The sequence below is a fragment of the Cebidichthys violaceus genome, unplaced genomic scaffold (assembly GCF_023349555.1).
Source record: "Cebidichthys violaceus isolate CVI_PGR_0920_01 unplaced genomic scaffold, fCebVio1.0.p SCAF_9, whole genome shotgun sequence".
NCBI lineage: Eukaryota > Metazoa > Chordata > Actinopteri > Perciformes > Stichaeidae > Cebidichthys > Cebidichthys violaceus.
This window is the reverse complement of record NW_027176975.1, coordinates 1,301,496-1,373,584: the sequence shown is the minus strand read 5'-3', so window position 1 is coordinate 1,373,584 and position 72,089 is coordinate 1,301,496. Positions and strand designations below refer to the sequence as shown.

The following is a 72,089-nucleotide window of genomic DNA, read 5'->3' as shown; positions in this document are numbered from 1 at the left end:
TCCTCCCCGAACTTCTGAGTTCATACAAGGAACAGTTTTATTCTCGTTCCACGTTCGATATTCAGAGAACTAATCAACAGTGTGCATAGTTGATTCACTCCAGTGAAACTTGCTTTATTCTTTACTTTTCACATTGACCCGCAATCAAATTTGGAGCCTTTTTCAGCTCCTTTAGTTTCCTGCTAGTTTCCTCTGACTGCAGCAATTTGCTCAACACAGTAACCAGAAACGTACAATGCAACGTGGTTAACATCGTGAAATGACTGGTTAAGTTTAGGCAACAAAACTACTTGGTTAAGGTTAGTACAAAGATCATTGTTTGTGTTGAAATAATAATGTAACAACGTAGCGTAACAACGTAGCGTAACAACGTAGCGTAACAACGTAGCGTAACAACGTAGCGTAACGGTGTAACAACGTAGCGTAACAACGTAGCGTAACGGTGTAACAACGTAGCGTAACGACGTAGCGTAACGACGTAGCGTAACGACGTAGCGTAACGACGTAGCGTAACGGTGTAACAACGTAGCGTAACGACGTAGCGTAACGACGTAGCGTAACGGTGTAACAACGTAGCGTAACAACGTAGCGTAACAACGTAGCGTAACAACGTAGCGTAACGGTGTAACAACGTAGCGTAACGACGTAGCGTAACGACGTAGCGTAACGACGTAGCGTAACGACGTAGCGTAACGACGTAGCGTAACGACGTAGCGTAACGGCGTAGCGTGTCGGGTGATAAGAGCCTCGGTTGGCTTCAAACTAAATACGTTGTCAGATCACAATAACAGAGTCTGAAACATCAGTCCAGTTCATCACAAAGGTGGAGTTCAGAGCTCAGGGCTGACCAGTAAAGTTCTTCTGCACCAAACTGGGAAAAGCTTTTCCATATGGAGCTGAGTTTGTGCAAATGGACGTCGTCACGGCGACGTGGCACCATCAAAACTATGCCGAATGATCTCTGATCAGCTCCTGTTTGCTTTGTACCCATGGATGTACAGACAAATTATATTTCTCAGCAGATTTGTGGATGCTTATTCACAATGTGTGTCTAAAGTTGTGTGACACAGTGAAACCACTTGTGGCTTCTGTTGGAGTCTCTTCCTCCTCCCTTTGATTCAGTTTACAGTTTGGCACATCTCCAGGTCCACTGTCTCTGAGATCAGCGAGCTGCTACGTGACATTGGGCATAGATCTCTCCTCTTACTGAACAAACCTGATGAATGTTGAGTGGTTTTTCAATGGAATGATGAAGGAGGAAGATGATTAAATGAATCATGCGACGCAAAGTATTTCCTCTTCCTTTGAATCTTTTCTTCTGATCTGTTTAGCCTGCAGCGTTTCTGCATCCTGGAAATATTTATTATCAGTTTCATCTACAAGACATGTATTCATAGCCACTAAGGGCAGATCTTGGGTTTGATTATATTATCATGAAAACAACATTTGAAGAAAAATGAAAGAAGTTGTTTTGTCAACTTTGAAACTAATCCATGCGTCACAATATTAAAAGTAAATATTCACGTCAATAAAGGGACTTTTGGGTTACCGCAATACCAAACATGCTCAATAAAAAGAAGAGAATAGAAACATGACTTATATGTGAAGCAGAAAGATGGACATCATCACAGCACAGTTCAGGTTCTGCCTTCCAGCTGTGAAAATGTTGTCATCATCCAAGAACTGGAATCATTTGGCACTTTAGTGATGATCAGTTGCTGCAGCAGCAGTGCCCATACAAATAAATTAACTAGTTTGTCTTCTGTCATTTTTGCTGGAGCAGAACTTAGAAGAGGTTCTTTCATTTCCTACGAACACTGTGAGATTCTCTCTGCAGAAAGAAGCTTGATGAACTTGAAAGTGATAAATTGCACTGTTCTCTGATGTTGTTCCCCTTTTCTGCTTGACATACTATGTCATAATGAAACTGTGTCATTCTTTATTTTAGTATTTTAAAATGTTAATCCTGCTAGTAATCCTCTTTTTTTACAAAGTAACGTAACAAAGTAACGTAACAGAGTAACGTAACAAAGCAACATGTAACTTAACAAAGTAACGCAACAAAGTAACGCAACAAAGTAACGCAACAAAGTAATGTAACAAAGTAATGTAACAAAGCTGCTTAAACTAAAATAAACACACCGATCCAATCCTTAGTGGATCTTCTCGCTTGTTATAGTCATTATCATAACACTAAACTTTCAATATCAACTGCTTGTTAAAATACGTCACTTGCTTTGACTGAATGGAAAAAAACAAGAAAAAATTCTATTAAGAAAAAACAATGCCAACGTTGTTTCCTTGCAATTTATAAAAGAAATAATAAATTAAAACAACAAAATTAATACAAATACAGTTGACTTAAAGGAGCTAAGGAGCACCGAATGAATGAATGTAACATCTTTACATCGGCAGTTCTGGTAAACCTTGAGGAGAAGCGTCTGTTTCTCAGAAAGTGTTTCATATTTGTTGGACGTTGTGCTCCGTAATGTTTCTGTGTTTCTGTCGGGTTTTCTGTCACTTTCAGTCCCAACAAAGACTTCTGAAGTGAAACCTGTTGCGTTCACATGCTGCTTGTCTTAAATACCTGCAACATATTTATAATGCTTTGGTTTCACTGTGAGCTCCTGCAGAAAGAATCGGAAACATCTGAAGCTGCTGCAGGACGGGGACGCCATCAGCATGACATCACACACACACACACACACACACACACACACACACACACACACACACACACACACACACACACACACACACACCTGCAGTGGGAACCTAGACCGAGCGTCTGGGAGGCCAAAGAAGAAGAACGTGGCTGGAAGATGTGTCACAAACACTCAACATTTTTCTCAGAGCAGGGTGTAAGATTCCTGACTCTGTACATTCATCTACACACACACACACACACACACACACACACACACACACACACACACACACTCACACTCACACACACACACACACACACTCACACACACACACACACACACACACACACACACACACACACACACACACACACACTCACACACACACACACACACACACACACACACACACACACAGTCTACTGTACCAGTGTTTCTTAATAAGGCCGGCAGTGAGGCGAGCCATTGCCACCAACGGCACAAGTTGCCCATAATGAAAACGTTCTGAAGTGACGACACAGAAAGTGATGAACGATGAATATTCAGGAACAGTCCTGGAAAGTCAGTCAGATAAAGTGTATATATTGACCCTGAGCATCGTCATTGATTAAGTCCACTGGATGAATCATCTAGTTTTAAAAAGAGACATAAAAACACAACAGCTGCCTTGTTTTCTGCAGTGTAATTCAGATGTTTTAATGCAGATGTTTTGTTTCATTAGTAACACACAGGTCCTCCAGCAGCAAGTGAGAGTCTGAGTGTTGCGTAATAATTCACGCAGACATCAGTGAAACCAGTCGTGTCGGTGAAGAAATAGTTGTCAGGAATCTGACAGCAAAGGGAACGGCTTCTTAAAGACACAAACACAATAGATCGTTAAAACATCGACGTCTCTGTTCTTTCCTACTTTTGTTCTGTTTGCATTCTTGTGATTCCAGCATTCTTATTGACGAGTTATTGGTGATCAGCTGCTAAGCTAGCAGCTACAGAAAGCCAAAGAAAGCTCAGGGTGATATCTAAAGATGAAATATCAATAAAACGTCAGCGTTCTGCTGCAGAGCGTTTGTTTAACGTGACCTCAGTGTCTGGCGTTCAGAACTTCCACACAGTTCACAGTCTGGTGAAACTGTCGGCTCTTTTCCACGTTTACTGTAAGAGCTGCAATGATTCCTGCAGAGTGAATTCATGCTGAGTCATGGTTATTCCTGCTGACCACTTTTCTTTCCCCCTTTTTACGTCGTTTTACTGTAACCGTCTCTGGTCCTTCCGACCACCAAGGCGACCCGAGAGCCCCCGTGGTCGGTGAGGGCGCCCGGCCGTGATGATTGTGATCAAAGACGCGTTTGATTGGCGGTGGCGGGCCGTTGCCGTGTGAACGGGGGGCTACGTGCAGAACAGAGGCAGCCTTTCTCTGCCCACACAGAGGCCCCGCCCACAACCAGGTCACATGTTCATTTCTGGATGACCTGTCGCTGACATTCATAACATTCATATTGTTTGTGTTCATTCATTGCTTTTAATTTGCAATGTTGTTGTTGACTTTTTTCCCCTTGAGGACAGACGGTGTGCAGATTGTAAGAGCATTGAGTTGTGAAGAAAGATTTTTCTGTTTTTGTTTTATAAAAAAAGTCAAGAACTTAAAGACTTTAAAAGGTTTAAAATACATAATCATTTCTTTATAATAATGGTGGAGCTTCTTCTTCTGAAACTAGACCACTAAGTTTAACAAAACAATCCCGACTGTTTGCTTCTTCTAGAGCTTTAAACCGTCTTCATCAGTGGACGAGTCACACAGATGAAGACCATGAGGACTGTTTGAAAGCTCCTGTTGATAGTTGGGCTCAGGAGGGTTGTACAATAAAGAATAAATCAGAAACTAGAAGTGTGCAACAGAAAATGACGTCTCTAGATAGTTTGTCCATTTTTATTCCAAGATAAAACACAGAAACAGAAAAATACAACAACAATATTTTTATTTTCTTATTTATATTTCACTTCCTGGTTTCAGGGCGGCATCGTTCCATCAAATATAAATATTCTTAATGCATCACATTTACCCAAAATGCACCGACACGTTTGGTTTTGGGCACACATGTTTAGTAGATTAAGATTTGTTATGAAAAATATAAGATAAAATAAGATAATCCTTTATTAGTCCCACAGGATTACAGCAGCAGAGTGTAACAAGAGACACAAGAGACATCAAAAGAAGAAAATAAAAACAAAACAAGTCAAATAAATAGTCAAACAGTAAAGATATATTAATTAAATAAATATAGAAAAGACAACAAAAGCTAAGAAATACAATATAGACAAAAACATAATGCAGAAATCAACTATAAAACTTCATATAAAGGATACATTGTTGTATAAAATGTACATAAATATGACTTATAGAAAGAGTATAATCCTCTTTTGCAAAAATGGTCTTGCATCTACTGAATGCAAAAACAGTTAATGTATAATTCATAAAAACCCTTCATTAGTTTGAAATGTATGAGCATTTTCTACTTTAAATGGAAAAACAGAAAGAACGTAATAAAAAGAAGCATCTCTTGCAGAACCTGAAGCTCAATGAAGCTGAAGCTCTCACAGTCTGAGAACCTTCATGTTAGAACCTTCACTGTCATCACTGAGAGGTGGAACATCAAAAATAAAATGTGGAAACTTTGGAAAAAGTTCCTCTGAAAAATAAAACACAGGCCTTAAAAAATGAGTTTATTCTATTTTGACATCTTTTGTGTTATGATTAGTTTTTTTAATGACGATCTTCTGATTTTTGTCGTCTTTTGACACAGATCTATTTTTATACGTTGGCAGTTTTTAATCTCTTGTGTTCAGTTTCAAGTGTTTTATTCTCTCAAACCAAACAATATTATTTAGGCCGTAACTTTCTGTCTCTCTTCTGTCCATTAACGGGTTAAACGGGAGCATCAGAGGGTTGTGGTCTTTGTTTGCTCTGCTATTTTGTCATTTTCCATCTCGCTGTGATTGGCCGAGCCGGTCTGAGAGCGGGGGAGGGGCCAGGGAGGACGGGGTGGACGGGAACCTCCTGACTAACCCCATCTGTGTCTGGTTTAAAGAGAGAGCTGAAGTTTTCCTTTGAACCGTCCACAAACGTGTTGCTTTTCTCGGCTCAGCTGAACAGACGACTTCCTGCCTCTGAGTAAGCGCTGACCTCCCGATGTCCACGTCAGCGGCCCGGAGACCACGGATCACCTCCCGGCTCTGCTTTCCCTCTCTTCCTGGAATCCTCCAGACTCAACCGGAGAAAACCCAGAGAACCTCTGAGTGAGAGGAAGTTTGACCAACTGATCTGACAAAAAGACTCCTGTCATGACAGTAAAACACACTTTAGGTGCTTCTCTTATAAACACGTTACTCAGCACATGACGACCTCTCAGAGGGACGAGTGACCGACTTTATTTATTCAATATTTATTATTTATTTGTCTCGTGAACCTCTTCACCCACACATCTTCCCGTGAGACGTCACATCTAAAAGAAACAAGACTAAACCATGAAGATCTCTGTTGCATCAAGAGTGACGCTCCTTCAGATCTGTCGCTGTGATCTCTGTCTTGATGCAGAAAGTGTCGATATGCAAAAAATATGTGCAGAAAAAGACAAATGTATTTTGATCCTGTTTGAATTGTGCCATGAATTACTCAGATTCTATATTTAAATGATCATTTTACAAGTGAAGGAAGTCTCAGTTTGTCTTAGTACCTCTTAGTTTTGTGTGAATCTCTCGTCTCACATAATCACCAACGTGGCCGTTAGCTTGGCTTGCTAGCTAGTTAGCTAACTGGCGGTGCAGGTCACTGTCACAAGATTTTCTCCACAAAGTCAACAACATTTTTTAACCTTAAACCAGCATACAAGTTCAGTCTGAATAAGGTGTGTGTTTGTCTGAAATATACCAGTTTCTAATGAATATATATGTGTGTGTGTCTGTGTGTGTGTGTGTGTGTGTGTGTGTGTGTGTGTGTGTGTGTGTGAGAAGATCCTGTGCTCCTATCGTTGTGAGGACTACGTTTTATACCTTCGAAGTGAGGACATGTATTTGTCCAGCCCTTTTAACAGTCGACCACTCTCAAACGTTATGTCCTGGCTGTAACAAAGTGATCAATAAAACCTTCAATGTTTTCTGTAACACGACAGACATAACATAACATAACCACAGTTTGTGGGCGTCGCCATTTCAATCCTACATGGGAAAAGTCTCATGCAACGAACACTTTTACAAATACACAGAACCGCTGTGAAAATGCCAGAAATAAACAGTCTGATATATTTACATTTGTAAAGATTGTTAGATTCATTATTTAGAATAAATAAAACAAATTAAATATGTTGTCAGTGAACATTTTGCAAATGTAAATCAACTTTTATTGTCACACATTGCGCACAGTTAAATTTAGCCTTTAGCTCGATTGTCAGACATCAATGTTTCCTCATTAATTTGTTAAAGAAAATTGTTTAAAAAAATCACATAATCCATTATAGTTATTTCCTTCTAAATTGCAACAAATTAGTAAACGTAATCTCTTTATTTGTTTCTTTAACTCAAACTAATAGCAATGATAATTGTTTGGAGGAATTTTTAAACCGTAATGTTTGTACAACTTCCCCAGAGGTGAGAGAAGTTATTTTTGTTTTTCATGGGAGGTGCTCGATGGGGAAGATACATTCACACACAAACCAGGAAACAAACCAGGATGGAAAAACATTTTTGGCATGTGCACGGGTTTATCAGTGTCCATCATCTTGGAACGACATGAATAGCAGTCTTTGTAATATAATAAGTAGGACAAACTGCAGTAAAAAAGATCAGACAGTAAACGTCTCGTGGCAGCGTGCTCGGTAGCTATGCTGACATGTTGTTGGCTCAGGTGGACGGAGAGAAAACACACCTGAGAAGGTTTCCTCCCTCCAGGTGCAGGTTTTAAAATTTGAACATTTTACAAACAGCGTGAGCTATCCAGGCATCCGGACCTATGTGATAATATTACTTTTAGCCTCAGTTACATTATTGTTATTATGTCAGTTATATAGCTGAATAGTTCTCCTCTAAAGATCTGATGTTATTTACATGAGGTCGACATGTACTCGTGAAAATTATAAATTGCGAAATTGAAACCAGCCGAAGTCCTTGAAGACAGGATTAAATACTCTGAGAGGAGCATAGTGAGGACTTTAAATTGTAAAACTTCATGTACATTTTGCAAGTAGACTTTTCCTTGTAACAGAGTATTTCTGTGGTACTAGTACCTCTATTGTATTTCTTCCACAATACAGAGTTTGAGAAAATGAGGGTGTTTTGTTGGTTCTTTGATCAATAAAGTTGTAACTGAACACAACAATCATCAAAGAGACATATTATTAATAAGAGACATAATATTTTTGCAACATTTAAAGAAAATGTTCTGAAACCTTCACTGAGTTTATATGCAGCTCCGTGTGAACCACACACACACACACACACACACACACACACACACACACACACACACACACACACACATACACCTGTACACACCTTCAGTGAGTATGTGTCCTAATTGTTCTGTCATTTTTTCACACAGCTGTGAATCACAACACACACTCACACACACATTTATAGAAGCATCACCTGTCACTCTCTGAGGTGACGTTACGTCTCCTTCTTCTCTCTCAAGCAGTTTAACCTTTAGTCACCTCAGGACTCACTCTGACATGGTGACAGAATCCACCACAGCACCTCCGCCCTCCAACATGTCCGTTAGCTCGTCTGTTTATGACTCTTATATTATTATATTATATTATATTTTATCAGCAGAGGGATTCTCTCAGGAGGTCATCACTACGCAGTGGTCAAGATCGATGACATCAGCTGATGTATGTTCAAAACCATCAAAGACTAAACTCTCAAAGATTGAAGATGTATTTGTTTATCTTTAACCTGGTGAATACAATGAGGCTAATTGTCCCTTGGCTAAGTAGGGTTGGGGTTATATATACTGTCTATATAAATATAGACAGTATATATACAGTGTATACATGTATACATGTCCAAAAAATTATCCTAGCACCTGAACAATATCAACATATCACACATGTTTTACTCTGAAGATCATCCATTCACAATAAGAACTCTTTCAGAATAGTGAAATATGAAGTTTACATGAACCATATCAAATTCAGAATGTTGTCATATTGGGAATAAAGGTGGAAAAAAGACTATTATTAAACGTAATCTTTGATAATATGAAAAATACTTAATTGAGAATATATCTTGATGTCTCTATTGCTAAAAAAAGGTTGTAAACAGACTTGTGCGTTCTCCCTCAACAGCCATTGAATTCCTGTTAGCCGTCTCATGCCCAATGCATGCTGGTACATGTAGGCAGACGGTGACGGACGTGTTTAACTGCAGAGGTTTTCCTTTTAGAGTGTTTTCTTCTGAAGCTGAAGCGATGATGTCAGTCTGTTGTCATACTTCTTCTTTTGCAGCGACGTCGTGTTTGTGTTCAGTGTAACGAACGACTTCATATCACTGAAATATTACACATCATCACTGACATCATTGTGCCTGCAGGGCGACTTTTCTGTCTGTTCCAACTTCCATCTAAGAATGTTTTTCTTATACGATACATAACATTCTTCTTGTTCTGTGGTTTTCAATCGTTGATGCAGATTTTGAATCTGATGTCTTTAGTTAATCATTTGATGGTTTCAGATGAGTTTAATTTATTCTCTCTGATGGTTTGTGGAGAACTCTTCGTGGATTAAATTTTTTTAAGTGTTTTGTTTCCAATTTTATGAATGATTTCATATTTTGTTTAACTCCTGTCTTGTGTTTTCTGTTTTATATTGTTAGCCTGTAACTATATTTTGCTGCTATTGTTGTTGTTGTTTAATTTGTTGGGGATGCTCATCCAAAAATGTTATATTTTTTAATTTTTTGAGTTTTCAGCTCACTTTTACTTCTTTGCCTTAACTTTTGACAACCATGAATTTCTGTATTTGCAATATATTATCGTTCATTACATTATAAATAATATATTTGTACTACTATGTGTTTTATTGTAATACATTACAGAAAGCAACACATAATAGCTATATATTTGCATAGCTGTATATAAGTACATTATTTTATTCATGACTCGTCTTTATACTACTCAGACCTATACTAATATATTGTACATACAAATATACCTACACTACTTCAATACGTTTTTTTGAGTTTCACTGACCAACATTTCAACCTAGTGTTTTGCACAAATATCAAATTTAAATTCAGGAATATTTATTATGTTATTTATTTCATTTTGAGTTTTTTTTTGTCTTTTTTGATGAATTACCACCATGAGGATCAATAAAGTCTGATCTTATCTGACTAAACATGGCATATTACAACTGTATCAGTCCAGTGACACACAGTGTACACACAGTGTGCACACATAGCAATGCACGTTCAGACACACACTCACTTTCTCACACAGAGAAACCAGCCAATCCCACATGCCTCAGATTAGTGTGTGTTTGTTTTCTCAGCCTGTTGAACGAGGGATTACCTCGACTCTCTGAGTCACTGCCTCAGTTCAAAGACCCCTGTGCACAAAGTAAACACCCCCTCCACACACACACACACACACACACACACACACACACACACACACACACACATAGTTTCCCAGACTGCACCAGGAAACATCAGAGTCTTTATTGGTCGATGACGGAGGTGGCGCTGTTGGGTTTCGGAGCAGAGAGGAGGTTGAACCAGAAAGTGATCGTTGTCTTATTTTACTGAGTTTATACTGCACACCAGTGGTGAGAGAAGTATTCACATCCTTTACCTAAAATAAAAGAAGCAATATCACAGTTAAAAAGTACTCCATTGCTAGTACAATTCCTTAATTCAAAAAGTATCATTAGCTAAATGTACTTAAAGTATTAAAAGTAAAAGGTCTCCAGGAAGATTGTTCCTGTCGGTGTTATGTTAACATACTTTCTATTATTAGATCATCAATACTGATGCAGCTGTTTTAGCTACTTCATGTAGTTTATAACAATCATCATTTATTATAACTGAATATATATTTTGTGTGTAAAGTCTTTATCAGTGACTTGTAACTCGATCTGTAGGATTCATGTAGTGCAGTAAAAAGTTCAATATTTCCTCTGAAATGCAAAAGAGTGGAGCTATAAAGTAGCATAGGATTGAAACCTCAGGTAAAAGTACCTCAAAATTGTACTTAAGGACAGTACTTAAATGCACTTTCCACTACTGCTGCACACACAAACACAGTTAACAACCGATTTATTGGAATTTTTACAATTCAGAAGTGAAATGGATGTTAAACAATTATCATTTCATGTATCATTCACTGCAAAACTGTGTTGCACAATAAAAACAGGCATCTCTAAAATACAACAGAACATGTTTCTGTTTGCATTTTTTGCAGAAATGACAAAGTTCTTTTCGAGATCCAGTCCTTTACAAAGAGAGAGCGCGTCGTCGTCGGCGTATTGGCTGAGCCGGCACTTTAAGTTTTTTAGATTCTCCTCCAGAGTGAAACGTCGCTCAATTGTCAACGAGGCCTCTTTATCAGCATCTCTACAAGAACCCAGCCGCACAGAAGTCAAAGGTCAGAGGCCATCCCCAGTTTCTTTGGGGATACAAGATGGCGTTTACGCCACCACACACTCCAGCTGAGTCTCTGAAGCATCACCCACCATCTGGACCCTCCAGGGCTCCTCCCCCCCCGTCCATCCCTGCACCGAGTCCAGGCCCCCCTCACCATCCTGGGGCTGAGACGCTGCTGTGTCTGGATACTGGCACTGGAGCTCTGCAAGTTCACAAAAAAAAAAATTTCTTTAAATTTCAACTTTTGGACAGGACAAAGAACAACAGATACAATATTTGATATCGACAGCTAAATTCAATCAGCAGATGTCAACATTCCCAGTTCTGGTGTGGACAGGAAGTTAAAAAAAAAAAAAAAACATTAAAAAAAAAATAAACTTAAAATAACAAAAAGTTTGACAAAAACTAATCAAAATCAAGTGCCAAAATACACTGGTTTACATGGTTACAATTAGTGTATATATTTAACATATAATCTCCTTCAGTATAAATACATACATACATTTAGCTAAGCTAACTACAAAATTAACATTTTATCTGAATAAATGTATTTCCTCATCTCCTCCATCGTCACATGTGTACCTGACAGATCAAGTGTGTGCAGACTCACCTGTGCAGGTGTGCGTCTCCTCCGTGTAGATCTGCAGGAAGACGAGAGCGGAGAGGAGCAGCAGCCAGCGGCGGGCCCTGTCGGGGGCCTCCCTCAGCGGGGGCCTCCTGCTCCGGGAGGCCGGGTACAGGACCCGGCGGATGGGACGACGCCCCCGGGGAGGAGAGGGGGGACGCAGGGGGGAGGAAGATGAGGAGGAGATGAAGGTTGTTTCCAAAGGCCCCGGGGCCACAGGGAGCAGTCTGCAGGAGCAGGAGCAGGAGGAGGAGGAGGAGGACATGGTGGATGTTTGATGATCTTCTTTTAGGATTAGAAGTTTTTTAAAGCGTCTCTTTAGTTCACTTTCTCTCTCAGTCTCTCTAAAGCAGCTGAAGCATCCTCTGCTCCTTCTTGTCTTTCGGTCTTTCCTCTTCTTCTCCTTTTCTTTTATTTGGTGTTCTCTCCTTCAGTTTTAGTTTTCTCTCCTCTGAAAGTCTATCTTCATCTCCTCATCTACGGCTTCATTCTGCACACATGCTCTTTAAATATGTGCAGAGGACGTGTCGTCAGCACAGGTAAGCCCCACCCACCTCTGGATTTATTGTTGTTAAAAATTATTTTTAGACACCCCCCCCCCCAACACACACACACCCAAGGAAACTCCTCTTCTGTCTGCATCACATTTCATTCACAGCTGCAGGATTTCTGTCTCTGAGTGACATCATCGTTTTACTTTCAATAAGATGAAATGAAATCTGGCTGAAGCTCCAGCTTCTCTCCTTGTCTCCTAACTTCTCCTTGTCTCCTCTTCTCTTCTTGTCTCCTAACCTCACCTTGTTTCCTCTCCTCACATTGTCACCTCTCCTTTCCTGTCCTTATTTCCTTTCTTCCTTCTCCACTCCTCTCCTTGTCTCCTGACCTCTCCTTGTTTCCTCTCCTCACATTGTCTCCTCTCCTGTCATCTCTTCTGCTTTTCTTGCTTCCCCTCTTCTTTTCTCCTTGTTTCCTCTCCTCTGCTTTCTTGTTTCCCTCCTCTCTCCTCTCTCCTCTCTCTTCTCTCCTCTCCTCCATCTCCTTGTATACTCTCCTCTCTTTGCGTGTAAACTTTGGTTTTTCCTCTCCTCTCACCTCCTCTCCTTTCCTTGTTTCTTATCCTGTCATCTCCCCTCTCCTTCCCTCCTCTCCATGTATCCTCGCCTCTGTCTCCTTGCTTCCTCTCCTCTCTCTCTCCTTGCGTGTGGACTTTAGTTTTGTTTTTGCTTCCTTCTCCTCTCCACTTCTCTCTTTTCCTTGTTTCTTCTCCTCTCCCTTCCCCTTCCCTCCACTCCTCTCTCCTTGCCCTCTCTCCTCTCCTTGTTTCCTCTCCTCCCTCTCTCCTTGCGTGTGGACTTTAGTTTTGTTTTTCCTCTCTCCTCAGGCTTCGACCACAGAAACTCTGAGAGAATCTTCTGGAATGTTTTGGATTTGCTTTGATGGTCTGCCTGCTTCTCTCTCTGCATGCAACACAGTAAATCATCATTATATTAATATGTTACGTTACAGTGAGAGATGTTAACGGCACGTTATGCTGCGTGCAACATGCAGCCAGTCTGCAGCAGTGATGAGCTATGCAGAGGTTTAGTAAAAGATGATGAAATACTTAGCTAGATGCTCTGCAGTACATCTCTGATCATGGAAAAAACAATGAAACACTTGATACATGTTCACTGTTATGTTTATGTTTGAAGAAGTGTCAGTCAGAGATATTTTGTTCATAACTAAATTGCTGAGACAACCTTTTCTTGCATAGCGTTTTACACTTCAGTTAACTAACTGCAGAGTTCAAAGAACTGAAACATTCCTGCGGCTGCTTTGAGATCCAGTGACAACACCGTCACGTGTCGCATGAGAGGAAGAGAAGAAGAAGAGGAGGAGGAGGAAGACAGCGGTGACCACAGAGAAGAGGAAAGAAAAACAGGCTGACTGGATGTCGGAGCGTCTTCACTGAGGGAGTGTCGTAGGTTCAGGTTCTCGCCAAAGGGAACACATACTTCACCTGATCGTTGTCTTTGTCCCTGAGCCTAAAGTTGAACTATTCAAAACTGTCCACACCCAAAGTCAAGTTAATGAGCTGCAATAACAAAAAGGAACATGATGTAAAAGTAGTCATTAACGCAGGAGATCAGAGGATTCAACTGTTAAAGTTTAAAAAAGATATTCACGTAGGGTTGATTCTGTCGCCCCCTGTGGACTAAAGTGGTAGTGTTTCTGACCAGGTGGCCCCGATGACGAGCATCAAGAATAACAATTTACGCACATAAAGGACAGTCGTTGGGAGCTTCGTCAGGGAACGACGAAGCCCTTCAGGACGGTAGAGGAGAGGAAGATGTCCCCACTTCTCCTTACTCAGTATTTTACCTGGTTGTTCATGTCAATAACTGTCTTGTCATTTCAGACCACGCCTACCTGTCCTCTGATTACCTCTTCCCGCCAGTTCTTCCACCTGATCTCCTCCCTCCACCCCCCTCACCTGCTTCACATTTCACTGATTGCCCCAGTTGCATACCGGTCCACTTCCAGATTGTCTTTTTTGTGTTCTAAGCTCTCCAGCGTTGTTTGGTATCTGATTCTGATGCTGTTTTCTGATTTCCTGGCTGGTTGTTATTTGATTGGTTGGTAGGGGGTTAGAGATTTTTACATGTCGACTTAGAGATTTCACTACAAAGACGGGGAAAGTATCAGAGTGGCCATCTCCACATGCTTCCTGTCTCTCTTTCTACACTGACTGTCAAATAAAGATACACCCCCCTGCCCAAAACCCCCTGTTGGACCCATCCACCATTCATAGTCTCGCTCACATTTTATACTACGTCATTTCAGAGGGCATTTTCACACTGATACGTTAACATTGCAGTCAGTATTGACTACATGGTGTCCAAATGACACGCAAACAGCAAGAATGCTGTTCTCACTGCACACAAGATATTTCTCAAATAGTTGGGTCATCCGGTCGCCAGTTGGTGAAGGCGTGCTGAACGTCAACAAGGTTAAATAAGGGCTGCACAGAATGTTCATGACATGTTTTTCTGAAGTGCATGATATATGTAAATGCTTTCTCCAAACATTGACGCTGCAACACAACTCCATTCTTCACTACTGCAACTGCAGCAAAAACAATCGGTCGTTGCCGTTGGCTCTAAGCAATGGACGGCGTCAGTCAATGTAAGTCTGCTGTTTACCTCACGATCGTGGCGACAGAAGACAAAACGGTCAACACCATGACAATGAAAAGTTGTGGAATCCTGCCTCACAGTGTTATGGACCATATAACATATTAGCAGCATATCTGTTACTTAACGTGAACTTCTAGATTGTATTTTGCACCTGAAGCGACGCAGACAAACGCTAACAAAGGAACAAAGAGTCCTGCGACGTATCGTAGTTTCACGAGGCCTGTTGTGTGAACAAAAGAGTGAGTGTCACTGCTGTGGAAACACAACACAACACGCTGACGTCCAACAGCTTTGACTTATGTCAGCGGAGCGTTCCACAATAAAGAACAGCAGCTGCTTCTTTAACGAAAACACCCATTGAATCAACTGATCCTGTTAATGTGATGAATCGTGTTGGTGAAAGAGCTTATTGATACGTGAACATGCAGCTGACTTACTCCAATGTAAACCCCGTCTACGTCACTATCAGACGGACGGAGCAACTGACGTAGAATATAGAGGAAGAGAAGTCTGCTGAGGGCATGTGAGAGGGGAGGAGGGGTCAAACAAACACAGGACTATCACCTTGAAGTTCAGTCCTGATCCTCTATCAGACCTCCATCAGTACAGAGACCATGAGAGAGAAGATGGTCTGTTTCTATAGAGTTAAACCTTGCTATAGTGAACCTGGTTTTTTACATGCATGCAAATACGTCAGTAAGTGCAGACCAGACAATCGTACCAGGCTGCTGGTAGTTTTACCAGAGGAAAGGTTTTGGTTAAGATGTGTGAGTTCTCTGTATTGATCGGTAGACGCTAACCAGGACATCAGTCGATCAGAGCGGATGCGACCGACATCTCTGTTGCAAAAAGGAAAGTGATGACTTTAAATGTCAAAAGATGAGTCAGATGAATTCCTGAGGTCAGAGCAGGAGACAAAGAACTCGTTTTAACCTTCTGGAGAGTTTTGTAAAGGAGCTATTGAAGCTTTGTATTCCCCTCCAGTTTAATGCGGTATCATCCCTGTTCTGGGAACATCTCACTCTGCTGCTGCCAACATGTCTCCATGTTGCGTGACGCTGCAGAATGCTGCTGTCTGTTTATTTGCACTCATGTCATGGCAACGGAATAACCGAGGCACCGGTTCATTCCTGCTCCGAGGGAGAAAAGAGGCTCGGCCTCTCGGCTGCATCGAACGCGAGGCGGACACACGTCGGGGCTTGAAGCTCACAGTTATTACTGCTTAGTAACACGGGTACGCGGTTCACAGAGCCGTGAACACCCTGCTGAAGGAATTCAACCTTTGTCTCAAAGGAACATTACAGTTTGATTTGAGTGTTGTGGTTTTGTCACCATTCCTGCCTGTTAAACCAATTACTCTCATTCAGGAATTTAAATTGAGAAACTTTATAATGATTTCATCCGGGAGATATTAAACGCCCACAAGGCTTTGAAGAGCTGAATGTAGGTTCACCCTGCGCCCTGTTTTAACCTGACATGGATGCTGTCAGCCTCTCACAGTTAGTCCTAATTTATTATCAAGAATGTATAAATACAGGTCTTTAGATAGAGCGGCAGCGATAGATCTATGATCTTTAGAAATGTTAATTTGAGGTAAGTTGCACACACAACTGGGTTTGTGTGATTGGCGTAAGTGTTGTGGTGATTTATTTTTATTTGTAATGATGATTCTGATGTTAAACGTTTAATACAGAACCCAAAAAACTAGAGCGGTGTACTCAGTAGCGTGCAGACTTCCAACAGGTGTGTCTGCTACGATCACTGTTGTGATTGAATGAATACAACCCATTAATGGCTACCCCCCCCCCCCCGGTCTGGACACCAATGGCGTCCTGAAACACACTTCATTCAAACTCAAAAACAAGCAGCGACGTATGCAGGCAATCGGCTCAAAGTCGCCGTATAAGACTCATACATTCTCACCAAAATCTCACAAAGCTGTCTGCTCGAGTAGCAGCCGCCGAGAGGTACTCAGCAGGGTGTGTACTGGCAGTTCTGTTAGCTGCTAGCAAACTCACCGTCCAAAACATTAAAAGAGAGCAAACGGTTTCCTCCCCCACAGAGTAGCAGGTGGGGGTCGGCGATGCACTCAACCACGAGCATGCCGCCATAACTGGACACCCAAAATATGATGCAGTTTGCAGCAGCGGAATGAGAGATTAAGCGTGGACAGACACAGGGGTGAACACACTCTCACTCACTCACTCACGGACACACACACACACACACACACAAGACCGATCGCATTATCCTCCTCGCGGAGATGATAATTACAGCTGGAGGTGGAATGTATGAATGAGCATGTTGGGGTTGGGTTTGTGTATCACAGACCGATGTCTCACTGAGCTCCATTAAAAAGTCATCAGTGAGCCTCACTGTTGTACTTCATCACTAACAACACACTGTTCTTTATTCTGACTCAAACCCTCAAACAAATACTCACTGGAGCCCCGAATGTGGATTAATCCACCGCGGAAAATAGTCCCCAACAAATGCTCTACTTCCTCCTGTTTGTTTGATTAAAAGATCGACAGTGAATTACTGATGAATCTGTATATTTGTGGTTTTAAAGTTTGTACGTCTTCAGTAGGAACCAATGGGCCACAGACAGGAAGTCAGAGAGTGTTGAGAACAAATGTTTCCTCACACACTTTGTATGATGTCCTGCAAAACGTTTTTTGTGCATTTTCCAACAAACGTGCAGCAACGTTTCAGTCTTTTCAAAATAAACGTCTGTCTTCACAGGAGACTGCTTAGTTAGGTTTAAGTAAAGATCGTTGTTTGGGTTAAAATAACGGCAGAAGTACACAAGTTACAGGACAAAAACATCAACATTGACTTCTTGTTTCACGTGAGGAACCAACTGGATGAAAAATGTGTTTGTTGGATACAATTCATCGGTCTTTATACGTCCTCACTCAAGATTACATGGATAACAGACAACAACATTTTCTGGGATATCTAGGAATCACGGAGTAGGAGGAGTATTATTTTTTATAGCTATTGTGTAGCGAATGGTTTTCAGTTTTGCACATGAGATGTGATGACAATATGAACAATGTACCGAGAGAAAAGGAGCTCATGGTAGAGTTCATTCATGCATCTATCAAAAACTAAAACGCTTTCATGGTCAGAAAGTTGTTTTTTGACTCACCGTCTGCAATGAAACGTGAACATTTGATGAAGTTTTGATGAAGGGAGCAGCCGTTTTAGGACGTTTCTGCGGCTGCATATGTGCGTCTTCAACGGGAACCAATGGGCTCGGAGCTGAGAGACTCAGACGGGTTCATGGGATTCATTGACGATAAAAAATGAATAATACCAGAAGCTTCCTGAACCAATCTGCAGACACCAGCAGGTGACAGACTATCTGAGTCCATCGGGAGGAGGAGGAGCGGCGGTGGTACAGGAGTACTTGGCGTGTCTGCAGGTGTAATTGCAGACTGACGTGACAACAGGGGAAACAAGCTGATAGTTAACAGCAGCATTTAGGGAGCTATTTTCATCCGTGCCTCTCCCCGGGTCTCTGCAGCCCGAGGCCGGCTGCTGCTGCTGGGATCCAAAACATGCAACTAAAGGTTGTGTGAGGACAACATCGGCCGTCTGCTGCAGGACTCTTTGTTCTGAAGCCTTTTGTGTTCCCCGCCGTACGATTACTGACTGCTACGTTTCTAGTGTTACGTTCCTGTGTTTTACATTCTGAGTTCAGACGTCACGAATAATGAAGTCCAAGTCCTTGACTGAACTCCACCCTGAGACTAAAATAAACACCTTGTATTAAGTCAATCTTCGTACTGCCGGGACTGAAACTGCGGTGGAGAGATTTTTAAATTTCCTTTTTATCGACACATTCTTGTGAACCTGAAAGCAAATAAGACATGAAGTCAGTGGAGGTGAAGTCAAACTAGAAAGATGCCAAACCCTCGTTTGCTTCATGATTTATTTGTACTTTATTGAAGAACAAATACTTGCTCCTGGTGACATTATAGAATTTCTTTCTGATATTGAAGTTGATTAATTTGTATTTTGCTTTCATGCTGTTGTTTTTTTTTGTGGGATTTTTTTGTTTAAACACTTAAAAAACTATAAATGTCACGATGTTGTTGAAGTAATAAACAAGCTGAAATGATGGAGAGAATAAATGATCTTGAAACAGTTTTCATCTGGTGTTCACATGAAGACGTTAGGAAATGAAATGAGCATCTTTAACTCATCTCAGGACTAAAGTTTGGGTTTTGGTTTAAATCAAAACGTGTTTTCCTGTCTGTGGTGAGAGCTGAAGGTCTCGGCTCGTCGTCCTCCTCGACCTCCACGCCCTCTCTTTCCACCGCTAACTGATTCCTTCCCTGCTGAGGAATCATACCGCTCTCCCCTCTCCGTGCAAAGAGCACATTATTTGTGTTTTTAAAGGCATCTTCCTCCCGGCGAAGAAAAACAGTCCGTGACACACACACAGCATGTGGGATGTGGAGGTAGCGTGCAGCTAGTGTGCAGAGGAGAAGCCTCAGCTGTACCTGAAGGTATCTTCACACAGGTGAACCTCAGGTTCAACTCTCAGTCAGGTCAGAGACGCTGCGATTATGAAAACACGACTGAGCTTCTGACTCCTAATGGTTAGACTGAACTTCGATGCTGGCGCCAGTTTGCTTTTTGGAGCCAGACGTGAAACAAGACGGTGGAGCCAAGTACAAAAGAACGCTGAATGTTTAGGACCAACTTAACCTTCATGAAGTAAAAACAAACTGTGAAAGATTTAGAGCTGTAAGACGAAAACACGAACAACTCCCAGAACGGACATTCACCGCTGTAGAGACCTGTCAATCAGCGTGTAGCCCCGCCCCTAAATCATCCCCTGCTTTATGTTCTGTTTGACTCTAAATGGACCATAATGTACTAAATGAACATCATGCTGTATTGAAGAAGACTGTAAACTAGAGATTGAGACCATAAACTCATGTTTACAATGTTTACTGAGGGAATAAATCAAGAGAGAAGTAGAGTCATTTTAGACTAGACTTCTATACAACCAGAGGAGTCGCCCCCTGGTGGACACTAGAGAGAATGCAGCTTCAACACATGAAGCTCTGACTTCACTTTTCCGAACAAGGAGGTCGGAGTTCTTTGTTTTTCAAATTGTTTTATTTAGCTCTAACATGAATAAAGAACTAGAAGGGCACTCAGAGAAAGCAGACCTCGGCTAAGGGTTTCCATGACACTAATGGATTCGCTCCAGAATTAAGTGGTTTCTTTCTTGGCCCAGGCTTCATCCTTCCACCAAGTTTCATGAAAATGAGGCCTGTAGTTTTTCTGCAAACAAACCTAGCCCTAGGCGTGTGTGTGTGTGTGTGTGTGTGTGTGTGTGTGTGTGTGTGTGTGTTAGGCTAAACACTGTAATTAGAGAAACCCTTTGGTTTGGCAGCTACAGACTGAGGGAACACCTTTGTATGTGTGTAGGCTCGGTATTAATAGAGCTGTGGATTGGGTGGTCTGTGTGTGTGTGTGTGTGTGTGTGTGTGTGTGTGTGTGTGTGTGTGTGTGTGTGTGTGTGTGTGTGTGTGTGTGTGTGTGTGTGTGTGTGACACACTAAAACATGAACACAACCTCAGTGTCCTGCAGAAGGTGAAACAACACATTAAAACTCAGTCAAAGCTAAATATACGTGTTACTGTCTCTTTAAGACAACAGATTTCCGTGGTTGAAAGTAACATTTATTGAAGAAGGTAAACCAGGTGAAACTCACACTTATTTACTTTTAAAATATACATCATTTGGATATCAGCAAATAAACAAATATTCTAAATAATGAACATAATAAATGTGAATAAACTGCCAAACACTGAACTATTTGTTTGTAATGATTCATTATATTCATGTATGTAAATTAAGGCTTCTTACACTATTTGGGTGAATGTTTCAGGCTGTAGTGTTGAGACTTGTGATGAGTCTGACTGTAAAGGAGTTGTTTTACCCTGAATCATGACTTTAAGGCTGGCTGTGTTGTCATGACAATAACATATAAAACAAAATGTCTCTCTTCAGATTGCTTTATTAATAACAAATTACAGAGGTTGTCCGTATCTGCTGCCCTGTTGGCATCATGGTCACATGATTTCAGGCGAGCCAATCAGTTTAGTTTTGAAAAGGTTCGAACTTTCCGAACAGTCCCTGAAGGCGGCGTTCCCTAGCAACAGCAGCAGTCAACAATATATCTCCAAGAACTCTACAGGGAAAAGGACAAATATATAATTATGGCGGATGAACTCGGTTCTGAAGGCAAAGAGAAGTCGATTTATTTGATGCAGATTCAATATCTGGATGAGCTGTTGAAGAGGTGAGACTACAACACTGCGCCGTACTAGTGTATTTAAACACAGAAGTACACATACATGTAGATACATGTGTTAGTATATGCTCTACTTTTGTGTTTTAAAACATATATATAGCTACTTGCAGCTCCATATTAGCTCTGAAATGTGGATGAAATGTATTTTATTATACATATAATACATATATATAATAGCATTTTATGGAACTATTGTGAGCGTCTGGTTTCTAGAACAATCACTATAATCCACTTTACTTTGGTGTGTTTATATATATGACGTGTTCTGTAGTTACCATTGTATTTTAAAGTATTTCAAACAAAGACCACGTTAGATTCTCACGTATAATAACATGTCGTCACCCTGCAGCCGTCAGCTCCAGTGCGACGAGCTGGAGCTCCAGAACCAGGACCTGAACTCTTGCTGCAGAGCGCTGAGGACGGACGGGACGGACATCGGCGAGTACCTGAAGTACGCGGCGGTGGAGGCGGAGGAGAAGCTGGAGGAGCTGGCGGAGCGGCTGGAGGTCCAGCTGCAGGCTGACCGACGGGACAAGGAGGCCCTGAAGCTGCAGCACAGCCGGCAGCTGAGGGAGCTCCGGGACCGGATCGACCAGCAGAACCAGGAGAACATGCTGGGTGGGTCTCATCTTTTACTCCTTTTTAGAACAGATTCAGTCTGCAGCGATAGTTAGAGAAACAATAAGAGCTGCAACTTATTATTATTATTATGATTATGATTATTATTATCAGGACACGATATTATGATTCAACAAAGATTTACGTCCATCTTCTTTTTAATAAATGCTGACTTTTGGACTTTACAACTCTCTCAGTTATTGTAAACAACATAAACAATCCTGCGCTTCCATCACTGGAATCTACATTTAATATAATACCAATAATATCACCAGTGATAATAATAACTGTGCAGAAATACTGTCTTTAAATGTAATGAATTGACGTGAAAAATGTAGAATCATTATGAATGAATCCTGGAAGTATTCGGTCCAAGCTCTTTGTGTGACGCTTCCTCTCCTCCTCTCCTTGTTTACTCTCCTCCTCTCCTTCCTCCCTCAGCGGCAAAGTTTGAGGAGCAGCAGGAGCTGGAGGAGCAGCTGATGCAGCTGACGGAGCAGCAGACCCACATGAAGTCTGTGAAGAAGCAGCTGGTCCAGCAGAAGCAGAAGATAGAACATGAATTTGCCATCGAAACCCTGAAGGAGGAGGCGAAGACGGAGTGGACAACGTAAAGACAGCTAGCGTCACATCTCCGTCTCTTATGTTTGACTTTTGACATTTAAAAAAACAAATACAATGTTTGTAACAAGGTCACAGGAGATGTTGTCCAGGGAGGCGGCCGACACCAGGAAGAAGGTGCGGGTCCTCGTCCAGCAGGAGAGGGCTCAGCACGGAGAGCTTCCAGAGAAGATCCAGGTCCTTCTGGACCAGAACCACGTCCTGTGGAGGCAGAAAGACGAGCTGCGAGAAAAGACAGAGCGTCTCCCAGATGTGGACCACATGAGGAGAGAGCTGGTGGAGCTCAGCCTGGAGAACGTCACCTGTGAGATGGTAAGAGTTACCTTCCTACTTCTCTTCCACCACATCTCAGAGATACATATCGTACTTTTTACGGCACTACATCTCAGAAGACTACATTGTGTTGTGAACTCCTCTGTACCCACACATCAGTGGGGGTGTAGCTCAGTGGTAGAGCATTTGACTGCAGATCAAGAGGTCTCTGGTTCAATTCCAGATGTCCCCTGAGTCAGATTTATGCTTTCGTCACCTCAAATGTTCAAGCGATGTCAAATTCACGTTGATCATCTTCCCTCCCAGGAGTTGGAGGATCTGACGAAGACGAGTCACCAGCTGAAGGCGGAGCTTAAGGTGAAGTTGAAGGATTGTAGCTCCGCCCATGAGAGACTGCTGGAGGAGGATGAGGCTCTTAGGTAAAAGTTTACCCTTAGTGGCGTTTGAAGAACTTAACGCTCAAGACTCATCCACACAACTGAACAAGCGGCTGTAACATATGTGTATAAATTAACATATATGTTAAATATTATAAAACTGACTCAGGGGGCATCTGGAATTGAACCAGAGACCTCTTGATCTGCAGTCAAATGCTCTACCACTGAGCTACACCCCCTCTCATGTGTTTCATTGTGTGTGTTGTGTTTATTCAGGCAGCTGCTGACCTCAGCAACAGAGGAGAAACATCACAAAACCTCCGAGGCGAGTGAGCTGAGGGCCGAGCTCCAGAGACAGAGGAGCAGCAGGAGGCAGCTGGAGGCCAACATGCAGGAAGCAGCCGTCGTCCTCAGACGCATCCTGACCATAAGAACACTGGTCCTGGACCAACAGCGTCAGGACGACCGCAAACAACTAGTGGTGTTTATCCGCCCTGTGGATTTTAAACGTCATCAAATACAGAATTAGTCAAGTTAAATATGTAATATGTAGTAGAATCATCATGGTTATCAAACCTCTGCAGGACTCAGAGAAGACGTCCAAGACTCCGGGTAAGATGCTGAGGCTGCTGGAGATCCTGCAGAGCACCGCCCCCCAGGGACCAGGATCCACACCAGAGGAGAGCAGTGGAGGACAGAACCCACAGACCACTGACCCCCAAACAGACAGGTACTGGAACCTCCTGGAGCTCGTCCGTTAGTGTTTATGTCTCGGTGTGACGGTGACGTGAACACAGCTGACTTCATGTTCATGGGAACCCAGAACACAGTGCAGATGTTTCCTCACAGTGAGCTGAGGCTCGAGTCCCACCAGAACCAGACTTATTATTATTATTTATGTTTTTAAATAACAAAGCACTCCTCTGTTTGTAGTTACATTGCGTCACTTTGTAGCCTTTCTGTTTCTCTTTGTAGTCGTTTTGTTTATTTTTCTGTCTCTTTGTAGACACTTTGTGTCTTTGTAGTTGTTTTGTGTCTCTTTGTAGTTATTTTGTATCCGTTTATTGTCTTTTTGTCGTCATTTTGTGTCTCTTTGTAGTCATTGTGTCTTTTTGTAGTCATTTTGTAGACTTTTTCTGTCTCTTTGTAGTTATTTTGTATGTCTTTGTAGTCGTTTTATGTATCTTTTAGTCATTTTGTGTCTTTGTAGTCATTTTGTTTTTCTTTGTTGATGTTTAAAACACTTAAAACTGACACTTTGGTCCCCTGGTCCTGTAGGCCCGTTCAGTAATCCATCCATGTGTCCTCCACAGAACACAGACCCTGAACCTGGCAACAGATCCGTTGTACCTGATGGCCCGCTACAGACCGGGCGACCTGGGCTTCGTACCCCGGCCCACGTGGGAACATAAACCAGCCTCCTCCAGGACAGGAACCGACTGCTTCCTCCCAACAGGTCTGTCAGGAAGCAGTCTGTCTGCAGGGGAGCAGTTAATCCAGTGTGGACATGTGTCCACACAGAACTCTGCTCTTTGTTGAAACGCTGCCGCTCTGTCCGTCCCTCAGGAAACTCTGCAGACAGACGAGATCCAGCTCTGATCCAGAGGCCTCCACCTCCGCAGACTGATGAATGATTTTCATCACAAATAAAGGTTTTTAGCCACTTTAATCCCGCTTCTGCTATGAGTACCGACACTTCTAGAAACGTGTTTTAATAGTTTAATCAGTTTAATTAAAGTGATTAAAACAAAGACAATGCAGGAAATCCTCACATTTGAGACACTGGAACCAGAAAACATTCTGCACTTTACTTGATGAATGAACGATTCATTGGTTGTCAAAACCGTCCCATTTTTAAACAACTAGTCTAGTCCAGCAGAGACCGGCCCACCGTGAACAGACCCAGATCCTCCAGCAGAGACCGGTCCACCGTGGACAGACCCAGATCCTCCAGCAGAGACCGGTCCACCGTGAACAGACCCAGATCCTCCAGCAGAGACCGGTCCACCGCGGACAGACCCAGATCCTCCAGCAGAGACCTGGTCCACCGTGGACAGACCCAGATCCTCCAGCAGAGACCGGCCCACCGCGGACAGACCCAGATCCTCCAGCAGAGACCGGTCCACCGTGGACAGACCCAGATCCTCCAGCAGAGACCTGGTCCACCGTGGACAGACCCAGATCCTCCAGCAGAGACCGGTCTACCATGAACAGACCCAGATCCTCCAGCAGAGACCGGTCCACCGTGGACAGACCCAGATCCTCCAGCAGAGACCGGTCCACCGTGGACAGACCCAGATCCTCCAGCAGAGACCGGTCCACCGTGGACAGACATTTTATTTGAAAAGTGCTAAATTCAACATTCAGATTATTATAATCTCATCAAACAAGTATCATCTATGTAAATATAAAGGAGTAACGTCCCACTCAGGTAAACACTGTTGCCGTCGTTGGGTGCTAGCACAGTTAGCCGCTAGCCGCCATGTTGAGAGCTGTGTGGAGGCAATCCCTCGGTCATAGATGAACTCTGATAAACTCACCTTTGTTAAATTGGGTCAGAATTTAAACCCTCTGGAGTACGAAAGCTTGTCAGAGAACCTTTAACGTTCCCCAAGTCTAGCTTTTACTTTGTGTCGCCCAAAATCACCAGAGGGCTTTACAATCTGTGTAATTAATAACTTAAAGACATTGTTCTTAACTTTGTGAATAAATCATGTTGCCGATGTTGGATTCAAGTCTTTCAGGTGAAACCAGCTCATGAATCCAAGCTTCACGGAGCTCAAAGAAAGGTATGCCATTTGCCTTTTGGGCGTGTTAGCGCGAGAGTTATTTATTAATAACTTATTACATACTTGGACAGTGATGACAGAGAATACGAGGCGCCTCTGATCAGCTGATCAGCAGAATAATCCCTCTAATTAACTAACTGTTTAGTTCCAGACTCTCTCGGCCGACGAGCCCACGCAGAGCAAGGAACTCTGGGAAACTGGCACCAGGAGACAAAGTGAGGACGTTCCCTTCTGCGTCAACAACAACAACACATTTGTTCTGAATGAGGTCAACGAACTGAAGAAGCCCTCCTCCCTCACAGAAACAGGTGTTGCATCATCACACTTTTTTTAATTTCACATTCAACAGAAACATTAACACATTTGTATAAAGATGAATTTAATCCGAGCACAGAGGAGAATGTGTGACATGAATTTGTTTGTCCAACATACCGTGTGAACATTGTAGATGTTCCTCAAAGAAAGAAGGGATGGATTTGCATATTTCACCTCCTGTTACTATTTATGCAAAACGATAATTAATAGAGTGAAGGAATTTCAGTGGCTGAAGGGTAAAAAGGCGGCAGCTCTCCGATCCCTCAGGGGTGACTTCAGGACCTGGACCAGGACTTTGAGGTGACTGTGGCTAAGTGGAGACCAGGGCCGTTTTTCAATCAGAGGGTCGGCGGTTCGATCCCTGGCTCCTGTTCCACTAGTCTCATGTCAATGTGTCCTTGAGCAAGACTCTTAACCCCAGCATTGCTCCTGCAGCTGTGCCTACGGTGTGTAGATACTGAATAAAAGCGTCTGCTAAATGACTGTAATGTAATGAATACGTAGCTCCGCCCACAGCCTGGTGTTAAACGATGCTTTGTGGAGAGAGGAGGACGTTAACTCTTCTATTCATTCTGGAGACTAGTCCTCAACGGTCTACTCCATCTCAGAATCAGCTTTAAAGATTAGAATTCAAACAGTCGATTGAGCCATTTCCAACCATGAAAATGTTGATTTAAATGAACCCAGTACTTAACGTCATCATGAAAACCAGCACCGACTCATCACAAGAGTTCAGTTTCTCTTTAATGCTCCTGGTCTGAGGACGACCTCATGCTCGGTCAGAGACACAGTGACTGAAGATAAAACGAGCTCATTGATGTCCCACGTCTATCGATCAGTCTAAACTAACACTCACATCGAGCTTTGGAAGGACTTTAATAAAATCTAAATAGTGTGCGTTCTCATGAATGTGTGCTGAGGAACATTTGTGAATTAAAAAACTGGTTCTGTCTCACTAACCATCCCACTGGTTTCAGTTCACAGCTCCGACCCACAGAAGATCCACAGGAACAACAAACGAGTCAAATAAACTGATAATCTGTTAAAAAAATATATTTTATCAGTTATTTCAAAGAAAATCAACCAACCAGGTTGTGACCTCAGCTCTTCACTTCACTTCCTCAAACAAACTGGCCTCTTTAATTCTGAACGAGCTTCACAGTTTGTTGATGCTGCAGCGCCCCCTGCTGCTGAAACACAGGTCATCACTTTTAACTGAGCAGAAACCTCCTGATAAGAAAAGTCTCACGGTTATTAAATTATTCTTAAATGTACAAATGAATGAACGTGAAGTGAACAATTCAAAAAAGGGATTTATTTAAGTTGAACATGGCGACAGTGCAAGCTTTGCTAAAACGTTTTGTATAAATATATAAAAATTATTTATTTTACATTTCGAAGTAAAACAGGTCAGAGTTTTAAAAAAGTACAAACGTCATATTAAAATGTGTTTTCCCTCTCAAACCGTCACAGGAACACTCTTTTGTGATTCATATTTCACTGGTTGAGTCTTTGGACGTTTCATTTGAAAGTCAAAGTGTTTTTTTTGGGGGGGGGGGGGGGGGGAGAACAAAGTGATGACTGTTCTCATGTTAAAACACTTCCTCTCTGATAGTTAATAGATAATCTGATTTCTGCCTCCACACAAACATAAATGGAGGATTTTAAAAATCAACATTGAATAAATAAACACCTGTTTACAGACAGATGTATAAATCAACAGAAGGAACTACTTTCTAGTGAGGAAACGTGAACTATGACTGAGGATTCATATTTAACAAACCTGGACGTCTAAAACCAGAACTATCTGCTGGAGAGCGTCTCTGTGCGTCACGCTCAGCTTCTATTTGCATACTTCCTGTTTTACTTCAACAACAACAACAACAGGTAACATTCAGTCGCTGGGTTTCTCTTGTTAAAGTGCTGAAAGGTTAAACAGTATGAAGAGTTCATAGATTATATATATATATATATATATATATATATATATATATATATATATAAAAAATATTATTTTAGGTCAGTATCAGGATGTTTTAAGACAGATTTATGTCCCAATAAAGGAAACTACGTTCATGTTTCAGCCACCAGAGACTTTGAGCTTGTAACACAACAAACCCTCCATCGATCTTTCGTCGTACAAACACGTCGACTCTGCCGCTCATCGGCCATCTTGTTTTACTTAAACGTCATCTTTGAAACATTAAAGTCGAGACGTTAAGAAGCGGTGATTTTGTGCATCCCCCCCCCCCCCAAAAAAAAGAAAACGTGAGTATTTGAAGCTTCTGCCAGAGAGAACAGTCGACTGCGTCAGTGCCGTTTGTGACGCGTTTAGCACATCTGGATCCTCCTCTTCCTCCTCCTCCTCCTCCTCCTCCCAGCACTGGGACAGATGTTGCTCATCAGCTGCATCCAGGCGGTGGAGTTTTTATAAAAAAATAAAAACAAGCAGTCGTGACGTCACTCAGTTCTAGAAGACGAAGAGGAAGACGATGATGCCCGTGAGCAGCACCAGCATCAGCACCACGGACATCAGGAGGAAGAAGCGGCACGCCGGCCGGCCCGTCATCCGGAACAGAGCTTCACCGAGGCCGCCGCGGCCACCGCCCTCGATGTCCGCACTGCCGCCGGCCCCTGGGGGGTGGGTGGGGAGCCCCACGTCCAGAGAGCCTCTCTCCGACCGCAGAGAGGTCAACGACCTCTGAACCCACCGGCCACGATGTTCAGACGACCTTTAGTGAGGAGAAGAGACGCTGTGAGGTTCACGCTTCAGTCAATGTTTCATCTACGAGATTGAGTCGCTTACGATGAATCATGTTTATTAAATAGTTCCTAAATATACAAAAGAGTTGTTTTAATTAAGAGTCCTGAGTTCTTACATTTCCTCTTTTATGAACAAATATTGTCTTTTTCTATTAATACCATTTATTATTACATGTTGCTTCTCTTTACATGTTTTTATCAGTTCACGTCTCACAAGAAGAATGAAAAAATGTCTTTGTGGAAATATTCTAAGAGTGGATTTTAAATGGTCCGCTGGTTTTAAGCTTTAGTCACTGAAAGAAAACATTCTTATGTTCGCAATTATGTTGCTAAATCAAAGTTTAATTTAGACAGTAAAATGTGATATGAAGACGTTTCTACAGGGAACCATCAAACAAACACATTGAGCCTTAAATCGAGTGAAAACTGGGTCAACAAATAACATTTAACTATTTTTATTACCAATTTGCACAATATTTAAGAAGAAAACCTCAGTGTATCGAGTGGTGCATGACTTGAGAAGCACTGCCATGAAAGAAAATATCCATTAAATGACAGAACAGTCTGAACACCTGAGCCTCAGAAGAGTGAGTCGTTAATACGAAGCTTTTTAAAATGAATAAATCACATTCCGGTTAGACGCTCGGCGCTCCTGATCACCTTTTGACCTGCAGCTTCCCCTTGTTGCGCAGGAAGCGGATGCTGTAGACTCTCTGCATGGCGGCCGGCAGGTAGGACAGCATGTCCGAGTTGGTGGCGAGCCTCGGCAGCCCGAGGGCCGGCAGCGCGGTGCAGCCGCGGCACAGCGGGCAGCGGATGGCGTCGGGCTCGGCCGACTTGACGTTGATGCGCGCCAGGCACTCCAGGCAGAAGGTGTGCTTGCACTGGAGCATCTTGGGACAGCGGAAGACGTTGTTGAACTGGCTGAAGCAGATGGAGCACTCCAGGTCCGGGGGGGTGTCCTCGGTCGCGCCGGGAGGGGACGGGCGGAGGTCCGGGGACGGGGAGATGACGGAGACGTGGCAGGTGGGGGGGGTGGAGGGGTTAGGGTTCGGCGTGGGAGACGAGACTGAAACGAGGCTGGGCTGAGACCAGGAGCTGAAGAGGAAGCCCGAGTCTGGAGGGACCAGGTCTAGTCCTCCGTCTTGGTCCGACGGGGTCGGATAGTGAGCGGAGTTGAGGCTCAGAAACGACGCGGAGCTGTGACCCGTCTGGATGACCGCCGGGGACGACGAGGTGTCCGACAGAGGGGCATTATGGGTAATGTCGTGAGGGTCAGAGGGTAGAAATGCAAGTGGTCTCGTGTTTCCGTAGGGATTCATGACTTGTGACCAAGGAGCGGGTTTAGAGAAAAAGAAGAAGAAAGTAAGGCTCCAAGGAGACGAGGAACACGTGAAGGATGTGTCGAGTCTTCAGCCGTCACATGGAGGACGATGAAGGAACGATGAAGACGCTCCCGGTGCAGCCTCAGTCTTCAAATCAAAAACACAGAAAACAAACAGGATTAACTGCTGCCGTCAGGAGACAACCTCTGGAAGTCAAAGCTGCATTCTCTCTAGTGTCCACCAGGGGGCGACTCCTCTGGTTGTAGAGAAGTCTAGTCTAAAATGACTCTACTTCTCTCTTGATTTATTCCCTCAGTAAACATTGTAAACATGAGTTTATGGTCTCAATCTCTAGTTTACAGTCTTCTTCAATACAGCATGATGTTCATTTAGTACATTATGCTCCATTTAGAGTCAAACAGACTATAAAGAGGGGATGCTTTAGGGGCGGGGCTACACGGTGATTGACAGGTCTCTACCAGAGACTCCTCCTCAGTCCAGATATGGTCACTTCCTGTTCACTGGTTGCAAATAAAAACCAAGATGGCGACGGACAAAATACCAAACTAGAGGCTTCAAAACGTCCACAAACCAACGAGAGACGACCAGTTTGGTGTGGAAGAACTTTTCTGGTCCCGACCTCAAAACCATCCAGTCAGAACAACACTAATCATCTAAATATACAGACGCTACAGACCCACTGATTTCATGGAAAACCAACTCAGCAACTTCACTTCTTCCACCATTAATTCATGAAGTCGTTTTATTGTTCTCCCATCACTGGAACATCAAACTCTTCAACTTCCTGTGATTAACAACAGCTTTTCTGCTGAAACATTGAGTGGAAATCTGCTCTTAATCACTTATACTGCAACACTAACCGTTTATAGTCATATTCAAACATATCAGAGACAGAGGGCTGGTCAGATTTAATATTTTAGATGTTCCACAAATCGAACGAGATCTTAAGGTAAATTATGCGTGGATGATTGACAGCAAAGAGACGCTTAACGTCGACAAAAAAGCAACTAGTTGGACAACAGTCAGTTACACCAAACGTTGCTTTGTTCAGCACATTAAGATCCAACTAATCCCGTCACTCTACAACCTCGCCGAGCTGTGCATGAGTCCAGGTCATAACTCGGTAGAGATCTCAAACACACCTGGTTGCTGGTTCACTTTTCCTCACCAGGTCAGCAGTGCAGAGCTGCAGTCTGTGTCACAGTTCCAGCCTAACTGGCTCCAAACACCACGGACATTTGCATCCTCCGTTTTACTTGGGAAGGGAAATAAGATGCAAAAACAGAGCCGGCCTCCGTGTTGATGACGCAGGAGGAAACACCAGCAGGGATCACCTGAAGCTCTCAGGAGTCTAGAGAAACACCGGAGTTCAATCACCTCCATCTTCACAGCGGATAGACGCATCACCGGTCAATCGGGTTCACACGAACCGGACCACAAACTGGGTCAGAAGACAACCAAGCTGATGCATCTGTCAACATGTAGCACAATTAAATCTGATTCAGAGAAAGTTTTCAGTCAGTCCGTCCGTCCGTCCGTCCGTCTATATACACACACACACACATAAATTAATATATAAATAAAAATAAATAAATACACATAAATATAAATACTAATAAATAAATACGGTCTGTACTGTCAGACAATATAATGGTGAATTAATAACTTTTTTTAATATGTCAATATGCAGGTGCATCCTCACCTGGAACCCTCTTTAATTATAGATTATTCCATTAAAGCCACATGTTCCTCTGCTCATAGAGGAGTATCCTACAGTGATCAGTCCTGCTTTAAATATTCATGAACACAAACAAACTAAATGATGACAAACAGGAGGAGAACCATTCCATACATGTTAACGTGAAGCACATGAGCTTCACACAATCACTGTTGACCTGGAGGTGAAGAGCAGCATTAACCTGCACAGAAGCAGCAAATGTGAAGTGACAACTACTTCCTGTCACACCTCAACCAGGAGAAACCACTGAAGACATGAGCTTCTATTCTAGGGTCAGAGTGGTATTCTATGGAAGCACATTTACACCAGTAAAAACACATGTTTCCAGCTGCTGTTCAATGAAGGTCGTCGCCTCAGTTTCATTCGTTCTACTCCAGAGCTGCTTCTTAAAACCCTCTCAAGGGTGCGTTAGCTCAGTACAATCCATGTGAAGTATTTCATGTGTTGTAAAGCCACGTTTAAAGTACTCACAATACATGTATATGTCAAATGTACAGTAACCTATGAAGAGTTACAAAGGGCTGCATATGAGAAGGTCCTGTGTGTGGAATGAGTCCTGCATCCTCATGTAAATAACATCTAACCAGCTGAACATCTGATATCAGCTGACGTCCTGTTAGTTCCTGGTTCTCATCATATTACATCTATTAATACCCAGTATTCAGTGACCAGTGTTGACACTTGAAAAACACAAACTACAGTCACAGCTCGGGCCTGCTACACACATTTAAGAGTTTATTTTAAAGTAGAAACACTAGTTTAAATAATTCAACACACCAAACTCCATGCGGAAATCAGGCAATTTACAACTTATGACGTTATTGGGAAAATGTAGACATAGAATTATTTCAAAAAGTCAGAAATAAACTCAGTATGAACATGGTCTGAATTCGGCTCACAAAGTAACCCGTATTTTGGTCAAAATGACCGATTGTTCACGTGTGATACAGGCAACAGGAAACAGTTCTATTTAATTTGGATTGTATTTTAGTCAAAGTTAAACTTTTCTTTGTTGGCAATCACGTGAGCGGAATTAACCTTAAGATCCTCGTGATTTGTAAAACGTAAAAAAAAGAACCGATAACGGCACACGCGTGTCTTTACAGACGCATATAAAACTTAAAAGTGGAATCTATGAATGAAGTTTGGTGCGCAGGTAGAAAACCGCCGCCTCTCACCGTCTACAATCACCGGTAATTGACGTCCTCTGTCGTCCAACGCTGCTGCATCATCAGACCGGCGGTTCTCACACAGACTGCCCGAGTTTAGTGGTTGTGTCTCGGCCTCAACTTGTCTCTTTCCCCTCCGCCCGTGTGATAGTTTGACGCATTGGAATAGCTGAGTAAAACAACAACGAGGAAACGGATTAGTCAAATCACCTGTTGGCCTGTTACCTTCCTGTCAGCGTCTGAACATGAACACACCTGAGGAAGGTGATGCTGATTAACGGGGAGCAGGAAGCACACCTTCAATTTCATTAAATGTAAAAGTAACTTAATTACCACCCGGTAATTAAGTTACCTTACATTTTTACAGACTGGCTTTTATGTGGTGTCGTCGCTTTTCTGTTTTATTTTAATTTTAATTTGTTGATTTTACTAAATTTGTTCTAAATTATTTTACTGAATATATATAATAAATAAATAAATAAAAGTATATATATATATATAATGTATTTATTAAATATATATATGTATTGTTTTATTTATTATATATATATAATAAATAAAATGTAAAATGTAAAAAATGAACTGAGAAATAAAATAAATAATATATGTATATATACATATATTATTTATTTTATTTATTATTTTATTTGTATCAACTGTCTCACTGATCTTTCTGTTATTGTTATTATTGTTCTTTTTGCTTTTGTCTGTCAAAGCACTTTGTAAACTCTGTTTTTAAAGATCCTATATAAATAAAGTTATTATTATTATTATTGTTTAAGTTGTTTACTATATTTTTACAGTCTTTAAACGTGTTTGTTAATCTGTATTTTTTGCTTCAACTGTTGCTTAATTGTCAACAAATGTCCTAAAATGTAACTTGGTAAACTACCACGACAAAAAATGTACGTTAAATGTCCATTAAGCAAGTAGCTAAGCTAGTTATTTAATTAGCTTTAGTCGTGCTAATGGCTGGTTGTTAACGTTAACGGTATCAGGATGACAGAGAACACATTTTTATCATATTAGCAGTAACAGCTAATACATTCACTAGTGAATAAAGGAGGAGATGTTAAATGTCCATTAATCAAGTAGCTAGCCAGTTTAGCAGCTAGCTAGCTACTTAATTAGCATTAGCTAACGTTAGCTAGTGGAGCTAACTGCGCTACACAACAACCACTAAAGGGAGAGAGAAGTCTCTAAAAACCTAAAGTTATCAACCTGATCAATTCAGTCATGAATGTCCGTGTTTCATTTTTTATAATTATTTAGTTTTTATTGGAATACAGCAGAGAACATGTGTAAAATATACATAATAACTAAGGGCAGTTGGAGTTAGCCGCTAGCTTAACGGTCGTGCTAACGGCTATGTTATTATATTTATATTTAGCTCATGCTAGTGATTGTTTTCATCATATTAGCAGTAAGAGCTAATACATTCATTAGTGAATAAAGGTTTAACCTGAGAAATTCATTCACTTTTCTATTAAAATGATTTCATAACAATTCATGAAGGAGAACATTCACAGAGACCTGTAACGTTAAATATTACAGCACAATAGTTGGCAGCCTTTGTGCACTCAGACCTTTTTACTACTGCTCAAGTTGCATGTAGGTAAATGTTATTGTTAATGTGGAACAAATTTTAGATATAATACTTAATATATAATATTTCTGGGTAGATTACTGTAGTAGTATCTGCATCATATCATAAACTCATATCATGTTTTTTTTTACGTCCAAAGTAACTATAAGTGTGAAATAGATGTAGTGGAGTAAAAAGTAAAAAGTGGCACAAAATGGGAATAATGGGAGAACAGTGAATGACAACAGGAAGCTGTGATGCTACCTTTTCTTTGAATTCAACTTTCCATTGAACTGACTTCAGTGTGTTCTGGGCAGATGTGCTCGTTCATACAGTAGGAGAATCGTGTTGATATTGTTAGATACACAATAAGGACAACAGCATGTAGCTTGTCGTTGAGATGTAATACCTCCAGGAGACGGTGGAGTTATGTGCTCAATGATAGATGTTTGCAACAAGTTAAATTGAGTAGAAATGTGACGTCCTGATCTGCAGCAGGCCTCTAAGCTTCTGTGCGGATAGTTAAACATTAACTGATATCAGGTGAGTGCAGTGTTACACAGAGCAAAGGTGGACTCAGGTGAGTCTGGCTTCAGTGGGGAGTTCTTCACGTCACGGAGGAAGCACAGAAGATCTCACCTGGTGAGTAGAAACAACTGAAATATAAATTAAAACAACTAAATGTGTATAACTGTAAAGAAGTCAACATTGTCAGATTGATGAGTAAAAGCTGATTATTGATCCTCAGGTGTTTGCTGACTGTTCAGGTGATCAGCTAAAATCCACGATGGGAGACCGTCAACCCACGACAACAGACACCTCAGGTGAGTCATGACAGGAACTTATTGTTGAACGTGTTTCATAATTATGGTGAATTCTAAACAATGTGCTTTAAAACGCTGTTAAGTTTTCTACAGTGTATATAATGTATACTGATACTGAGAGATGTGTTGATGACTTTTAATATTCTAACAATGCACAGAAGAGTTTAAAGATCAGACTAGAGGTGAAGGAGAGAGTTAGATCATCCTCTGATAAATATTACAACAGCTACAAAACAAACACTACACAGTTTGATCACCGTTGATAAAACATTAACTTTGTACCAATATCAACTCTATTACTGCTGCTACAGATCAGAGTACAAGCTGCTATAGGACATTTATATTCAGAGATTAAATATTAAATGTTCTTTATAGCTCACCCACATTCAAAGTTAATGATTATACCACAATATATATTGTATGTGCTAAGAAGTGCATAAACCCCATCATTATTTTTGTTTTACCATAAAAAGGTTCTACAGATTTAGTTTTTTGTCTGGGATTTATGAAATGCTTTTGAGACTAAAAATTATTCTATTGAACTCATGAAAAATAAAATGTGAAACTTGTCACTGGTCTTTACAGGCTTTCTGTCTATTTGACAAAAATGCATCTTGTTTACATATTTACATTCTTTTTAACATGATCTATGTTTATGGAATATATATATACAAGGGGTAGGGGTGCAACGGATCACGAACCTCACAGCTTGGTTTGGATCATGGCTTTTGAGTCAGGGATCGGATCATTTTTCGGATCAGCAAAGAAAAGGGGAGGAGACAAATATAACTTTGCTTTCCATTTATTAATTAAAATAGCTTTAATAACACTGAAAACAAATAACGTTGGGCTCTAGTCTTACATGAAAATCACAATATTTAAGATATTTATTTTCATAAAGATGAGAATATCTACACTGTCTGGGGAAAGAGTAGCGTCATGTGTTTCCGTGTGACTCTCACAGAGGGGGCGTGTCTACAGCTCCTGTCTGTGTGACTCTCACAGAGGGGGCGTGTCTACAGCTCCTGTCTGTGTGACTCTCACAGAAGGGGCGTGTCTACAGCTCCTGTCTGTGTGACTCTCACAGAGGGGGCGTGTCTACAGCTCCTGTCTGTGTGACTCTCACAGAGGGGGCGTGTCTACAGCTCCTGTCTGTGTGACTCTCACAGAAGGGGCGTGTCTACATCACCTGTCTGTGTGACTCTCACAGAGGGGGCGTGTCTACAGCTCCTCCGTGATGAAGTGAGCTGTCTCAGTCTTTTCCTCTTCATAGAGGATCGATCTTCTTCTGAAGTGGTGTGTGAGGGGATTTGGTAGCGTGGCTCAAGACTTTAACCAGATTTTAAAATCCTTTGTTTTCCACAATGGAGAATGTCCTCATGTCTGCAATAAAGACCCCAATAGATGTTGTAATAGCTTCAGCCGGTCTGATTCTGCTGCAAACAGTTTCTAAATGCCGCAGTGATAAGTTGTTGTTGTTGTTGTGGTGGTGGTGGCGGCGGTGGTTGTGTTGGTGGTGTTGTTGTGTTGGTGGTGGTGGTGTTGTTGTGGTGGTGGTGGTAGTAGTAGTGGTGGTGGTGTGGTGGTGGTGTTGTTGTGGTGGTGGTGGTAGTAGTAGTGGTGGTGGTGTTGTGGTGGTGGTGTTGTTGTGTTGGTGGTGGTGGTGTTGTTGTGGTGGTGTTGTGTTGGTGGTGGTGGTGTTGTTGTAGTGGTGATAGTAGTAGTGGTGGTGGTGTTGTTGTGTTGGTGGTGGTAGTAGTAGTGGTGGTTGTGTTGTGGTGGCGGTGTTGTTGTGGTGGTGGTGGTGGTGGTGTTGTTGTGTTGGTGGTGGTGTTGTGGTGGTGGTGTTGTTGTGGTGGTGGTGGTAGTAGTAGTGGTGGTTGTGTTGTGGTGGCGGTGTTGTTGTGGTGGTGGTGGTGTTGGTGGTGGTGTTGTGGTGGTGGTGTTGTTGTTGTGGTGGTGGTGTTGTTGTGGTGGTGGTGTTGTGGTGGTGGTGGTGGTAGTAGTAGTGGTGGTGGTGTTGTGGTGGTGGTGTTGTTGTGGTGGTGGTGGTAGTAGTAGTGGTGGTGGTGGTAGTAGTAGTGGTGGTGGTGTTGTGGTGGTGGTGGTAGTAGTAGTAGTGGTGGTGGTGGTGGTAGTAGTAGTGGTGGTGTTGTTGTGGTGGTGGTGGTAGTAGTAGTGGTGGTGGTGGTGGTAGTAGTAGTGGTGGTGTTGTTGTGGTGGTGGTGGTAGTAGTAGTGGTGGTGGTGTTGTGGTGGTGTTGTTGTGGTGGTGGTGGTGGTAGTAGTAGTGGTGGTGTTGTGGTGGTGTTGTTGTGGTGGTGGTGGTGGTGGTAGTGGTGGTGGTGTTGTGGTGGTGTTGTTGTGGTGGTGGTGGTAGTAGTAGTGGTGGTGGTGTTGTGGTGGTGTTGTTGTGGTTGGTGGTGGTAGTAGTAGTGGTGGTGTTGTTGTGGTGGTGGTGGTAGTAGTAGTGGTGTTGTTGTGGTGGTGGTGGTGGTGGTAGTAGTAGTAGTGGTGGTGTTGTGGTGGTGGTGGTAGTAGTAGTGGTGGTGGTAGTAGTAGTGGTGTTGTTGTGGTGGTGGTGGTGGTAGTAGTAGTAGTAGTGGTGGTGTTGTTGTGGTGGTGGTGGTGTTGTGGTGGTGGTGGTAGTAGTGGTGGTTGTTGTTGTTGTTGTGGCTTGGCCTCGTTGCTGACAGACTGGTTGGTGTCTCTTCATATGTGGACATGCTGATGTTTTGCTGTTGTCGTGTGTCTTTCTCTTTAAACAACGCCTACATACTGTAACGGTTTTGTCCACCACCCTCATCAGTCATTATTAGTAACAGGGAGGACAAACATGTGACTTAAATGAGGCTTGTGAAGTTCCTCACATGACTTTCACCGTTAAATTACACCACTAATAAGGGGACATTTTGAATACAGTTTATCTCCTCAGACACTTGAAAGGACAGACACAGGATGAAGTACCCTAGGATGCATTTTTTGTTTAATTGAGGACTGTTTCTTTTGAACCTGTTTAACATTACATTACGGTCATTTATTAGACGCTTTTATCCAAAGCGACTTACAATTCAGTTTCTATCTACACACCGTAGACGCAGCTAGGGGAGACATTTTGGGGTTAAGTGTCTTTCTTCAAGGACACATTGACATGAGACTAGTAGAGCAGGAGCCGGGGATTGAACCGCCGACCCTCTAATTGAAAGGCGGCCCTGCTCTCCACTTAGCCATGGTCACCCCGATTAACACCAAAACCACTGATTTGCATTTGTTAGCGTTAAAATCAGATTAGGCTGAAGTGGTCAAAACACAGCAGAGTACGGTAAAAGTATCGTCAACACCGATCCGAGCCTCGTCTCATATTCCACTGTTATTCAGAATATGATAATATTCTGAAATTGATGCGGTTCATGTAAACATCATGTTCTGTTTCTATATTGTGAATGACTTCTTATAGTGAATGGATGATGACGTTTTACGTTAATCCGAATATGAAGGGCTGCATGTAAACGGGAATATTAGTGGAATTTTAAATTTCATTAGTAAACAGCCTATTAGGAATATTGTCTTTGTTGGTATAAGGACAAGAACCGGAATATTTGGTGTATGTAAACATGGTCACTGAGTAGGAGTCGCATAAACGCTGCTCTTTAAAGGAGGTGGGGAAGTTAACCAACCACTTAGTCCTTCAAGTCTTGTAAGACTTCCAGTTAAACATGAATCTCACTTTTTTATGGCTTGTCCTACTCTTGTAGGCAACATGAAGGAGAGATTTATACTTTATTGTACTTGTGTTTGTATCAGTTGTTACCAGAGGAAAGACTGCTAGGATGAAGATGAAGTGGCTGGTTTGGCAAATGTGCTGTCTGGTTAACTTCCCCACCTCCACCGAAGAGCAGCGTTAACGCTGACTCAGGACATTTTCCAATTATTATTATGGAGTATAAACAATAACCTATTGTGTTAAACAGTAGTACACAAATAAACGTTGCGATGACAGCTTTGGTGTGTGTGTGTGTGTGTGTGTGTGTGTGTGTGTGTGTGTGTGTGTGTGTGTGTGTTGGGAGTTTTACTGATGTAACATGAGTCGATGTTAACAAACAACAATTGAACATTTCATGCGATCTTCTCTTTAGGTTCTCAAAGTCAGCAGTTGGTTTCCAGTTGAATGAGTGTCTGACGTTTGCAGCAGAGTGACGACATGGCGACTGAAGCAACAGGTGAGTTCAGTCACACTTTATTATTCTGGACAACTCTGTCTGCCCTCAACATCTGCATGAAACAACTGTATCCTCTTTCTTGTTCCTGAGCTCCATGAACTTCTGATAAATGCTGTTTTCTGCATTTATTATTGTAACCATTGTGACTATAGTCACATTCCTGTGGACTTGTTGTTCAATATGGATTACACATTCACGAGTTCTAGTAGAGCTTTGCGCAGCTTCACTGATGCAGTTTCTTTCAATCAAAGTTAATTCACAATATACAGTCAGGGCCATAAGTATTTGGACTATGACACTATTTATCTAATGTTAACTCTTCACACGACTCCAATGGATTTAAACTAATCGGTCAATATGTGGTTGAAATGTAGACTTTCAGCTTTAATTCAATGGAAAAAACTAAAATATCACATGAACCATTTAGGAATTAGACATTTTTACACAGAGGCTCAAAAGTAATTGGACAAACTAACATAATTGTGAATATAATCATTATTTTGAATACTTGGAGGAACTTTCTCAATGGTTAATGTGATATTTTTGTTATATCCATTGAATTAAAGCTGAAAGTCTACACTTCAACCACATATTGACTACTTCATTTCAAATCAATTTGAGTTTTGTGAAAAGGATAAATTCGAAAAATTGTTGGGGCCCTGACTGTAACATCAGAAAACATTGATAAAACACTGTGTGATGACAAACACCCATTTATTAAAGACATGTGAATGAATCAATGTTCTGTATTCTTACAGTGTTTGATGTTCTCCAACCAGTGAAGCGAAGCAGCAGCTGTCAATGGCTGCCACCTAACAGTGAGTTTAATTGGACTGAGTCAGAAATATTCTTCTGTTTTATTTTAATCTGATTATAGTGTTTTCCGGTGGTGGGTACAAATTCCATTTTATATTTTTGAATATTTGCAAGCTTACTGGTTAATGTTCAAGTTTCAAGATGACAACAGCTGACACATTCACTCTAGTCTCTAGTCCACCTTTAAAAAGCTGTGACTTCCTTCTTGGTTATGAATCTAGTTTTATTGTTTTCATTTTGGTTCAAGTCTTGGATTTGAAGAGTAGTTTTTTACTAATTTACTGTTTTCTTCTCAGTGTCTGAGCTGAGGGTTGTTCTGCTGGGGAACAGCTGGTCTGAGAGGAGTTCAGTGGGGAACTTCATACTTAGAGAGACTAAGTTCAACACTGAAGAAGAACCAGATCACTGTCTGAGAGTCAGTGGACAGTTAAAGGAGAAAAATATAGTTGTCATCAACACTCCAGATCTGCTGCACCCCAACATCTCTGCAGACAAACTAAGAAAACATGTAGAAGACTGTGTGAGACTCTCTGATCCTGGACCTCATGTGTTCCTGCTGGTTCTACAGCCTGGAGACTTCACTGAGGAACTCAAAGTGAAGCTCTGCAAAGTCCTTCAACTCTTCAGTGATCAATCATTTGATCATTCATTGATACTGATATCAACACCTAGAGAGGAGAGTTCAGCTGTCATGGACAAAGACCAGCCTTTAAAAGACCTGATCAGAATGTGTAGATACAGATCCCTGAACCAGAAGAACCTTGAACGTCCAGAGCTGTTAACACGTCTGGGTCAAACTACAAAGGAGAACAATGGAGAGCTTGTGAGATGTGACACATTTGAGGATGAGGGTTTGATCATGACACCAAAGTGTGACCACATGAAACCATCTTTAAACCTGGTTCTGTGTGGGAGGACAGGAGCAGGGAAGACTTCAGCAGCCAAGGCCATTTTAGGTCAAACAGAGCTTCATTCAGTCTCCAACTCATCAGAGTGTGTTAAACATCAGGGAGAGGTGTGTGGACGTTGGGTTTCTCTGGTGGAGCTGCCTGCCTTGTATGAAAAACCTCAGGAGACAGTGATGGAGGAATCACTCAGGTGTATCTCCCTCTGTGATCCTGAGGGCGTCCATGTGTTCTTCCTGGTCCTACCTGTGGGTCCACTCACTGATGAAGACAAGGACGAGTTACAGACCATCAAGAACACATTCACCTCTCCAGTCAATGACTTCACCATGATTCTGTTCACTGTGGAGTCAGATCCTAAAGCTCCAGCTGTTGTTAACTTTGTGAAAGAAAACAAGGAGATCCAGGAGCTCTGTCAGAGCTGTGGAGGAAGATATGTTGTTCTCAACATCAAGGACCAGCAGCAGATCCCAGAGCTGTTGGATTCTGTGGAAAAAATTAGATCTGAAGGATCCAGAACCTTCACAATGGAGATGTTGACCAAGGCTCAGATGGAGAAGGTTTCAAGACTTAAAGCGGAACTGCAGGATGTGAAACAGAAGACAGAGGTGGGAAGTGATCTCAGGATGGTGCTGATCGGGAAGACTGGCAATGGAAAGAGTTCAACAGCAAACACCATTTTGGGCAAAAAGGTCTTCCAACCCAGAACCACCCCAAAGCCAACGACCAAGTCTTGTCAGAAAGCAACAGGAGAGATTGATGGACGGCCCGTCGTCATGGTCAACACCCCGGGCTTGTTTGACACGACTCTGACTGATGAAGAAATTCAACAAGAGTTTAAAAAATGCGTCAGCATGTTGTCTCCTGGACCTCATGTGATCTTACTGGTGCTGCAGATCGGGAAGTTTACACAAGAGGAAAAAAATTCTGTGGAGCTGATCAAGAAATATTTTGGTAAGAAGTCTGGAGATTTCATCATCATTATATTCACCAGAGGAGATTTCATTCAGAGGTCATTTGAGAGTTATATCGAAGATTGTGATGACTTTGTCAAAGAACTCTTAAATGACTGTGGAGGGAGATACCAGGTCTTCAATAACAAAGATTACACAAACCGCACACAAGTCAGAGATCTGCTGAACAACATCGAGACCATGGTGAAGGAAAATGGCGGCTGCTACGTCAGGGAGATGTTAGACAACACAGACGGATACACTCAAATACAAGTGGAAAGTCTTTTAAAAGAGAAGGAAGAAGAGATGAAAAGAAGGGTTCAGGACCTCCAGGGAAAACATGAAGAAGAGATGAAAAGAAGGGACGAGGAACTCCAGAGAAAACATGAAGAAGAGATGAAAAGAAGGGATGAGGAACTCCGGAGAAAACATGAAGAAGATTTAAAATCACTGAAAAGGAAATTCAAAGAAGACGAGAGAAAACTGAACGCAAAACAGCTCGATGACATCACCAAGGAGCGTGAGGAAAGAAGGAAAGAACGGGAGGAAGAGGAAAGGAGACGGAAGAAACAAGAGGAAACTCAGCGACAGGAATGGAGAAGAAAACTGGAAGCTTCAGAGAAAATAGTTCAGTCAGAAAAAGAGCAAAAGGAAAATGCTGTAAAGAAACTGGAGCTGTTGAGAAAAGAGATGAAGAGAGATCGAGACGCCTGGGATAAAGAAAGAAAGGACACCTGGGAACGAATACATCAGGAGGACAAACAGAGTCTGGAGGAGGTGAAGAAGAGCTTCATGAAGCTCCAAGAAGAGTACTATCAGAAGAGAAGAAAATGGTATTATTCTTTTGTTGTGTTATTCTTTGTATTTCTATTGAGTCACATTGTTCTGAGGTAGACATTCACACTACAGACAGCACAAAGACCAAAGAACACACATGAAGAGTTTTACAACTTGCTAGAAGAAGCAGGTTTACATTTATGGACTTTACAGATGAATGTCTTCATCTTCAGTTTGCCCTCGTGGCTGGAAGTGATTCACTGGATAACAATTTCAACTTCTGTGGCTGGATTTCTAAATCAATCAGGATAGAGACCCATTAAATAGAGATGGTCTATTATCTAATAACATTTTGAAGCTTAAGATTTGGGATGCACCGATATCATCGGTATCGGCCGATATTCATCTTGTGGACTGTGAGTGGGCTGCGATGATGATGCAGCACCATGAATGCCTCACAGTAGCTTTACAGCTTGATTTGTCTGACTTTTCAACCAGATGTTGTGATGTCCTTTGACGGCGAGGGTGAAGCAAGTAAAATATTCTGTGGGACGTATATTAAAGTTAGGAAACGTCGCTCACGCATATGAGCGCCTTCCGAACGTCTACATTGACAACAATGGATTTGAAGGCGCAAAAAATGTTACATGTGAACGGCTCTTTATACCGTCTCAAAGAAAGATCAAGAACTTTGTTATATTCAACAAAAAATGAAGTCGTAAAACTATGGCTTACAAGATTTCTTACAGTCCGTCGCCCACATCGGGGATCCAGCCCGGACAGCTGAGGCAGCGAGGATATCTCCATCCACTCCTCGGCAGCATTCTGCCGCTACAAGTTAACCGCAGATAGCGGCTCTCTTGGAAGGATGAAAAAATAAAAATTGTGAAAATGGGTCGCCAAATATCCTTGTGAACCCGTAATATCGCTGGTCGGTTCACCCAAGTTCAGTCTATGTGTGGAAGCACTGCTTATGTTTTTAATCGCTTATACATATTTAATTACATGTAATTTGTTGCACAAAAATATCTTTGTTGGGCCGTATTCAGAAACATTTTTGTCATGAGTAGGTAGTTGTAAAGCAACTAAAAGGGCTTTTGAAGGTTTTTTTTTTTTTTTCGAGGAATCTTGTTCATGCGAAGGGGAAGTTTTATTTCTTCATAAACTTATGACTAAATTTCATTCAAAGACAGTGTAATGCAGAATGACCTTAAAACAGATCAGGGTCTTTTTTGTATGAAGATGTCTCTGGTTTGCTGGAAAAAATAATAAATAACAGCAAAAACAAAGTTACAACAAAAACAAAGACATGGGTTTCGACTGTCAGCGTTATTGTTATTTTAAACAATGGTATCGTATCGGCCCAGAATTTTACAATCGGAACATCCGTACTTAAGAGCAGCGTTAAGAAGACTACTTTAAAATGTAATCAATTACTCAATACTTAACAATTTAATCAGTTTGTACATATAACTTTATTAATGACTCAATAGCATAAACACTTACTTTACATGTTAAATTACTTTCCGTTACTCAGCTCTGCTCCATTAAAGCCTCCACAAGACTTGTCATTTGAATACTCTGATTGTTAAAAACTGATAAATGACGTGAACGGAGATACCAGGTCTTTATTCACAAGAGGATCAATACTTTAATGTTACAACAGGCAGAGGATATCATAACAAAGAAGGCAGAAATTATTGTAAATAGAAAGAGGAGAGCAAGAACAGATACAGAAACATTGAAAAATAACATAAAAGGTCTGCTGATTGAATGTAATGTATAGAGCAGATTAAAAGGCAATTCTGTGACTAAATGGTGCAGCACAATATTGTAAAAAGTTGTATTTTTCCCATGTCAATATTAATAATATCAACCAATCAATATTTCCCTGTTTGCTTTTTGTGTGCATTTATTTTCTGTTTAATCATGTTAGAATCTATACCATGATTCTGATATTTTACATTTTTTAAGTACTATCTTGTTAAGAACATTTACCTTTTTAAAAGAATGATGTATGTATTATCTAGTTCTATTCAGTAAACCCTCTTAAAAATGAACTAACTTTGTTGTTGTGTTTTTTTGTATTAATGAATATTGTATCACAGGAAAGGTTAGAAAGTTCTTACGTCTGTTCTGATACAATATTTCCATAATAATTCCATCTCTCTTTACTGGGTACTAAGTGATCTCATATAATAACTAAGATGTAAAATTCTTACTGTTCTTGTTCGTGGCTAAATTTAATTTTAAAATACAGTTGAATCAAATCTAAGTATTCATCAGTCTGAGTCGGTCACATCATCTTCCAGAGTTGGAGCCGTTCCTCTTTGTGTTTCTATCAAGAAAACGCTGTCAGTGGAATGTCTGAGAATGTTGTAATAAAACCGTTAATAACACATAACATCCGCTAAGTGTTGCTTGAGACATTACAGTGCCCAGTTATGACTGATACTCTGGTTTACTGTTGACTGTTTACGTGAGTAAAGGGCAGATAGAAAAGACCACTTTGGAATGTTGTTAACATCACACCAGATATCACCAAACCAAGACCTGACATTCTTTAAAAACACATTTTTTTAGATGGAATAAATTATTGTCATGTGGTGTTCTGTGGTTAGATTATGAAAGGCCTGTTTCTACTTAAACTTATTAAAAATGAATGACATCAACTGGGGTTTGATAAATACACAGGAACACCTTAAACTATCAGGCACTCATTAATAGTATTAATACATAATAAATCACACCAGGTTTCTGTGACTACTGAGCAATAAACTATTACATTTCCAATAAACAAATAAGAAATCCACATTATGTAAAAGTACTTCACTGCTAAGACTGAATGACTATGAGCCAATGCTTCTGGCAGAAAACCACTTTTTAATTATTGGAGGCAGCATTTTGCTCGTAAACTCAGTATTTCAGATGAAATGTGTAAATGTGAAGCACTTATTTAAGATATTCCATTTCTTTGTGACGTCCACATCCTGTTTAAACATCCAATAATGACTCATAGCTTTACTTCAGACAGAGCTCTGAAGTTGCGCTCCTATAGGCTGACTGGTATCAGCTGTTTGCAGAATGCCCCTCAGTCATTGGTTCATTCACTGCTCTGAGCCCAGTAACGTCCAATCATATTCATGCAGGAGTATGATGTGGATATGATAACCTGACAGTTGTGTCTTCATGTGGTCAGGACTCTGATTGTTCCAGCAGAGGGAGACTTCATTCATCTGAACACTGTTGGTACAAACTGTGAAGTGATTTAGTAGTAGATTGTTTTGTGAGTCACAACCTCCATTCTTTTGGAACAATGTTTGATCGTCAATTGAAAATATTAAAATGTTTTCCTCGGTAGGTTTAGTTAAGCTTTATTAAAACATGTTATTTGTCTGAACTTTGTTCTATTGTTCATTGTTCAGTCATTACAAACACAAGTCTTTGGTGGATACATTTATCCATTTCATAAGATTAATCAGGTTAACTCAAACCACTTTCTTTCTATTTATAACAAAAAACTGTATAATTCAAAAGTACACTACTACTTTAAGTTACTATGAGTGAATACTTAAAGCTGTCAGACCAGTTCAAAGTGATTCAGATGAAGAACAACAAGGTCCAATCTGCTTTCAGGGTTAAATATATTCTTATCAAAACAGTGAGTTGATGATAAACTGAAGGGTTGTGGGCCTCATTTTAGGTAAAATGACAGAAACAGAATGTCTAAAGGAGTTTAGATAACAGAGAGAAGGTAGATAAGGTTTTGATCCGTGCAATCAAAAGTTTATTATTATTGTTCATGAAGTTTCCCCACAGAAAGAGACTTTGACCTGTAATTGATATCATAAAACTGCCTTCAATCTGTTGCTTTATACCATTAATATGAAGTGAATCCCTTATGTTCAGTCAAATTACCTTTATATGACCTGAGCATCATTTTTCTATTTGAAAATAAGTATGAAACGTTAAGGAGTTCATTTTTTTCCCAAAAACATTAGGTGTTTGTTTTTAAAGGTTTGGACAAATCCCATTGAAATCTAATGCTTTAAAAAGTGTTTGTATTCAAATTGCATTCAGCCTTTGGTTTTCCTTTTGAGTGCTGAAAGGACCAGAACAATTTTTAAAACCAATTCATGAGAAACAACAAGGAGTCTCCTGCTTTCAAGTCCATGTAATCAGGAGGAAAGTTTAAAGTGAGGAAACCTACAGGCTTGTTTTAAGGTCTCAAATTACAGTAACATCATGTTTTATCGACTCTCTCAGCTTTGACAGATGAGCAAGTTAAAACCTGCTTTGTTGCTCTTCAGTCTGAATGATTTTTACCTGCTTCTGTTTTCAGCTGTTAACCACAACAGAGAAACAGACATTGTTCATTATTACTGATGTTTTAGTATTTTTTTTTCACAGGCAGCAGTCAGATCTTTCAGAAATAAGACGGGATGTAATGTAATGTGATGTCACTCACAGTCAGACACGGAATTTGGCTCCAGTTTCAGCTATATACAATATAAGTAAACATATATATTGAATTTTTTTATATATATATATATATATATATATATATATATATATACACACACACACACACACACACACACACACATGTGAACATAACCCTATAAACAACATTGATAATGGAATTAAGGTAATAGTGCAAACAGAGGTAGTAGTGCAATATGTCTGATTAATTGTTCATCAGAGTGACGTCCAGCAGAAAGACGCTGGTCCTGGTTCTGGTGGTTCTGGTGGTTTTGGTGTACAGAGCTCTGTAGCTCCTACCAGAGGGGAGGAGATGGACAGCTTGTGTCCAAGGTGTGAAGGGTCTGCAGTGATCTTTCCAGCCCGTTTCCTGACTCTGGAGGTGTACAAGTCCAGGATGGAGGACAGGCTGGAACCAGTGATCCTCTCTGCAGACCTGACAGTCCGTTGTAGTCTGTTCCTGTCCTGTTTGGTGGCCGATCCAAACCACACAGTGATGGAGGAGCAGAGAACAGACTGGATGATGGTGGAGTAGAACAGGACCAGCAGCTCCTGAGGCAGGTTGTACTTCCTGAGCTGGTGCAGGAAGTACAACCTGTATGGACAGGTTGTCCAGTATGGACAACAAGAAGAAAAACTACAGCACCAATAACTCAATGAACGTATGTGAGTATTCTATTATGTTAGCGTTGCAAGGTAGGTTAGATGTAAGGGGGCGTTTAGCAGTGGTGAAGCCAAATGGTAGTATAATATCTCAAGAAGTACTTTTTAATATAAGGTGTCTGTATGCTTAAGCAGTAATACTTGTTGAATCTGACGGTTTTTATACTTTCATTATACAGTATTAATCTTTAATAAGTGCTTTATGTTTTGGTGAATACTTTGTAACAGCTATTATTATGTATTTGAGCTTCATATTATCATTTGTGTTGAAACATGTAATAAAAACAGAAAGCTGTGATTCTGTATTATTATCTGTAGAGTTGTTCAGCTGTCTATCACACAGTTTGACTGGCTGCACTAACATGAGTGTTGCACTGGGCCGCTGTGTTATTTAGGTAAATACACAATAAGAATTGTTAGAAACACAATATGAAAGGACCTGGTTTGGGACCGGGGCCACAAACTAGATTTGGACTTCCCATATTTAATATTTACACACTCACATGTGGTCATCAAAGGATTTAATACCTTCAGTAGACTCTATAGGTCTATGAAACATGAAACATGCTTCCAACCTGAGGTGGAATAAAGCCGCTGTATGTTCTTAAGAATGTGAGATACTGAGCTGTGTCAGGCTTCCCAGATCCTGGTTCTTAACTTCAGTGATTGTTAAACATGAACTATGCTGCTGACTGATGTCAGGTGTGTCCTGCCCACTCTGAGAGCAAAGGTGGACTCAGGTGAGTCTGGCTTCAGTGGGGAGTTCTTCACGCCACGGAGGAAGCACAGAAGATCTCACCTGGTGAGTAGAAACAACTGAAATATAAATTAAAACAACTAAATGTGTATAACTGTAAAGAGTCAACATTGTCAGATTGATGAGTAAAAGCTGATTATTGATCCTCAGGTGTTTGCTGACTGTTCAGGTGATCAGCTAAAATCCACGACAACAGACACCTCAGGTGAGTCATGACAGGAACTTATTGTTGAACTTGTTTCATAATTATGGTGAATTCTAAACAATGTGCTTTAAAACGCTGTTAAGTTTTCTACAGTGTATATAATGTATACTGATACTGAGAGATGTGTTGATGACTTTTAATATTCTAACAATGCACAGAAGAGTTTAAAGATCAGACTAGAGGTGAAGGAGAGAGTTAGATCATCCTCTGATAAATATTACAACAGCTATAAAACAACACTACACAGTTTTACCTCCGTTGATAAAACATAAACTTTGTACCAATATCAACTCTATTACTGCTGCTACAGATCAGAGTACAAGCTGCTATAGGACATTTATATTCAGAGATTAAATATTAAATGTTCTTTATAGCTCACCCACATTCAAAGTTAATAATTATACTCAAATAAATTTTTTGTCTGAGAGTTATGAAATGCTTTTGAGAATATTAAAAATGTTTAATTCTATTGAACTCATGAAAAATGAAATGTATAATTTGTCACTGGTCTTTAAAGGTCTTGTGTCTGTTTGACAAAAATACATCTTGTTTACATATTTATGTTCAGATTGTAGCTTCAGGTTTTTAATATTATCTATGTATAAATCCATTTTCTGTCACTTATCCAGATTGCATTAGTGGGACAAATGATTATTCAACTGTTAGAATTCTAGTAATTCTGCCTTTCTAGCTAATAACAGTTCTCATTAAATCTACATGAATGTAGACTGTTGGCTTGATTCAAATTCAGAAAAGGAAGTGGAACAGAAGACATGACATGGACAAAGAGACTTTGACCTGTTATTGATATCATTATAGATATTATAGATATCAATCTGTTGTTTTATACTCTGATATATATCGTTGTGTCTTTGTTCTCACTGCTATCAAATGACCTTCAGACCATTTTCACCTTATCTTACCTGACGGCCATTTTGTAACATGAAAATTAATTAATTAATTATCCCAGCCTCAAAGTGATTATTTAAAGCTTATGGCAAAAGTAAAATATTGTAAAGCAGATTAACATCAAACATTCTTTGGCTTTCAAAAGTTGAGCAGGAAGTTCTTTATATTCTGTTTTTTATTTCTTTACTAAGATGGTTATTTGAAGGTTTTGGCACATGATAGGTGTTATGAAGCAGATTAAAGTCTTCTTCACTTCCAGACACTTTCCCAGAGGTTTTAATCAACTTTCAGAATAAAAGCTCTCAGCTTTGACAGATAAGCAAGTTAAAACCTGCTTTGTTGTTCATCAGTCTGAATGATTTTTACCTGCTTCTGTTGATCAGTTCTCATTAAATCTACATGATTGCAGACTGTTGGCTTGATTCAAATTCAGAAAAGGAAGTGGAACAGAATGTTAACTCATGTCATCTTTATTTCATGTTCAGGTCTGAGTGTTGACAAAAACACTATATAAGGTAACATTTCCTCTGCACTTCATCCTCTCAGACATTTGAAAGCACAGACTCATGATGAAGTACTCTAGGATGCATTTTGGTGAAAGTGAGGAATGTTTGCTTTGAACCCGTTCAACACCAAACACCATCCATTAGTTTGTTAAATACGAGTAAAATCAGATTAGTTTGAGTTGTTCAACACTCAGCGGACTACAGGAATGAAAGAATGGTCAACACCGATCAGATCCTCGTCTCTTCATGAGTGAGAGTCCCGTATGGTTCCAGAGAAAAGCTCTGGGAAACGTCTCATTGCTGCTCTTTAAAGGAGGTGGGGAAGTTAAGCTGGACAACATCTGTCAAACCAACCACTGAGTCCTTAAAGTCTTTCTCCTTTATGACTTTAAACATAATAAACAATAAACAAATCAATCAAACATGAATCTCACTTTTCTCTTATTTTAGAGTGTGGCGTCTCCCTCTCCTCTGAAAACAAACTTCTACAAGCAAAGTAAATGAGAGATTTATACTTTTTGTGTTTTCAAAAAGGATTTATCAGTTGTTCTAGAGAAAAGACTGCAAGGATGAAGATTAAGGAAGATGTGCGATCTGTTTAACTTCCCCATGTCCCTGAAGAGCAGCGTTAACATTTGATTGGCACGTCTTTCAATTATTATTATGGTGTAAACAATAACCTATTGTGTTAAACAGTAGTACACAAATTAGCATTGTGTGTGTGTGTGTGTGTGTGTGTGTGTGTGTGTGTGTGTGTGTGTGTGTGTGTGGTGGGAGTTTTACTGATGTAACATGAGTCGATGTTAACAAACAACAATTGAACATTTCATGCGATCTTCTCTTTAGGTTCTCAAAGTCAGCAGTTGGTTTCCAGTTGAATGAGTGTCTGACGTTTGCAGCAGAGTGACGACATGGCGACTGAAGCAACAGGTGAGTTCAGTCACACTTTATTATTCTGGACCACCATGTTACTATGGTAACATACCTGTGGACTTGTTCACTGTGATGGATCACACATTGAAGCTGTTTGTTACTGAACTCAGTCATTCCAAAGAGTATTCATCAGTATTTATCAATATTCAGTGTTTACTTTGGAGAAGATTGATTTTGCTTTAGTAAGTTGAGCTTTGTGCAACCTCACTGATTCAGTTTAAAAAACTTAAACTCTTAAACTTAAACTTCTGTCTTCACAGGAAACAACATAGTTATGTTTAGGCAACAAAACTACTTAGTTGGGTTAGGTTAGTTTAGAAGAATGGAGCAAAATTGTTGCTGAGGCTCAATAATTACAGACTCACAGTTACAATCATGGCGTGTGCTTCTGCTAGAATGCTCTTCCTATGTTCCTCCAAGACTTGATGTAAATAATGATGCTTGAGACCAATGATCACTTTACTGCAATTTAGTGCAATACACACTTTCCTCTGTGTTTGTGTGTGTATGTGTGTGTGTGTGTGTGTGTGTGTGTGTGTGTGTGTGTGTGTGTGTATGTGTGTGTGTGTGTGTGTGTGTGTGTGTGTGTGTGTGTATGTGTGTGTGTGTGTGTGTGTGTGTGTGTGTGTGTGTGTGTGGTTCTGAAAAGATAAACAGGACAATGTCAACGTTAACAACAGTTCAGTCATAATAAATGTCATAGCCTTCAAGAGCTGCATATATCCAATCATTGTATAACTTAGCTACAACACTCAAACGTGCAAACTAACAAAAAGGAACGTATCCTTGTCACAGTGGGCGAATGTAAGCTGGGAATTCACCAGGTATTTAAATGAACATTCAATAAACTGTATGCATCATTGTCAGCATTATATTCATAAAGGTAAAATGATAAGTATTAACATAACAGGACCATTCTGTGCCGTAAGCGCCGATAAGTGACGTTTTTCTACTGCTATTAATACACACAGTAATCTCAGAATGATAAAGATAACAATAATAACAATATATCCGGTAAATACACATCATAACTTATATTGCTCTGGACACACAGGAATGCAAACATTGGATGAACTGTCTGCACATCAACCCTGAACAGATAATAATATATAATAAAATAAAGTCTTCATCATGCTGCTCCCACTCATAAAAAACAGTAGACCATATGTGGCCGAGTCTGCGGCAGCGCCCCTAGTGGCTGGGCCCTCAAACAACCCGTCCTGTTATGTCCTTTAAAACTAAAATACTTATCTAAGTAATAATTAATAAATACATTAATACATATATAACAATAATGAATAAAACAAAATTATGAATCACAGACCCATGAATTGGTGTAAAAAGGTGAAGGGAAGTGACGGCACTCAGCTTCAGTTATCAGACACAATAATTAGGTAAAGTAACAGAATTTAACATCAGATTTAATTTAGTCTTCAAATTACGTCTTCAAAAACTTCATAAATGTATATTAATCAATCAAATATCATTTCTCAGGGTTGCTGCAGAGCTCTTGGTATAGTGTAAGTTCACATTGTTTCATCAGCTCTGGTTATGTCCTGATCTGAATTCTGGGAAAACATTTTCAAATGTTCTCAGATGCACCATGTTGTTTTTCATCTTCTCCTTGTGTTGCTTTAACCTGAGTTCTGCCTGTTCTCTCTCTCTAGTCTGGATCAGAGCAGAAGCTTTTTTACTACTTTAAACTAAAACATGTAAAAAACATGTAAAATTAAAAATACAAAAGAATCAACACCAAGTTATTGATCCTGAAACAGTGTCTCTTTAATTAATGAAATCATGTGAATGAATCAATGTTCTGTTTTCTTACAGTCTCACATGATCTGCAGCCTCTGAAGCGAAGCAGCAGCCTTGACTTCCTGCCTCCTTCCTGTGAGTTAAACTGAACTGAGTCAGAAACATTCTTGTGTTCATTATAATCTGATTACAGTGTTTTCAGGTGATGGGTCACTGGTTAATGTTCAAGTTTCAAGATGATAACATTTGAACACATTCACTCTAGTCCACCTTTAAAAAGCTGTGACTTCCTCCTTGGTTATGAATCTAGTTTTATTGTTTCATTTTGGTTCAAGTCTTGGATTTGAAAAGTAGTTTTTTACTAATTTACTGTTTTTCTTCTCAGTGTCTGAGCTGAGGGTTGTTCTGCTGGGGAACAGCTGGTCTGAGAGGAGATCAGTGGGGAACATCATACTGGGAGAGACTAAGTTCAACACTGAAGAAGAACCAGATCAATGTCTGAGAGTCAGAGGACAGTTAAAGGAGAAACAGATAGTTCTGATCAACACTCCAGATCTGCTGCACCCCAACATCTCTGAAGACAAACTGAGAAAACATGTAGAACACTGTGTGAGACTCTCTGATCCTGGACCTCATGTGTTCCTGCTGGTTCTACAGCCTGAAGACTTCACTGAGGAACTCAAAGGGAAGCTCTGCAGAGTCCTGAAACTCTTCAGTGATCAATCATTTGATCATTCATTGATACTGATATCAACACCTAGAGAGGAGAGTTCAGCTTTCATGGACAAAGACCAGCCTTTAAAAGACCTGATCAGAATGAGTAGATACAGATACCTGAACCAGAAGAACCTTGAACGTCCAGAGCTGTTAACACGTTTGGGTCAAACTGCAAAGGAGAACAATGGAGAACATCTGATCTGTGATGTATTTGAAGATGCAGCAACAGGTTTTGATCTGGGGAGTCTGAAACATGCAGAAGGAGTCAGTTTTAGATCTGATCCACCAAAACCTGTTGGTGAGTGCAGAACAGTCATTCAGTTAATGAATAATGAATAACTTAATATTTACTTTACTTACTTTGACATGACTGTCTTTTACAGAGGTGAACGTTCCCAGTAAAATGACCCCGCCTCCCCAGTGTAAGTAAATCACATGTTGTTATCCAGTTACATACAGTAGCAACAATACAACACTGATATATATGAAATATACAGTATATTGATATCTGTAGTATCAGTCAGTAGAAAGTACAACAGAAAATCAAATGGTCATTTCAACAAATCAATAATGTTGCTGACTGATAAGGACCCAGAATGAGCAAACTAACATATTTACAGTTATGCTAATTTAAGTATTTGTATAATGGAGAATTATGGTTCATATTTATAAATGTAGAAAGAACATGGATTTTGAAATAATGAGCAACAATCATTAATGTCTGCAGCCCTTTTTGTTAAATTAATGATGTTTTACATGTAAGATGAATTGTTGAGTGATGAGAATCTGCTCATTGGAATCTTCTAAATAATATTATATCTGTGTTGTTTCACAGCATCTGAACTCAGGATTGTGATGTTTGGAAAAAAAGAAGACAAAAAGACAACTTTATGCAACTTCATCTTTGAGAGGAAAAAGGTTAAATATTTAAAAAAGAACCCCAACAAGCAGTGTGAGGTCACCCGTGGACAGTGGAGAGAACATCCTCTAACAGTGGTGAAAACTCCAGACGTCTTCAGTCTGTCTGAGGAATCAATCAGAGAAGAGATGAAGAGCTGTGTGAGTCTTTGTTCACCTGGACCAAATGTTCTGCTGCTGTTAGTGAAGCCTTCTGATTTCACTGAGGAGAACAGACAAACACTGAAGTTCAGCCTGAGTTTGATTGATCAAGATGCTTTTAAACACTCAATGGTCATCGTGACACATGATGAGAGTAAAACAAGTTTCTGTGTTCGTCACCTCCTTAAAGACTGTGGAGGAAGACAATACAGCATGTCTGCAGATGACCATAGATCATTAATGGAGAAGATTGAGAACATTGCGCGTGAAAACAAAGGAACCTTCCTCACCTTCATCAGACCAAAGTCTGACCACATGAAACCATCTTTAAACCTGGTTCTGTGTGGGAGGACAGGAGCAGGGAAGACTTCAGCAGCCAAGGCCATTTTAGGTCAGACAGAGCTTCATCCAGTCTCCAACTCATCAGAGTGTGTTAAACATCAGGGAGAGGTGTGTGGACGTTGGGTTTCTCTGGTGGAGCTGCCTGCCTTGTATGGAAAACCTCAGGAGACAGTGATGGAGGAATCACTCAGGTGTATCTCCCTCTGTGGTCCTGAGGGCGTCCATGTCTTCTTCCTGGTCCTACCTGTGGGTCCACTCACTGATGAAGACAAGGGAGAGTTACAGACCATCCAGAACACTTTCAGCTCTCCAGTCAATGACTTCACCATGATTCTGTTCACTGTGGAGTCAGATCCTAAAGCTCCAGCTGTTGTTAACTTTCTAAAACAAAACAAGGAGATCCAGGATCTCTGTCAGAGCTGTGGAGGAAGAAATGTTGTTCTCAACATCAAGGACCAGCAGCAGATCCCAGAGCTGTTGGATTCTGTGGAAAAGATGAGATCTGAAGGATCCAGATGCTTCACAATGAAGATGTTCACCAAGGCTCAGATGGAGAAAGTTTCAAGACTTGAAGCGGAACTGCAGGATGTGAAACAGAAGACGGAGGTGGGAGGTGATGATAAACATCAGGGTGAAGAGTGTCTCAGGATGGTGCTGATCGGGCGGACTGGCAATGGAAAGAGTGCAACAGCAAACACCATTTTGGGCAAAAAACATTTTAATTCTAAAGCCAGCCCAAATTCAGTGACCAGGTTTTGCGAAAAAGAAACAGGAGAGATTGATGGACGGCCTGTCGTCATAGTCGACACCCCCGGCTTGTTTGACACGACTCTGTCTGATAATGAGGTTGAACGGGAGCTTGTGAAATGCATCAGCATCTTGTCTCCTGGACCTCATGTGATCTTACTGGTGCTGCAGATCGGCCGCTTGACAAAAGAGGAAAAAGAGTCTGTGGAGCTGATCAAGAAATAGTTTGGCAAGAATTCAGCAGATTTCATCATCATTCTATTCACCAAAGGAGATGATCTAGAAAATACAACAATTGAGAGTTACATTGAAGAAGACAAGCTTGATTTTTTGAAAAAACTAATAAATGACTGTGGAGGAAGATACCAGGTCTTCAATAACAGAAATCAAACAGACCGCACACAAGTCAGAGATTTGATGAAGAAGACCAACACAATGATGAAGGAGAATGGAGGCAGCTGCTACACCTCAGAGATGTTCCAAGAGGCTGAAGCAGCAATACAGAAGGAAGTGAAGAGAATCCTGAAGGAGAAAGAAGAAGAAATGCAGAAACAGAAGGAGGAGCTTCAAAGAAAACATGAAGAAGAAATGGAAGCAGTGAAGAGAAGAATGAAACAAGAGAAAGAAGACATTGAACAAGAGAGAGCCAAACAACTTAAAGAAATGGAAGAAAACATCAACAAAGAGCGAGAAGAGAGAAGGAAAGAACAGGAGATGAGAGAAGAGGAGGACAGGAAGAGGGAAAGGCAGGAGGAAATTCAACAACAAGAGTGGGAACAACAGCTTGGAGCTCTGGAGAAAAAAATCAAGTCAGAATCAAAAGAAAAGGAAACCATTGATAGAGAGTTGGAGCAGAGTAGAGAGGAGATGAGAAAGCAACGAGAAGACTGGGAGAAGGAAAGAAAAGAATGGTGGAAGAAACGATATCAAGAAGATGAACAGAAACGACATGATGAGCAAACTAAACTTAAAAAGCTCCAAGAAGAATACGACCAAGAAAGAGAGAAACATGAAATCAAAAGAAAAGAAGAAGATCGAAACAGAAGAGAGCAGGAGAAGAAGGAGAGAAAAGAATTGGAGGAAACCTACAAGAAGGACCTGGAGGAAATGAAGAGGAAATATGAAGAGGAGGCCAGAAAACAAGCTGAAGAGTTCAATGAGTTCAGACAGAAATACACCAAGGACTTCACAGCGTTGGTAGAGAAGCACATGGAGGAAATACAGGAACTGAAGAAAAGGCAAGAGAGACAAATGCAGGAGACAGAAGGGAGGCATGGAAAAGAGTACGATCTGTTAAAAGACCTCTCAACTCACAAAGAAAAACATCTAAAAGAACAAATGGAGGACATGAAGAAAAAACAAGAAGAAGAAATAGAGGAACTAAAAGAGAAATACAAAGACAGATGTTTCATCCTGTGATCAACCCACCGATTAATAATCAGTATGATGTTAGCAGATGGAACCTCAGCTGAACATTGAAAGAACACCATTTCTATTATTTTGACTTTCCTTTTGTAAGTATTTTTTAAAAAGCAATAACAATGTTTTTTCCATATCGTTTTATGGTGTCTGTATAGTCACATTTGGGTTTTTTTGTTCACGAAAGGTGTCTGATCAATACAGAGGCTAATTAGCGTTAGCATAACTGTTTTTCAATGTTCAATTCAATGAACTCAGAGTGGTTACCATGTTCACAGTGGTGTGAAAAAACGGCCGCTTCTGCCTGAAAGCACCGTTTAAATGTGTTATCATGTGGCCCTGTGTCATGAAATAGTAATAGAATTAAAATAACTTCATTAATAATATCTATTTTAAATTTTAGTCAGAGGTTCTTTTAAATTAATGAATTTTTACCCAAAATTAGCTGTACTACAAAATGGAAAAAAAAATATGTATATGTGTATGTAAATGTGTATATACTGTATATGTGTAATATATATAGATTGACAAAGGGACAAGAAGTTTTTTTTGTTATGGCAACCTTTGCAGAAGCAATGAAAATATGAACATTTTTAACCCATATAAATCAGACAAATGTAGAAAATACATGATTACAGAGATGGTTGAATCTTTTTGTCTGGACATATACAATAATTGGGGACATAATCAGATTCAGCCCAGGCACCAGGAAAAAATGGTGGCATTGTATGTTTCTGCAAACCACATTTACATTGAATGTTGACATTTTAGCATTTGGTCAGAGAAAGTGATGTAGAACAACGAGCGACTGTTATTCAAAGTTATGCGAGAAAGTCCACTTCAAGGAACAGTGTGTAAGATTTAGTGGCATCTGGTGGATTGTGGCAGGTTGCAACCAATGAAGTACCCCTCAGCTCAGCCCTCCCTTTCCAAGCGTGTCAGACAACTATGGTGGCCTTAGGGTAGGGACAAGTGTCTTTAGGGTTTTAGTACAAGGAGCTACTTTTGTTAATACTTGGTTCTTATTCATGACCAAATCATGCCTTTTAAAAACATATATACATTTTTTTAAATAAATAAATTCAGAACAGAATTAGAAGTAATGTATAACTTAGATATAACCATTGTTTCTAGAGTGGCAACAGTAATGTTTACTGTTTGAATATAAAGCCATTAATAACTAACTGGAAACAAATGTAAAATGTCAATAAAATAAATAGCATTTTTGAGTGAAGTTTATAAATTATAACAATCAATGATGAAAAAGACAGACATCAAAGTTTACAAAAAACAAAGCTTTTGGCGATCGTTCATGCTGTGCTTGTGTAAACAGTGGCAATGACCAACTAAATTAGGTTTCACTTTTGTTTACATGTTCACAGATGTATTGATAAAGTTTTGGCTTTTTACTCTAAAATATTTTATTGCACGTACAGTAACGAGCGTAGTTGCCGTCAAATTTGAGTATCCTTCACTTCTCTGCTTGCGTTTCGTGTGTGTGTGATGGTGTCTATGTGTGTGTGTGATTGTGTCTATGTGTGTGTATGTAGTTGTAGACTGAGAGAGCAGAGCAGATGCGCACTGCAGCGTGATAATAAATGACATGAAAGCAATAGAAAGTACTAATAAAAAGCACCAGTAATGTCGGTGCTTATCAATACGATCTTTAATAATTTAGCACCGGGGCCCGTTTAATACCTGGTTTCAGAACGCATCCCTCCCTTCAGATAACCCGCTCCCTAGGAAGATATGAATGGCTTTTTTGAAGCTAAGGAAAACATTACAAGTCATAGTTTCTGGTGATTATACACTGATTATAACATAGTTATGAATATTATATTCAATATCTGCCAATAAACCTCCCTGAATGTTACACACTGTTCCTTTAAGCGGTTAGGAGGGTCAAACAAACACAGGAGTTCTAAGAGACCGCTGTTTGTGTCCCGTGTCAAATCCAAAAATCAAAAAATTCTTAGTTTTCGCAGTTTTATTCAGACTGCGATTAAATTCTAATTAATATAATAATGGGTAATGGGTGTTGAAAAATGAAAAAATAATGCTCTGAATGTTGAATTTTTGTATCTTTATATTGTCGTGTATCTTTTCTTCTTGGTATATTATTATTCTCAAAAACAATAGGAATACAATCCTGTATGTATAATTTTACATTTTCTCCCCCTCAATTATTCCCCACAAAACCCCCAAAAACACAGAACATATCACACTGCCTCAAATGCACCTTACAGTATAACTTAATAACTGAAGGATAGAATATTAATACACAAATGCTGGGGGGTATAGAAAAAAGAAAGGAAAAATAGAGGCTCTCTTTACATAATAGTCTCCAATTGATCAAAGTATTGTACTATCGGGTCTTGAGTAGATTTGAATTTCTCAGCATGTCCCCATAAGGAAAATTGTATTTTCTCCAATTTTAGTAAAAACATTAGATTAATTTACATGACTTCCAAACTTTTAGGATTCTCTTTATACGTGCCAAATAGGTAAATATGTTTTTGTGTTTATTTTTTAAAGTATGTTTCTTTTCATAAAGCCTTTCCGTCTCATGTAAAGCACTTTGAATTACATTGTTGTTGAAAGATGATATTCAAATAAACTTTCCTTTTGACATTTGTGACTTTGTGTGAAACACCTAAACAACTACTGGATGGATTGTGATGATTCATTATGAACTGTAATAACTTTATTGATCCTCTGACTTTTCATCATAGAACAATCATCAGGTCAACATGTTCATGTGTCCAATATTTAGTTTTATGACCAAATACCTGCAGGACTACAGATGTTCAATCAGCCTCAGATAAGCTCTGTTTACTGATTTAAGCTAATGTTAGCATGCTAACACGCTAAACTAAGATAGGTAACATAGTAAACATTATACCTGCTAAACATCAGCATGTTAGCATTTATTTTATTAAGTATTTCTAAGAATTAACTCATAAATTGTAGAACTTGCTCTAAAATAAAACCGATGCAACTTTCAAAAACGTTATACCAAGAAATGACTCATTTAAGTGTTTCTCAGCTAGCGCCCTATTTGAAGATATCATATTAATATTCCAGAATGAGTGTTTTATGCGTTTGTCTCTAGCAGCAGAGCTGTGAGTGCAGACACACTCTGACTTCCTGTAGACTCTGTGATTAGATACCATGCTGTTCTCCCAGAAGAGGACACCAGAGAGGAGCTGATGACCCAAACATTTCTACTGTACACCGTCTCTATACATCACTCAGGTTACAGTACACGCAGAGTATCAGCATCAACATATGCATAATTTATTCATTGTTTATCATAATAATCTGAATTTGTAGAAAAACTAAAGTATATGTTTATCATCAAATGTCTGGCTAATTATATCAGAAAAATAATATATATATGATATAGATGAGCATGTGCAATTAATGGATGATGTATTTGTTGTCATTTTGATTTAAAGTATATATTATCTTATATTTTGATGGAAAGGTAGGAGCCTCTGTGTTCTTTGGAAGCCTATTTCTGCCACTGTGATGAAAAATTATAGATCCTGTAAGTCATTATAATGAGAAACTTTCTCAAAATAATGACTTAGTATCTCATAATTTGGATTTAGCATCTCATAATTATGACTTACTATCTCACAATAATTATGACTTACTATCTCATAATAATTATCACTTACTATCTCACAATTATTATGACTTAGCATCTCATAATAATGAAAAACGTTTCATAGACCTATGTGTTGTTTCCTCTTATGGGCCAAAGCAACAGAAACAAGTTGGTGAGAAAAAGCTTGGATCCAAATGGATACCATCATTGAAGACTACTTTAGACGTGGATTCACAAATCGTGAAACTTTAGTCGTTTTGGATGAATCACATGAGATTCCCTGGAGAGAAAGCTACACAAGAACCAACTTTGGCGGAGACGAAATAAGACAGATGAAGCTGAGATAGCATCCTTCATTCACCAACAGTTACAAACGTCTGACAAACAGATGAATGCACCCGAAATGTTGGATGGCCGGGATAATTACCGACAGAGAAACTGTGCGTCAATTAATGCAACGGGAATGGGGTAGATCTGCGTGGGTACGACAAATTAAAGCCTTATGGAATATATATATCAGTGGTTGAATAGATGGCTTCTCAAGAATTTATTTTTGGCTAGAAGCATACAAAATTCAACAATGACCCTCGTATTATTGCAGGATATCTGCAAAAAATCAGGTTAGATCACAGTACTACCCACCTTGCAATAATGCAAAAGTTTCTGCACACCAGTGAGGATGAGAATGTCACTTTAGGTCCAAGTACTGGTAGTAGCAGATGGCTATTTTGTTCTCATTGACAAATCACTGATCCAGTTTTACTTCCAAAATACCATACAGGTACAGTATCCTAAAAACCTGATTACAGTATCAGTACAGATGTTGGGGAGACCGGGGACGATTGTAACACCTTTAGTCCAAGCACTCGCCTAATTCTTCTATTAAAGGTCTGAAATTTTGACACAAAGTACCCTTATTTGTCTACTACAAATATGTCACAAAATTCATGAATCAAGGTGTTCCATTGTTACAACCTGCCCCACTACCGAGGTACGTTCTAACACACCATGAGGTTAGTTGTAACAATACAAGGGTAGAATTAAAAATGTAACACTTCAACATCTTCCTGTGGTTCCCCAAGAACAAAAAAAACTCACCACTCACTATTAAGTCACTTTAAGAATGACTGTACTGTAAAAGGAGCTGTTGATACTTTTAAAAAGTTTGAAGAACTTTCTTCTACAATGTATGTGCTAAATAAAGCACAGTGTCATTGTGTCCGTTTTATTTTTGATCGACACAAAAAGATGACATCAAATGTATGTTTCAGCAATGGTTCTCCATGGTAAGAACTGGTTTGGTCCTTAAGATAAAATGTTCAAACACTAAATATCATGGTTAATAGATGGAAGTGATAATAGTAGAGTTTTATTACCATCTTTTAATTCATTAAAGTATGGTGTTCTTACTAAATGTTAGTGTTTTGCATTTTTTTTTTATAGGAGCTATGCAACAAGAGTGCAAGCCGTGGTCAAATTAGGGACGTTGCAGACATTGTTAAACCTCTCGGCACCAGGGAACCCCACTCAGGTCCGTTTCTAAAGGTATCAAAGAACAACTTTTCAGCGTAGAGTACGTTTAGAGAAATTAGTGAAGATGGAAGATATCTCTAGAATTAGCATAATACAGCACAAGTATGTGGGTGGAAATGGGTCTTGCCAAATTCACAGATACTGTATTTCTAACACAAAACTTATGCGAATGTGATGTATTGGCCACATGGTGCTATCCCCATAAAATACTACAGCCACTTCTTTCAGTTAAATATTCCTTCACATTTTTACCATTTTAATTGTTGAAGAGAAGTGCAAGATTAGAATGGTTTACTGAAAAAAAAAAAAAAAAAAAAAAAAAAAAAAGTACTTAATTGCATGTCCCATATTTTTTTTATTTTATGGAATTGGATTTCTGGCTTCAGATAATAATGGCAGCTAGATAAATTGAACTGTAAAGTGACAGGGAAGCATCCCTCTTGTGAAGCCCATGATTATTAATGTTGTACAAAAGCTATAGTGATAAGGAAAGAAAAGCAAATTAGGAACTCTGTGCACAATGTATCAACATTTACACATTTCTGAAACTCAAATGACATTAGAGAAGCTGTAAACATCAAATGTTGGCATTTTATTGATCAGTGAACACTCCAGTGGAATATTCATACAGCTCAACTCTGACGGAACCAGTAGACAGAACGGGTTAGGAGAAAAGCAGAATATTGCATTCAGATGTAGAAAAGATGTGCAGTGATAATACTGTTTTATTTTGACCATCAGTAGTTAATCACCAGAAGGAGTGAAAGCTGTGAGTTAGAAGAACATGTTCAGAAATGGTTTGTAGAAGGTTCAGCTAGAAACAGTCCCTCGATTCATCTTCTGTGTGGCATCTCGTATCTTTTAGTCTGTTCACACCAAGACAACCCGGAGACCGTTCTAGTTGGACCAAACCATTGTAAAGCATGTCAACTTCCCCACCGGTGCAGAGGAGACCATGTGGAGCTTTCTAGAAGCACTTGCGGTGGACAATGGAGGGGCCGGACTCGTCGTACTCCTGCTTGCTGATCCACATCTGCTGGAAGGTGGAGAGGGAGGCCAGGATGGAGCCGCCGATCCAGACGGAGTACTTCCTCTCTGGTGGAGCGATGATCTGGAAGTGAGGAGAGACAAACCGGTAAGATGTGAAGCAGTGATGCTTAACGTGAACAGGTTTTATTTAAGTTTACTGCCACTTTACCTTCAAATAGACACAAGGACAAGGCTTAAACAGCCGTTTTTAGTCACAAGGAGACATTTTATCAACATCCACAACATGTTTAGAGTTGAGCTTTACGCAATGAATTAAACCAAATGTTGTCTGTTCTCTGTACATTACAGATCAGAGTCTCTAGAAAACTATTGACCAAGTTTATCAACTGGGGCAGTAGAACCTTTCAAGACAAGTAACCGCTTTAAGTTGGACCTCCATCAGACTGAAGGGGTAAACTTCAGAAGTTTGATCAAAAATGATTTGAGTCGTCCTTGAGTCATCTGCATAAAAAAAAGAAACTATACCTTGATTTTCATGGTGGGTGGGGCCAGGGCGGTGATCTCCTTCTGCATGCGGTCGGCGATGCCAGGGTACATGGTGGTGCCACCGGACAGCACGGTGTTGGCGTACAGGTCCTTACGGATGTCCACGTCGCACTTCATAATGCTGTTGTAGGTCGTTTCGTGGATGCCACATGACTCCATTCCTGAACACAGAGGCAACCAGTTAATTTATTGTTTGTATGCAATTGTTTTCTGGCTCATCCTGGACCAGAATCCTCTCTGAAGTAACAAACACCACTACGACGACACCTGTGCTCAGAAACTCTGTACAAGATCTTTAATAGAGCGATTGTCTTTATTCCGTTACGTCTATAGACTGAGCCTACAGAGATTTGACTGGTGTTTGATGGGATCTTGTAAATCTTTACTTTTTACAGAATTTGCCTCAATAAAAAAAAAAAAAAGCAAATAAAAGCTAGATCATCCCCGTGGATTGCCCAAGAATTCAAAGAAGCAATATCAGAGAGAGATGAGGCTAGACCAGACTGCTTTCTGATATTATGCATTTTTAAAAAACATTTTCTCGTGAAGCAATGATTTTCTCCAGTGACAGTCGGTGTTAAGAGTCGTTACCCACCGAGGAATGAAGGCTGGAACAGCGCCTCGGGGCAGCGGAACCTCTCGTTGCCGATGGTGATGACCTGTCCGTCAGGAAGCTCGTAGCTCTTCTCCAGGGAGGAAGAGGCGGAAGCCGTCTGCATCTCCTGCTCAAAGTCCAGAGCCACGTAGCACAGCTTCTCCTTGATGTCTCGCACGATCTCACGCTCAGCTGGAATTTAAGAGTGGAATATTTGTGGTTACAAAATGGACAAAAATTCAAATCAGAAAGTAGAAAAACCAGCAGACATTCAGGAGCTTCAATTCTTCTGAGGTCACACTTTGTTTTTAAGTTGGTGAGAAGCTCCAGGTTCTAAGTTGGGCCTGTACCGCTTGCTTTAGGAGGTGAAGCGCGTACCAGTGGTGGTGAAGCTGTAGCCTCTCTCTGTGAGGATCTTCATCAGATAGTCTGTCAGATCTCTGCCAGCCAGATCCAGACGGAGGATGGCGTGAGGAAGAGCGTAACCCTCGTAGATTGGCACGGTGTGGCTGACGCCATCACCAGAGTCCATCACAATACCTGCAAGAGAGAAAACACCCGGTTACAACAAGGTGAAACACTGGAAGTTCAGACTACTGATTGGTTAAGAAAATTCAATGTCTTAGGAGATGCAAGTACATTTCTTGAGCAGGAAGTCTTTGTCATAAAACAAAATTCTGATAATACAATATCAGTCATGAGTTCTCACCTGTGGTACGACCGGAGGCGTACAGTGACAGGACGGCCTGGATGGCCACATACATGGCAGGACAGTTGAAGGTCTCGAACATGATCTGTACCAAAGAGGAAGAAAGAAAGAAAAAAAAAAAGAAAAAAGGTGTCACTGAAGACCCAAACAAAACCTGCCTGTAACTCGTTCCCAATACAGGTCTCAGAATACGATCAGAGTTTACACTGATGCTGAGCAAAGCGTGAACACACCTGTGTCATCTTCTCCCTGTTGGCCTTGGGGTTGAGTGGAGCTTCGGTCAGCAGGACCGGATGCTCCTCAGGTGCAACACGGAGCTCGTTGTAGAAGGTGTGATGCCAGATCTGCAGGACGGGACAGATGGTTAGTTTGACAGCTGAACGTTCAGGTGAAGAATGTAAAGACAGGTGGACAAGACAGGTGTGGCTGGTGGCAGCCTTTTCAAGCTGGAGCTAATAATTTCTCAATTTAAGTTTTGAAATCTGTAACTAAAATATGACTACATGACATTTAATATGAAATGACTCTATACTATGTTGACACGTTTTCTTTTCGTGGCTTGAACAGCAGCACCGATGGTGTCCAGCCTGAGAGCTGTGACCCGTCTTAACCAGATGATCTGAGCTCCAGGTGTGTGAACTCAGGTGAGAAACACGAGGTGGAGGTCTTTACCTTCTCCATGTCGTCCCAGTTGGTGACGATGCCGTGCTCGATGGGGTACTTCAGGGTCAGGATGCCTCTCTTGCTCTGGGCTTCGTCTCCCACGTAGCTGTCCTTCTGTCCCATTCCCACCATCACACCCTGCACACAAACACACCTTCACCATCACGCGTTCACTGCATTTACCTGCTGGGGACATTTTATAGTCTTCATCAAATAGTACCTGATGTCTGGGGCGACCGACGATGGAGGGGAAGACGGCGCGGGGGGCGTCGTCACCGGCGAACCCGGCTTTGCACATGCCGGAGCCATTGTCGACAACCAGGGCAGCAATATCTTCATCCATTTCTGAAAGGAAACATTCATATTAATGCAACATACTGGTTATTCTTCTCCAGTGACACCATTAATCACTTTCTCCTTAGACTTTTTCTAGTGCTATTTGTTTGAGTAAAATGTTTGTAATTTTGAATTACCTGAAAACTGAATAAAAGCATGTTACTTGGTCTTTTCAATAATTAAACAAATCATGCAAAAAAATAAGATTTCAGTGCCAATATGATGTTTAAGTTTTTGATGATACATTTTTTTTAAAAGCATAATGACCTAGAATAAGGATTTAGTTTGAACCGTTTTAAGAAAACGTGTCAGAAGTGAGGTGACGTCATCATTTCCTGCCAGCTCACTGACTTTTTGAAACACATCGTCAGTTACAACATCAGGAGTTCACCCGAGTGATGCAACATCTTAATGAGGACGAACACTTGGTAGAATATGAGGATTCACTTTGAACGTTCCTGTTCTGGTTTCTCCGTTAGAACTGAAACGAGTCTCAACTTAATGCACATCTTGTGAGTGTTTCTCTGCAGCCCTCACTGGAATGACAGTTTGTCGGGCGTGGCACCTCAAGTCGTCCAACCTGATCAACTTTCTTTTCTTCTTCTTTTTTTTTTTTCACGTTGCATCGTGTCAGGACATTCCAAACAAGTTGAGACAGATAAACCACTCCTCTTTAACAAGCTCTACACAGGATGCGACATGCATTTTTATTTCAGCTGCGCCTTTTTTAATCACCTCGTGTGAGATGAGTCCAGTTTAACTACAGCGTCCAGTTTGTTACCGAGTGACAATTACAACTGACCAAGTATTCTGTGATAATTCAGGAAGTGTTTGATGCAGGAAGGAGCCGCCCTCCCCTCAGGACCTGCCCCCCCCCCCCCCCCCCCCCCCATTCACTGAAACAGTTGCACAACTCCAACACTACATAGTTTGGCGTTTCCTCTTTTAAACTAAAAGCATTTAAACCACACAGTGACTTTACTCAGATCACTTCCTTGTACATTTGTGTCATTGATCATTTTATTTATCAGACCAGCTGCTGATATATTTAAATATCGAACGTCTCCACTGACTTGAAACAAAATCGCGTTTCACTACAGTTTGTATTTTAAAGGTTAGTATCTGGTGGGAAACGCCGAGTGTTTCCTCATTCTTACAGAGATCCCGTCTCACACACGCTGATCTACTTGAAGTATTTTAACCCTTAAACTTCGTAGCTTCTGTCAGAAAAATACATTTGTTTGAAACACTGAAAAATAACTTAGACATGTGTTCTGTGAATTAAATTAGACCATTTCTCTTCGTCTTAAAGATAAACGAATCTGCTGTTAAACAAAGATTTCCAGAACAAATTCAACTCGGACATAAATGTATTTCTAAAGCAAAAAAAAAAGGCGTTTAAAACGTCATAGCTGTCATCAGCTGTCTGTCACACACCTGAAGAGATTCCGTGTTCAACAGTCAGATCAGTAAACCTTGGTCCTTAAATTAAACTCTACTGCAGCAGTTCAGTTCAGTTTCGACATATTTCTGATAAAACCTCTCAAACGCTGTCAGAAACAGCAGCGGTGGTCCTTACCTGTGCAGGTGAGTCTCGGGTGTGTCTGTCCGTGAAGCCGTGCTGGTGTTTCTGTGCCCTCGTGAGTGCCGCCTCCAGAGCCAAAACCCGCACCGGTTCGCGGGGACTCGTCGCGTTGTCCATAAAAGGTAACGTTCACTCAGCACGCGCTCTCATTGGTCCAGGTGAGCAGGATGCAGGCTCGTGTTGCGTGTTTCAGTCTTTTGCATTAGCAGTGTTTTAATTATGTGTGTAGAGGACTTCTGCTATGCTTTGGCTTTCAGTAGAGGAAGATCATATTTATATATATATATATATATATATATATATAAAATCTTCCTCTACATATATATATATATATATATATATATATATATATATATATATATATATATATATATATATATATATATATATATATATATATATATATATATATAATATCTTCCTCTACATATATATATATATATATATATATATATACATTCATGCATATATACACATATGTATGTATATATATGTGTATATATGCATGAATGTATATATATATATATATATATATATATATATATATATATATATATATATATATATATATATATATATATATATATAATATCTTCCTCTACATATATATATATATATATATATATATATATACATTCATGCATATATACACATATGTATGTATATATATGTGTATATATGCATGTATGTATATATATATATATATATATGTGTATATATATATGCATGTATGTATATATATGTGTATATATGCATGAATGTATATATATATATGTATGTATATATATATGTGTATATATGCATGAATGTATATATATGTGTATATATGCATGTATGTATATATATTCGTATACATATGTGTATGTATGTATATATATATGTGCATGTATGTATATGTATGTACATATATATACATACATACATATGTGCGTGGAATATTCAGCACTGCAGCAGAATGACTATATAGTAATGTCAGTCAGCATCGTTGCAACAACCGACCACTTGACTGCCGCTAGAAACCACACGTGGCAGGAAGCAGAACTATTAATGTTAACTTTGTTGTTTTTTATGCACACAAACTCATTGCAGGATTGCGCGTCTGTGGTGAACAATTGAAGCTCCAGTTAGTAGTTGACCTTTTTTATTAATTACTGGCTCTAAATTTGGATGATGGACCCTGTAGTAGAGGTGAAATGCTCACCCCTTTTTGAAACGTGGCCAAGTACATGTCCACTTTTAAGTAAACAGAACGAGGAAGAGTTAGATCTCACTCTCTTAGATATGAACTGAATGTTTCAGGCGGAAGTGTTGAAATGTTTTATCTACACCTGATGAAGCCTGTTGAACTGGCTTTGCATCTACTCCTTTGTTATTTTGAATAGTTCCTTAACTAAAGTGTAACTTCATTTGACTGCTTTCCCAATCTTAGTTATTGTTCAACGTGATTCTGACTTGGTGTGGATTCATTGGTTGTATCCTTATATTTTATATTTTGCCATCATTTTTGGTTCTTTGATATGTTTTTTTTGTATATATCTTTAATCTTAATTTTTTTAACTTTTATAATGACTTTGCATGTTTCTTGCTTTGTGTCCCTGTTGTGTATGCTTTTATCTATTTAATGCATTTTTTGTTATTTGCTCTGTGAAGCACTTTGAGCTGCATTTTATATATGAAAGGTGCTTTATAAATACAATGCATTGTTATTAGTGTTAGTATTAGTAGTAGGAGTAGAAGTAGTTTTTCCTTCATTACATTTATTGGACAGCTAGAGTTACTAGAGTTTACAGATTGTAAGTTTAAAAATCAAAATAAATGAGTAGGTTATATAAAATATGATAAATTGCTTCAGATTAACATTCATATAATCTTGTGAAGGGCTCAATGCATAGGTGGAATGCAAAAGCTTAATAGCTACAGTATATTAAATAGTTAATGATATTTAGAAAGAAGTTGCATGTTTTACTGTTATTTTCCAGCAGGTGGTGCTCGAACCTCAACTGGTGACGTGTGTGTCCACTCTGTGAAGGCTTAATAAAGGTTTAGAAAAAAAGAAGAAGAAAAAAAAAAGAGATTAATAAAACTGGAGTTCGAGATTAATCGAACAGGGTGCGATTTCGTTTTGAGAGGGGCATGTCTTCCGTCATTGAGCTATTTATTTATATTTTGGGTTACTTTTTATTTAAATAAGTCTGAAAGTGTGGAGACAGTCGATAAAGTTGTGAACTTCTGTTACTTTCACTTTCATCACCATTGTGGTGGCGCAGCAAGAATTAACTGGTGAGTAAAATCTGTCGAAGTTAAATCAAACAGACTTGTTTTTGCTTATTATAAATGTGATCTGAAGATTAAGTATGCTTTTTGAGATCTATATCAAGTAAATATCTCTGTGTGTTTAGTGGTCCTATTGAAGATGTTTGGTTTCTAGTTTCATAAATACTATATACCACCATACTGTCTGCAAAGAATGCTGCTGGTCCATGCGTATTATTTTTTCTTCCTGTAAGAATATGAAGGATGTAAAATCTAGACTTTTGTTGGAGCCTGATACACTTCAAATTCAAATCTGTGTTTAAGATTGCGCAACAAAAACTGGTATTGGACCCTAAAGTTTAAATACTGAAAAAGTCATCATCAGCATAGCATAACATTTTGCAAACTGAGACAAGCAGGAAAAGAGACGTAACCGGTTGTTAAAAGTCTTTTTTTTAACCATTTGGTTATTTCGTGTTTGAAGGTGTTTGAAACTGACTGTCGGTCTCCAGCTCAGCGACAGGATGGCAGCTGCCTCAGCACCTGGTGAGTACAATCACATTTACAGCAGAAATGCAGTAAATTAACTCTATAATTTGTTCAGAGGTTCTACTGTATATGTAAATTGAAAATGGCTGGATGTTGTGGATTATTTTCCCTCTGGCCAAGCAAAATGTTCCCCATCGTATCTCAGTTGTAATACCAAATGTGTACCACTAGGTGGAGAACCAGCATTTAAATATTCAGTGCAACTGGCTGTTTTCAGGTTCTGCTTCTCCAGGCTGCAAAAAATAGAGAGTGGAGATAATTGTGAAAATCAGGAAATCCAACATCACCATGAATAATATTCATAATGTCACTATTTTTTGGGATAACTTTTAGTAATTGTCTTGGAGACAATTAGTACTTTTCTAGGAAATCACTAATCCAACCCTAACCCATTTAATGGGGACTTAAACAATGCTCTACTCTACTTTACTATCTAACAATATATACAACATCTATCTGGCATCAATATAAAATATCTATCTAACAATATATACAACATCTATCTGACATCAATATAAAATATCTATCTAACAATATATACAACATCTATCTGGCATCAATATAAAATATCTATCTAACAATATATACAACATCTATCTGGCATCAATATAAAATATCTATCTAACAGTATCTACAGTATCTATCTAACAATATCTACAATTGTATCAACAATATCTATCTAATATTATCTACAATATAAATGTAACTGTAA

At 40.1% G+C, this 72,089-nt stretch overlaps 5 protein-coding genes and 2 non-coding genes across 7 annotated transcripts in view; 4 read left to right on the top strand and 3 right to left on the bottom strand.

Moving 5' to 3' along the window:
• Nucleotides 1–21,018: 21,018 nt before the first annotated feature.
• LOC137867095 (cilia- and flagella-associated protein 157-like) lies at nt 21,019–25,262 on the top strand. The gene is made up of 11 exons (XM_068703529.1): nt 21,019–21,030; nt 21,266–21,411; nt 21,773–22,041; nt 22,483–22,651; nt 22,734–22,974; nt 23,242–23,354; nt 23,589–23,793; nt 23,897–24,042; nt 24,626–24,768; nt 24,879–24,964; nt 25,179–25,262. Exons 1-10 carry the CDS (start codon nt 21,019–21,021, stop codon nt 24,944–24,946), a joined length of 1,512 nt encoding a protein of 503 aa, XP_068559630.1. The 3' UTR covers nt 24,947–24,964; nt 25,179–25,262.
• On the top strand, nt 23,096–23,167 carry trnac-gca (transfer RNA cysteine (anticodon GCA)). Its single transcript has one exon. It is a non-coding gene; the product is annotated as a tRNA-Cys (tRNA).
• trnac-gca (transfer RNA cysteine (anticodon GCA)) lies at nt 23,480–23,551 on the bottom strand. Its single transcript has one exon. It is a non-coding gene; the product is annotated as a tRNA-Cys (tRNA).
• A 3,189-nt stretch (nt 25,263–28,451) lies between the features above and the next one.
• LOC137866808 (E3 ubiquitin-protein ligase RNF152) lies at nt 28,452–33,643 on the bottom strand. Its single transcript, XM_068702964.1, is given in 3 exon segments — nt 28,452–29,117; nt 29,821–30,651; nt 33,442–33,643. Coding segments are annotated over 2 exon segments (912 nt in total). The 5' UTR covers nt 30,502–30,651; nt 33,442–33,643; the 3' UTR covers nt 28,452–28,886.
• Nucleotides 33,644–35,582: 1,939 nt separating this feature from the next.
• On the top strand, nt 35,583–60,634 carry LOC137867093 (uncharacterized). Its single transcript, XM_068703527.1, is given in 13 exon segments — nt 35,583–35,659; nt 35,766–35,841; nt 39,977–40,060; nt 40,819–40,878; nt 41,173–43,624; nt 46,711–46,756; nt 48,214–48,524; nt 49,359–49,458; nt 51,933–51,963; nt 53,797–53,856; nt 54,107–54,736; nt 54,822–54,860; nt 55,274–60,634. Coding segments are annotated over 11 exon segments (6,480 nt in total). The 5' UTR covers nt 35,583–35,659; nt 35,766–35,841; nt 39,977–40,041; the 3' UTR covers nt 58,006–60,634.
• A 3,088-nt stretch (nt 60,635–63,722) lies between these two features.
• LOC137866805 (actin, cytoplasmic 1-like) lies at nt 63,723–68,654 on the bottom strand. Its single transcript, XM_068702962.1, has 9 exons — nt 68,570–68,654; nt 66,875–66,999; nt 66,664–66,792; nt 66,225–66,335; nt 65,992–66,076; nt 65,661–65,822; nt 65,283–65,474; nt 64,667–64,848; nt 63,723–64,262 (listed from the first exon to the last, which is right to left on the bottom strand). Exons 2-9 carry the CDS (start codon nt 66,995–66,997, stop codon nt 64,119–64,121), a joined length of 1,128 nt encoding a protein of 375 aa, XP_068559063.1. The 5' UTR covers nt 66,998–66,999; nt 68,570–68,654; the 3' UTR covers nt 63,723–64,118.
• A 1,972-nt stretch (nt 68,655–70,626) lies between these two features.
• LOC137866803 (GTPase IMAP family member 8-like) overlaps nt 70,627–72,089 on the top strand; it is an 11,706-nt gene continuing 10,243 nt past the window's right edge. Inside the window, exons 1-2 of the mRNA XM_068702960.1 lie at nt 70,627–70,855; nt 71,313–71,374. Of these exons, the coding sequence (XP_068559061.1) occupies nt 71,353–71,374 (22 nt within the window). The 5' untranslated portion in view covers nt 70,627–70,855; nt 71,313–71,352. The remainder of the gene's footprint in view (nt 70,856–71,312; nt 71,375–72,089) is intronic.

Bases quoted from the DNA above. Each gene is read 5' to 3' on its own strand.
- LOC137866805 (XM_068702962.1), bottom strand. From the start codon at position 66,997: ATGGATGAAGATATTGCTGCCCTGGTTGTCGACAATGGCTCCGGCATG. The intron at 66,793-66,874 runs GTACTATTTGAT...GTTTGTGTGCAG, and splicing joins TCGGTCGCCCCAGACATCAG to GGTGTGATGGTGGGAATGGG. The intron at 65,475-65,660 runs GTACGCGCTTCA...CTTAAATTCCAG, and splicing joins CTACAGCTTCACCACCACTG to CTGAGCGTGAGATCGTGCGA.
- LOC137867095 (XM_068703529.1), top strand. The intron at 22,042-22,482 runs GTGGGTCTCATC...TTCCTCCCTCAG, and splicing joins GAACCAGGAGAACATGCTGG to CGGCAAAGTTTGAGGAGCAG. The intron at 23,794-23,896 runs GTGTTTATCCGC...AAACCTCTGCAG, and splicing joins ACGACCGCAAACAACTAGTG to GACTCAGAGAAGACGTCCAA.